The 60,948-nt window shown below is 35.9% G+C and overlaps 1 protein-coding gene across 1 annotated transcript; it reads right to left on the bottom strand.

Moving 5' to 3' along the window:
* Nucleotides 1–15,889: 15,889 nt before the first annotated feature.
* Nucleotides 15,890–35,418, bottom strand: LOC124179509. The gene is made up of 3 exons (XM_046563981.1): nucleotides 35,167–35,418; nucleotides 33,971–34,865; nucleotides 15,890–15,993 (listed from the first exon to the last, which is right to left on the bottom strand). Exons 1-2 carry the CDS (start codon nucleotides 35,357–35,359, stop codon nucleotides 33,976–33,978), a joined length of 1,083 nt encoding a protein of 360 aa, XP_046419937.1. The 5' UTR covers nucleotides 35,360–35,418; the 3' UTR covers nucleotides 15,890–15,993; nucleotides 33,971–33,975.
* Between the last annotated feature and the right edge of the window lie 25,530 nt (nucleotides 35,419–60,948).

Here is a 60,948-nt window from a genome sequence, read left to right as displayed (position 1 = left end):
GTTTCAATCTATCGATCGAAACTGGCGTGTTTCTTCCACGTAGTTTGACGGTGAAGTATTTCTCGTGCTTGTCGACGACTGGGTATGGGCCGTCGGACGGGGCGGAGAATGACGGTCGCACTTGGTCGTTTCGGATAAAGACGTGTGACGCGTTTGCGAGGTCTTGGTGCACAAAGATGCGCTGGTGTGCGTGGCGCGATGCGGGTTCTGGTGCCAGATCTTGGAAGTTCTTCCTCAGCATCCGTACCAGTTCGGGGGCGGTTGTGTCTTGCCTTGAGGGCGCAAGGAATTCGCCTGGCAGTCGTATCGGTTCGCCAAGGACGAGTTCAGCGGGAGTCGCTTCGATGTCCTCTTTGTACGCGGCTCGGAGTCCAAGTAGCACGGCGGGAAGCGCGTCGTACCACGTGTCCTCGTGACAGAGTAGCGCTGCTTTTAAGGGAGCTTTCCTGTGTGAAATTTTGAAAAAATCGATTTTTTTTTTTTTGCTTTCTCGAATAGTATACACTAGTAGTGTATATATGAGAGTTCTAATCCAAAGATGGCGGCGCTCCCCCCTAGTTCCCCCCTAGCTCCCCCCTAGCTCACCCCTAGCCCCCACCGCGACTCACGGCGCACCCCCCCCCCCCGGTCATTTTCGGCGGCTATTTCCATAGGATTTGACACACACACGCACACACACACACGCACGCGCGCAAAATAATTCCTGTCGAGACTTGTTTGGCGCCGGAAAGCCGCACATAAATCAGATAGGGTAAAAATTTGCTAGATCTATTGAAAAAATTCCAGGAAATTGCTCTTTGAGATAGTGCCGACAATGCACTTAAACCAATCTGGGATAGTGGGGGAGTGGTCCCCATAAAAATTCCTCGCACAATATGCGTGTCGAGACTTGTCCAATGGAAAAATTGTAGTGGGGGTGGGTGGTATATAAAGCGTACGTCTATCGTGATCGTCACTCTGTTCTCATCGTATTCTCATTGTGAACTGTTCTCGCTCGTGAAATAACCTCGAAACGCGATGGATCTAGCAAAAGTTAACCACGTCAGCCACCTGGAGAATCTGCCAACCAAGAAGATGTCGGAACTCGAAATTGGGGGAGTGTATGACGTCATCGGGTTACGACTGGTCAAAACAAAATTCGGGGTACGTGTTCTGGCGACAATCGATGGAGAATACAACGTCTTCTTACCACCGAGAATCGCAAGAGTTCTACAAGAAGATTCCAGTCAGCTGACTGAAATGTGTAGCATGGCCGGAGAAAATCGTCTGCAAATGAAATACCTTGGTGGAGAATTCAACAAGTTCGAATTTTCATGCAGTTATGCGCCTTAAATGAACTATGCGATCCCCCTCTACTTCCACAAAATTCATCCACGAGGGGGTAAAAGCGGGTGTGCTGGAGATGGAATAGTCAGCCTTCCACATACAATCCGTTAGTATATAATCGAGCGCACCATTCCCACTCCTCAACATGGCGATGATCCTAGACGTGCAATGTTTTATCGGTCATAACATGAAGTTTGTACCCAAGGAAGTCGCAGTCGTGAATGTAAACGGGTCGGGTCTGGATTACATCATTTTCAAGCCGCCCTATGATTTGGCAAGCCTACCACTTGAATGTAGAGCTACCAATGTATGGTTGACGCGCAATCACCATGGAATATCATGGAACGCAGGCAACAAATCTCACGAGGATGTGACGAAGATTGTGAGAAAAATGGTTGAAAATGCGTGTTACGTATACGTCAAAGGGGCGGAGAAGAAAGCATGGCTGACGGAGATCGTCGATGGTACAACGAGGGTTATTAATATGGAAGATTTGCATATCATACCCCCTGCACTGGAAAAATTGAGGTATATGGAAGCGGCATCGTGGCACGACGCGAACCATGGATACTCTCCAGCGAATAACCTCCAGCAAGCAGCAGCGCCAGGCTCAATTTGGTATGATGACAACTCTGAATACATCCCGGCATACAATTGCGCCTTTGAAAATGTGCAGCGACTAAGGAGTTGGTATTCGAAGGAGTGTACCAGCTCCCTCGAGAAATCCTTCCCTCTGTACTAAGAATTGGACGGTTTAAGGGGAATGATGTCCGAGGATATAGCTTTTTTACTAAAAGAATTTATCTGCACGTTCGCATCAAACTCCATCAATGATGCGTAGGATAAACTACCAGAGAATATGAAAATGGACCACGCGGTCTCAAGGTTCCGCAGATGTAGCATACATTACACACCAGGACCCGATGGCGATATCGTGGATGGACCGAATCCTCTAATTAAAGACTGTTTAGCTTGCAATCGCGTGTATAGATAATATGGACAATATTTACCAAAATAACAATAGAATTTATTACGATATATACAATTATATTCGCGTTTATATGTAGAATATTCGATAGAATTAATCTCAATTATATCATAGCTTATACATGGAATTGAAAAAATTTACTATTCAATAAAATTATAATCTAGAAATAGAATACATTACAAATATATATCTTTATAACTTTTACCCATTCTCGTCATACAAAATGTAAATGTTATGAATTTTTACTGGTGAAAAATATATAATCAATAATTATGAATTTAGCGTGATTTATTCACCAAAATAATCCATAAAATCATTATCGCTATCCTGTTCGTTAACATTATCATCATCATCGCTATTTTCGACATCTATAATTATTACGATAGTTTCATTCGCCCAATTATTTGCATACATATATCACCGTAATTTATATAATATTGGCTGTTTGGTCTCACTCGAGCAGCTCGCGCATCCTCAACGAGATCCCGAAGCTCCTCCAACGAGAACTCGCGTGTTGCTTCGGAAAAGCCTATAATTATCTCTTCCTCAGCCTCCTCATCCTCGCCCCAATCAATACTCGACCACTCGTCGTTATCATCACTCGAATGAGATGACATTTTTTTTCTTTCCAAAATTGATTCGCGATGAAAAATCTGTAAAAAGAGCAAGCCGAAATAGAAAAGTTGATGCTGCTGCACTCATCATTTATATGCATGATAAATCTCCAATTCAAAAAAGTTTCCACCTATTCAAAATGAGTGATACGGAGAAGGTGTGGAAGATACTAGAATTTTATTTTAATGTGGTGCTACTCACCAATCCTCGTCCGAAAAATATCCATCATCGTCAGCCCTATCTATGTCTCCCAGGATTTCACGGATTTCATCAATCTGATCCAGAAGTAAACCGAATTCAAAGCGTGCGTCATTACCGCCATTCCAAACACCCTCCACCTCTGCTTCCTCCTCCTCCGCCTCCTCCTCCTCCTCCTCCTCCTCCTCATCCTCCACATCACTCGATGATGATGATGATTCGAGATGATGCTCGCGAGCCAAATTATGTTCAAACTCGCGATGATCATCACCAACACTATCGTCAATACATCGCTCGGGGTCGATAATTAGCCTATCAGCATCACTATCAGTCAATTCATCCTCATCATCCTCCTCATAATAAGCCGCCCCTCTGCACACCCGCTTATATGTCGGCGATCGTGGTGGTGAATGGGGTGGGGAGTCTGCTGACCCCCTTTTCTGTCCGTTCATTTTTTTTCGATATGATTCTAAAATTTTTCCAGAATTTTTATGGATACGATGATAGGGAATACAGAAAAGTTAAAGCAAATCGAAAAAAACTTTTGTTAACATACTAATCAAATGCGATAATCATTACGGAATTCAAATCAACATTCACAGATCGTAAGAGGATTGGCGTAGCACCATATACATTAGGGTGATTCAAAAAAAAAAAATTAATTTTTTTTTTCTTCCAAACAGGCTCAAAAGTTTCTTTTGGATGTAAAAAAATTATTGTGAAAATATGAGCCCTTAATATTAATATTAAGATAGTCCTCATCGCATTTTTGTAATTCCCATAAGAATAACATGGGAAAAATTATTTTTGCTTCTTCTGATTTTTATACCGTTCATACAACTGATTGACTCATAAATCGCTGTTATAATCTTTATAGAGAATTGAACGCTCTACAAAAAAGGTTTGATAACATTTTTTTATTAGTCCACGCATTCAAAAGTTATTGAAGATCGAAGTTCAATTTTTTAAAAATTTGATCGAATTCAGTGAATTACACCGAAACTGTTGGTTTTGGTGACAAGTTAAGGATCAAATATTTCGTCAAACATAAATTGGAGTTCTAATAAATGTTGACCATTGATTTTTTTTTTGTTCAATTCAATAGATATGATGCTTTTAAAGAATTTTTTTGCAGAATTAGAGCTAAAAATTTATATTAGGTTCAAAAATCATGTTGATTTCAATTTAAGTAGACATTAAAGACTCTTTAGTTAAGTTAAGGATCAAATATCAAATATTTCGTCAAACATAAATTGGAGTTCTAATAAATGTTGACCATTGATTTTTTTTTGTTCAATTCAATAGATATGATGCTTTTAAAGAATTTTTTTGCAGAATTAGAGCTAAAAATTTATTTTTATTAAAGACTCTTTAATGTCTACTTAAATTGAAATCAACATGATTTTTGAACCTAATATAAATTTTTAGCTCTAATTCTGCAAAAAAATTCTTTAAAAGCATCATATCTATTGAATTGAACAAAAAAAAATCAATGGTCAACATTTATTAGAACTCCAATTTATGTTTGACGAAATATTTGATATTTGATCCTTAACTTAACTAAAGAGTCTTTAATGTCTACTTAAATTGAAATCAACATGATTTTTGAACCTAATATAAATTTTTAGCTCTAATTCTGCAAAAAAATTCTTTAAAAGCATCATATCTATTGAATTGAACAAAAAAAAAATCAATGGTCAACATTTATTAGAACTCCAATTTATGTTTGACGAAATATTTGATCCTTAACTTGTCACCAAAACCAACAGTTTCGGTGTAATTCACTGAATTCGATCAAATTTTTAAAAAATTGAACTTCGATCTTCAATAACTTTTGAATGCGTGGACTAATAAAAAAATGTTATCAAACCTTTTTTGTAGAGCGTTCAATTCTCTATAAAGATTATAACAGCGATTTATGAGTCAATCAGTTGTATGAACGGTATAAAAATCAGAAGAAGCAAAAATAATTTTTCCCATGTTATTCTTATGGGAATTACAAAAATGCGATGAGGACTATCTTAATATTAATATTAAGGGCTCATATTTTCACAATAATTTTTTTACATCCAAAAGAAACTTTTGAGCCTGTTTGGAAGAAAAAAAAAATTAATTTTTTTTTTTTGAATCACCCTAATATACATATGGGCTATTCCGCGTCAACCGGATCAGTCATGTCTCAGATATTTTTTTAATTTGGCATGTGGATTCTGTAGGGGGAGTTAGATTTTTGTGCCAAAGCGCGAATTTCATAATGCAAAATTCGATTTTTATTAACAGTAACAAATTATACTCCCATTTTTTTCAAAAATTCATAACTTTGGCAAAAAATTAGATACATTATATTTTTTTTTTCAAATTACGCGAAAAGCTCCATAAAATTTAAAAAAAAATACGAAATGGTAAAAAAAAGTTGTTATCAATTGTCTATTTAACAATTAATTTTTCAAAGATTTTTAAAACAGTGACTGACACGATCAAAAAATTTTTTTAAAATTCTGACATGTTCCTTGAACTGTACTACAATCTGTAAATCAATTCCAGAGGGGTGTTTTTCTTCGTTTTCGAGTAAAAAATTATTAAAGGTGTCGATGCGCGTGAAATTGCGGCGCGCCGAGTCTCTACGTAATGGCGGGCGGCCGGTTGCCGTCCACCGCTACCCCGCGGTGGCGTCGCAGCGTTATTTTAGAGTCATTTTCACGATGTAGGACATGATTGAAGAATCTGAAAAAAATACTGTACCTTCACAAGGCCTGCTCAAATCGATAAGTGAAGTTTCGGGAATGTGTTTTTATTTCAAAATAAGTAGCAAGTTATGTAATTATTATCATTTATGTGCACTCTCATGGTGTGTAACTGTTATTTTGAATCTCTGTAATCAAAAAACGGTGAAAAACACATTCCTGAAACTTCACTTATCGCTTTGAGCAGGCCTTGTGAAGGTACAGTATTTTTTTCAGATTCTTCAATCATGTCCTACATCGTGAAAATGACTCTAAAATAACGCTGCGTCGCCAGCGCGGGGTAGCGGTGGACGGCAACCGGCAGCCCGCCATTACGTAGAGACTCGGCGCGCCGTAATTTCACGCGCATCGACACCTTTAATGATTTTTTACTCAAAAACGAAGAAAAACACCCCTCTGGAATTGATTCACAGGTTGTAGTACAGTTCAAGGAACATATCAGAATTGTAAAAAAATTTTTTGATGTTGTCAGTCACTGTTGTTACGTGGGGGTGAGGGTGTAACTGAGCGGTGGTAGTTGATGATTAATTGAATAATCTAGCTCCCACGTAACGACAATGAATAATAATTAAAACTAAGAGAAAGACTTACCTTCCGGTAAGCCGGTAATTTGTAGGATCGTGTTGCTATAGACCTGTACAGGTCTGTGAGGTTTGTTTAAATAGTTGAGGCTATTTTATAATAAAGAAAATGGGAAGAGGGTCGCTCAAAATAAATGTTTAAAAAGATTTAACTGGTAAAAGATGTAGTATATTCTGGTTCAATTTAGTTATTGAAATATCTGGTAACAATCGATGGTTGATAAAAATATATATGAGCCAAAAAATAACAATTTATGAAATATTCAAGTTTATACAAATCGTGTGTTGTTTTATTCTAATGGATATTATTATTTGGTACCAGGAACATCTATTCTGAACGATGGTTATAACTAGCTGGTCGTGAATATTGTATTGTATTGTATCTCTCTTTTTAGATTATCTTAAATCGTTTAATATAATATATATATATATATTTTATATATATATTTAGTCGTTTAGTCTTATTTGTAAATTCTTGGAAACAATAAATGGAGTTTAATTGGGGGTAGTGAAGCTAGCCACCAATTCTATGCTTGGTTTTTGTGAATTTACTGAAGAAATTTTGATTATCAAGGTGAACAAGAATTCGTCTAATTTAGAAGATTTACACTCGGATTGACTTAGCTTTTGGGTGAATCGGTCGGCGAGATCGAGAGCCGTCGGATCGTGTCGGTCTGCGTCGGTGGAATGCTGGATCAGGGGCCTCACCTCAAATTTGGAATAGTTGATGAATCGAGTGATGCAGAACGTTGGTCACTAAGTCTTTGTAAATTTAGAGTGATATCTTGTTACCAAGAGTTATAATTGAAAGTGTCTGTTTTCTGATTTTAATGTATAATGAAATTAATTGGAACGATTTATTTATTGAAAAATGATAATGTATTATTATTATTATTACTTAAGATTACCTGATTCGGTTTGAATCAGGGCCAAACTTGATTTAATTAAGGAAAATGGAACTGCATAAAAATGTCTATTCGCGAAATGACGAGATTTAGTAAAGAACAGAAAAGATGGAAATGTAGAAGATAGTGAGTCTTTTGCAATTAACAGATTAATTGAAGCTCGAATTTAACGAATTAGCGCGAGACTTTAGGCCGGTCACAATTAAGATTTTCCAAACACTACTCTTGCTCGAGAAGGGCTAATACGGGTTGACGTCCACGCACTTCGCGACTTGAAAGACGAAAGACGCGGCTTCTTGGGCCCGAGGGTCCAAGGAGCTGCAGTTGTAATTAGTTACAACGGTAATTAGCCAATGAGGTGCGAGGGCGACCTCCTGGTGCCCAAATCCACATGGTCAGCGTTACTTCACGCTCTCCAACGGTGTTCCGACGATTCTCAATCTCGTCGGAGACACATTAAAAATATAAACAAAAGATATCTGCATGCAATGTTCACACATTCATTCATACATTCCAATGAGTAATCTATTTTAATTTGACGGTTCTGAAGGTAGTGGTTTATCCTAGTTATTGATTATAATTTTAATTTAAAAAGAGGAATATTTCCAGGCTGAGCGCTACTGATACTAACTCAGCAGTCTCTCATCTCAGTTCTTGGTACCAGATAAATAGAATAAAGTTGAACCTTATACTAGGGATCATCGTTGGTCTCTACGTGACTTTTGCCAGGAGGGGTGGAACTCGCCGTTATTAGAATATGAGATTTTGATGAAATGATATCTGTGCATTGAAGAAATTAAAGCAATGAAATGAAATGGAATTTTGAAAAAGTTACGCCAAGGCGGTACGTCGGGGCGTAACACTGTTTTAAAAATCTTTGAAAACTTAATTGTTAAATAAACAATTGATAACAACTTTTTTTTAACATTTCGTATTTTTTTTCAAATTCTATGGAGCTTTCCGCGTAATTTAAGAAAAAAAAAAAATTTTGTACCTAATTTTTTGCCGAAGTTATGAATTTTTGAAAAAAATGGGAGTCTAATTTGTTACTGTTAATAAAAAATCGAATTTTACATTATGAGATTCGCGCTTTGGCAGAAAAATCTAACTCCCCCTACACAATCCACATGCCGAATTAAAAAAATATCTGAGCGATGACTGATCCGGTTGACGCGGAATAGCCCATATGTATATCATCCATTCATATAATTGAATATAAATGAAGGTAATTCAGTCAAATAATTTAATGAAGAAAGGAAATAGTTGATTTGAATGAATTATTTTTCCTAATGAATAATATTTTTATTTCAATTAATATGTAAGCAAATAATTAAAAAATATACGGGATCTTTTCAATAACCATATTTATTTTCAATCATTCTAATATTTTTTTCAAAAAAGAGAAATTTTTAAAAAAAATATATATATACTATATATATTATATATAATAATATATGTATATTATTATATTTGTATATATGTATATATATGTATGTTATCCATTATTATAATTCAATATAAATGGAGGTAATTAAGTTCAATAATTCAATAAAATAAGCAAATAATTGATTCAAATAAATTATTTTTCTTAACGGATAATATTCATATTTTGATTAATATGTGAGCAAATGATTAAAAAATACATAGGATTTCTTAAATAATTATATTTATTTTTAATGAATTTAATTATGGTCAAAAAATTTTTTTTTTTTCAAATTTCTCTTTTTTTAAAAGTAAATTAAAAAACATAATATATATATATATATGTATAAATTTGAATGTTATACATCAATATATTTAAATATAAATACATTTATTAACATATATATTATACATTAATATAATTGAATATAAATGGAGGTAGTTAAGTCAAATGATTTAATAAAAGAAGAAAATAGTTGATCGAAATAAATTATTTTTCCTGATGAATAACATTTTTATTCCAATTATCATGTGAGCAAATAATTCAAAAATATATAGGATTTTTTTAATCATTATATTTATTTTTGATGAATTTGATTATTGTGAAAATATTGTTTTTTTTCAAATTTCTCTTTTTGTAATAGTAAATTGAAAATCATAATATATATATATATATATATATATATATATATATATATATATATATATATATATATATATATATATATATGTATATATATATATATATATGTATATATGTGTGTATATATATATATATATATATATATATATATATATATATATATTTGTATATTATACTTTATTATAATTGAATATAAATACATTTATCAACATATATATTATACATTAATATAATTGAATATGAATGGAGGTAATTAAGTTGAATAATTTAATAGAATAAGGAAATAATTCATTTAAATAAATTATTATTCCTAACGGATAATATTCATATTTTAATTAATATGTGAGCAAATAATTAAAGAATACGTAGGATTTTTCGAATATTTATATTAATTTATAATGAATTCAATGATTGTAAAAAAATTTTTTATTATTCAAATTTCTCTTTTTTTGAGAGTAAATGAAAAATCATATTATACATTTATGTATATATTTGAATATTATACATTGATATAATTGAATATAAATACATTTATTTATGTATATATTATACAATCATATAATTTAATATAGATGGAGGTAATTATGTCAAATAATTTAATAAAGAAAGGAAATAATTGATTGAATAAATTATTTTTCTCAACGGATAATATTTATATTTCAATTAATATGTGAGCAAATGATTAAAAAATACATAGGATTTCTTAAATAATTATATTCATTTTTAATGAATTGATTTATAGTGAAAAAAATTTTTTTTTCTTCAAATTTCTCTTTTTTTTAGAAGTAAATTCAAAATTATAATATATATACATATATATATATATATGTATATTATTATATATGTATATATGTATATATATTAGGCTGATTCAAAAAAAACGGCTAATTTTTTTCTTTCAAAATCCTCACATAAAAACTTCCGAGAAGGTGTGAAAAGACGCCTGTAAAAAGCAGAGCCCTTAATATTATTATTAAGAGGTCGCGCATCGGGAATTTCTATTTCCCGTTGAAATAACACAGGAATAAATTTTTTTAAATTTTGCAATTTCGTATTTTTGCAACGGCTTATTGAATTAGCGGACCGAAGCATGTTCTTGTAGGAAATTTGACGCTCTACAAAAAAAGTCCTCACAAAGTTTTCGATAGTCACACTCCTTCAAAAGTTATTCGAGGTCAAAGTTGAACTTACAAAAAAATTCAATGTTTTTTTTTTCGATGATACTATGAATCTTTTCTCATTATTTTGTTATAAAGATATATTCAATAAATATATCTTACTCTAATTGGGCTTTTTCAATCATTAATTTTCCCATCGGATCAATATAAAGTTACCTTACAAAAATGCGATGTTAAATAATAAACATGTTATCATGGAGAATCCATAACTGATGCACTTGACTATTCAAAACGTAATTGTTCCGAAATCCATCCTCTTCATAACAAAATAATGAGAAAAGATTCATAGTATCATCGAAAAAAAAAAACATTGAATTTTTTTGTAAGTTCAACTTTGACCTCGAATAACTTTTGAAGGAGTGTGACTATCAAAAACTTTGTGGGGACTTTTTTTGTAGAGCGTCAAATTTCCTACAAGAACATGCTTTGGTCCGCTAATTCAATGAGCTGTTGCAAAAATACGAAATTGCAAAATTTAAAAAAATTTATTCCTGTGTTATTTGAACGGGAAATAGAAATTCCCGATGCGCGACCTCTTAATAATAATATGAAGGGCTCTGCTTTTTACAGGCGTCTTTTCACACCTTCTCGGAAGGTTTCATGTGAGGATTTTGAAAAAAAAAATTAGCCGTTTTTTTTGAATCAGCCTAATATATATGTATATTATACATTGATATAATTGAATATAAATGGAGGTAATTGAGTCAAATAATTTAATAAAATAAGGAAATAATTGATTTAAATGAATTATTTTTCCTAACGGATGATATTTATATCTTAATCAATATGTAAGTAAATAATTAAAAAATACGTAGGATTTTTTGAATAATCATATTCATTTCAATGATTTTAATGATGATAAAAAAAATTTTTTTTTTCAAATTTCTCGTTTTTCAAAAGTAAATGAAAAATCATAATATATATATATATGTATATATTTGAATATTATACATTAATATATTTGAATATAAATACATTTATTTATATCTATTATACATTAATATAATTGAATATTGATGGAGGTAATCATGTCGAATAATTTAATGAAAAAAGGAAATAATTGATTGAATAAATTATTTGTTTCAATGTACAATATTTTTATTTTAATTATTGTGTGAGCAAATAATTGGAAAATATACTGGATCTTTTCAATAACCATATTTATTTTCAATGAATTTAATTATTGTAAAAAAAATTTTTTTTTCAAAAATTTCTTTTTTTTTTGAAAGTAAATTCAAAATTATAAAATATATACATATGTTCATCATTATATATGTATATATGTATATATATGTATATTATACAATAATTTAATTGAATATCAATGGAGGTAATCAAGTTGAATAATTCAATTATATAAGCAAATAATTGATTCAAATAAATTATTTTTTTCGACCGATAATATTTGTATTTTAAATAATATGTGAGCAAATAATTAAGAAATACGTAGGATTTTTTGAATAATTATATTTATTTTTAATGAATTCAATTATTGTAAAAAAATTTTTTTTTCAAAAATTTCTCTTTTTTTAAAAGTAAATTCAAAATTGTAATATATATATATATATATATATGTATATTATTATATATGTATATATGCATATATATGTATATTATGCATTAATATAATTGAATATAAATGGAGGTAATTAAGTTAAATAATTCAATGAAATAAGCATGTAATTGATTAAAATAAATCATTTTTCGTAACGGATAATATTTATATTTCAATTAATATGTGAGTAAATAATTGAAAACCACATAGGATTTCTCGAATGATTATAGTTATTCCTAATGAATTGATTTATAGTGAAATAAATTTTTTTTTTTCAAATTTCTCTTTTCTTAAAAGTGGATTAAAAATCATAATATATATACATGTATATATTTGAATATTGTACAATAATACGAATAAATATAAATACATTCATTCATATATATATTATACATTAATATAATTGAATATAAATGAGGGTAATTCAGTCAAATAATTTAATAAAGAAAGGAAATAGTTGATTGAAATGAATTATTTTTCCTAATGAATAATATTTTTATTTTAATTAATATGTGAGCAAATAATTGAAAAATATGCAGGATCTTTTCAATAACCATATTTATTTTTAATAAATTTAATTATCGAAAAAAAAATTTGTTCCTCAAAAATTTCTTTTTTTTTCAGAAGTAAATTTAAAATTATAATATATATATATATATATATATATATATATATATATATATATATATATTATTATGTATGTATATATGTATATATATGTATATTATAAATTGATATAATTGAATATAAATGGAGGTAATTGAGTTAAATCTCTCTATCTAATAAAAAAGTTTCAAACAAGTGAACGTAGAAAAAGATTATAATAACAATAGTAAAAAAAAGATTATAATAACAATAGTATACGCATGAAATTGGCGGTGGGGTGAGATCCCGAAAACAAAACAAAAAGCATCTAGCAAACCCTTTGACAGCTGTCATCGGCTGTTTATGACAGTCTTTGACAAATATATTTATAGGTATCTGTTTCTGACGCGCAAAAAATGAACATGCAAACGAAAATTATCAACATGATTCCCGACGGGAATTGTCTTTTTCGCGTGTTGGCGTATTGTGTATACGGCACTCAAGATCGACACGCAGAGGTGAGACTGAGTATCGTTTCAAATATAGTGGATAATTGGTCTACATTTGCGGGTTTTATCACAGGTAATGAGTCAAACGGTGCTGTGATTAGGTCACCTGGTGATTACAAATCACATATGAATAAAAATACAATATATGCAACTGCGGAAATTTTTAAGATATGTTTAATCGTGTATCGCGAAGAACAAATTCATCCACACCGGATCGGATCACAAAATGAAACACAATTCTCGCTACTCTTCACCGGCGACGGAGACAGTGGACACTTAGATGTCTTGCAGAACCAAAATAAAATTCAGATAGTGAGTAATAAGTATGAAAAGTAACAATCAAATAATAGTAAATCTAAATATATCACCAAACAGTCAAAAGGACAGCCAGGATTTACGATGACAATGGAGAAAGGAGGAGTTTCAAGCAGCAGACAAGGCGATGAAGATGGTGGATGGTCAGAAGTATCACAAAAGAAAGAGGAAAATAAAATTGTAAGTGCGAAGAACCAAATAAGCCATAGAATAATATCCATCAAATATTCGTATAACCAGGTAAGAGGACGACCAGGATCGATGTTGACCACAAGAGAAAGAGGTGTTTTGCGGAATGAACAGCAACGCAAATATAGAGAAAAAAATATTATGAAGAAGGTGATTTTGGAGAATAACGGGCAGAGCGGTAGCAAAAATAATTCAGCAAGTCAAGGAGATAGATCGATATCAATAGAGAAGGAACACCAATTTTCAACCAACGAATGGAAGCTTAGATTGATGAAAAAAAGAAAAGTAAGCACAGAAGGAATTGAAGTGGACAGCAAGTGCAGACCTGTCATCAAATCAACATGAAGGAATTCGCCTGTCTACTAGACAATGCGTAAGGAAATAGTGGGGCGCGAAGCGCCGAACAACGAGGCGCGCAGCGCCGAGTGCCCGAGGCGCGTAGCGCCGAGATGGGGTTGGCGCGCGAAGCGCGCAGGGGCGAAGCCCCTAGTAATTTAATAAGATAAGGAAATAATTGATTTAAATGAATTATTTTTCCTGACGGATAATATTTATATCTTAATTATTATGTGAGCAAATAATTAAAAAATATATAGGATTTTTTTAATAATTATATTTATTTTTAATGAATTTGATTATTTTAAAAAAATTGTTTTTTTTTCAAATTTCTCTTTTTGTAATAGTAAATTAAAAATCATAATATATATATATATATATATATATATATTTGTATATTATACATTATTATAATCGAATATAAATACATTTATTAATATATATATGATACATCAATATAATTAATCGATCAAACGAGCCCACCGAAGGCGGGCGAAGTTCGATCGCAATCATATGAAGCGTCTCGTTCGAAGATGATTTTACTTGTAGTAACGTCAGTTGCGGCAAATTTCACAGGTTTCAGAGTTTTTTTTTTTTTTTTTTGTGTGTGTGTGTGGTCACCCCTGACTACCCTCATATGTTTTAGAGATGAAATAAAAAAGTTTTTAAGGTATAGCTTTCATGACGATGATCCGGGGTATATGAGAATTTTGGTGTCTCTTGCGGGGTAAGGTGGGAGGATCATCTTCGAACGAGACGCTTCATATAATTGCGATCGAACTTCGCCCGCCTTCGGCGGGCTCGTTTGATCGATTAATTATATTACGCGTCTCGTTCTCGATGATTTTACTTGTAGACATTTAGCGCTGTCGTGATAGCTATTCTTTATTTTTTATTTTTGTAAGATGGTCGATACAAAGTGATTTGTTTCAGTTTGAATTGGCTTATTGTAGAATCTCGCGAAAACTTGCGAGCGTTCCGACCATCCTGCCGTTCTTCTGATTGTCCCTACATCCACGCCCTTACGTAGAGCCGCTGAAACGGCCGCGTGTCGTGTACTGTAGGCTGTGAATTGTTCTGTATTCACGCCGGCCCTTTTTAGTAAATTTTTGATCCAGTGTCCGATGGTCTGTGCCGATGCATCGTAGTGAGGCTTTTTTGTGGCGATTAACAGGTTCTTGTTGAGCGCTCCTCTCAAGTCCCTTGTATGCTCCAAATACTCTATAATCGCGGTGGCTGCACATAGTTTCGGCCTGTCTTTGAAAAAGGGGGAGGAAAAATTCTGGTTGACTTTTGCCTGGCCTTGATGTTTTTATGATATCGGGAATCTTAATAATGATTCCCGCTGTGCTTATTACTATATTTTCTGTTTTTATTAAGGCTAATGTTTGTAGCCTATGCGCCGTAACCAAAGCCAGCGAGGTTGCGATTTTTTCTGTGTTTTCCTTGAGCGAAAGATTTTGCATTGCCGGCATTTTCTCGATGTAGTTGAGGACTGGTGCTACATCCCATGTAGTGTCGTAGCGAGGCTTTGCGGGTTTCTTCCTATAAACTCCTCGGAGAAAACGAGAGATCAGTTCGCTTTTGCCGATTTCGTGTGATGAAATTAATGCAATCGCCGATCTGTCGGAACACAGTGTCCCATAACCCGCTCCTTCGTGATATCTTTTTGTAAGAAATTGTATTACTTGTGTACTGCCCGCCTGGTACATGTCGACTCCGTTATTTTTACTAAATTCTCTCCATCGCCGTAGAGAGCTTTGATATTGTTTCATTGTTGAAGGAGCTATCGAGCTCATCATCACCTCCACAGCCCGGGCATCTAGTCCTCTTTTCTGAAAAGCTTTCCGGATATGTTTGCTGCCTCCAGCGACAGCCTCGCAGCTAGAGGATGAGTCTTCTTCCTGCAAGGAGATGACAGCATTCCAATTTTAGGGGGAAGGATTAATGAGTCCGAGACTTGTAATTCTACGAATAGCGGATACCACGCTTGAGATGGCCAGTGTGGTACAATTATGGTGCATTCGGCTTTTTCTATGATGATCCAGAGAATGGTAAATGCGTCGACTGTTTCTGTGTTCGGCTGTGGGAATCTAGAGCAGAATCTTTCACATTTTTTGTTCGCGTTTGAGGCGAACAAATCGATCGAGAAGGGCCCGAATTTTGATTCTATTTTTGAGAAGAATTTATTCGAAATCTCCCACTCTATGTCTATATTTTTAATTCTTGAGGCTCTGTCTGCCTCTACGTTTTCTCCCGACGGTATGTATGATGCAAACACCCAAAGTTGTCTCGACTCACACCATTTCCAAATGTTCCTAGCTAGCTCGCTCAGGTGGGGTAATTGTATCCCCCCCGCTCTATTGACATAAGATACAGCGGTCGTGTTATCGATACGGAGCAGTATTTCACAGTTCGACAGATTTGAAGCAAAACATTGCAATGCATATCTCGCTGCCAGGAGCTCGAGGTAGTTTATGCTATATTTTTCATGACTTTTTTCCCAAAAACCGTGCGTACTTCTGTCCTCACTGTGGGCACCCCAACCCGTCAGTGAGGCGTCTGAGCTAATCTCTAGGGCGAATTTTTTTGTTCCGATCTTACTAAAGCCCTTGCTAACATTCGTTTTCCACCACACTAAATCTTCCCGATCTCTTTCGTTAATTGTTACTTTCCCTTCGTAATCAATATCGCTTGCTATCAGGGCGAAGAATTTTTTTTTTTTTTTCTAGTCTTTTACAATACGTTAAACTATACGCTACTGCCGGGGTTGCGGCGTTGAGTGTACCGAGGAGACTTGCTAATTCGCGAATTTTGTGTGTGGTCTTTTCCATAAAAGGTTTGAGCATTTTGCAAATTTTTTCTTTCTTTTCCTGTGGTAATTCCAGTCTATATTCTACTGAGTCAATAATCAAACCAAGAAATCCGCAGCGCTGGGTTGGAACTAGTGTACTTTTTTTCTCGTTAATAATAAAAAACCGAGCCGCTCTAAACAAGTCTTTGTTTTTGCAATGTCTTTCATACAATTTTCATATGACTGATTAATCAGTAGAATATCGTCAATATATATGACAGAAAGGATGCCTTGATTTCTTAGTTGACTGAAAAACCGATCTCATAATCTTTGTGAACGTAAATGGGCTCGTATTCAGACCGAATGGGAGACATTTAAATTGAAACAATTTTCCTTGGAACGAAAATCTTAGGAATTTTCTGTGCGGTTCATAAAGAGGTATTTGATAGTACGCGTCCATCAAATCTATTTTTGCCATGAAATCATGCTTCGATAGTAAGTTTTGTGCAGTTCGGATGTCCTCCATTTTGAAATGGGGCGCTTCTATAAACTTGTTTAGATTTTTCAGTAGTGTATATATGCCGGTTCTAACTCAAAGATGGCGGCGCTCCCCCCTAGTTCCCCCCTAGCTCCCCCCTAGCTCCCCCCTAGCTCCCCCCAGCCCCCCCCCCCCCCCCCGACTCGCGGCGCGCCGTCTCCCCACGTGCACCCCCCCCCCCCCCGACCCGCGGCGCACCCCCCCCCCCGGTCATTTTCGGCGGCTATTCCCATAGGATCACACACACACACACACACACACACAATAATTCCTGTCGAGACTTGTTTGACGCCGGAAAGCCGCACATAAATCAGATAAGGTAAGAACCCGCTAGATCTATCGAAAAAATTCCAGGAAATTGCTCTTTGAGATAGTGCCGACAATGCACTTAAACCAATCTGGGATAGTGGGGGAGTGGTCCCCATAAAAATTCCTTGCACAATATGCGTGTCGAGACTTGTCCAATGGAAAAATTGTAGTGGGGGTGGGTGGTATATAAAGCGTACGTCTATCGTGATCGTCACTCTGTTCTCATCGTATTCTCATTGTGAACTGTTCTCGCTCGTGAAATAACCTCGAAACGCGATGGATCTAGCAAAAGTTAACCACGTCAGCCGCCTGGAGAATCTGCCAACCAAGAAGATGTCGGAACTCGAAATTGGGGGAGTGTATGACGTCATCGGGTTACGACTGGTCAAAACAAAATTCGGGGTACGTGTTCTGGCGACAATCGATGGAGAATACAACGTCTTCTTACCGCCGAGAATCGCAAGAGTTCTACAAGAAGATTCCAGTCAGCTGACTGAAATGTGTAGCATGGCCGGAGAAAATCGTCTGCAAATGAAATACCTTGGTGGAGAATTCAACAAGTTCGAATTTTCATGCAGTTATGCGCCTTAAATGAACTATGCGACCCCCCTCTACTTCCACAAAATTCATCCACGAGGGGGTAAAAGCGGGTGTGCTGGAGATGGAATAGTCAGTCTTCCACATACAATCCGTCAGTATATAATCGAGCGCAACATTCCCACTCCTCAACATGGCGATGATCCTAGACGTGCAATGTTTTATCGGTCATAACATGAAGTTTGTACCCAAGGAAGTCGCAGTCGTGAATGTAAACGGGTCGGGTCTGGATTACATCATTTTCAAGCCGCCCTATGATTTGGCAAGCCTACCACTTGAATGTAGAGCTACCAATGTATGGTTGACGCGCAATCACCATGGAATATCATGGAACGCAGGCAACAAATCTCACGAGGATGTGACGAAGATTGTGAGAAAAATGGTTGAAAATGCGTGTTACGTATACGTCAAAGGGGCGGAGAAGAAAGCATGGCTGACGGAGATCGTCGATGGTACAACGAGGGTTATTAATATGGAAGATTTGCATATCATACCCCCTGCACTGGAAAAATTGAGGTATATGGAAGCGGCATCGTGGCACGACGCGAACCATGGATACTCTCCAGCGAATAACCTCCAGCAAGCAGCAGCGCCAGGCTCAATGTGGTATGATGACAACTCTGAATACATCCCGGCATACAATTGCGCCTTTGAAAATGTGCAGCGACTAAGGAGTTGGTATTCGAAGGAGTGTACCAGCTCCCTCGAGAAATCCTTCCGTCTGTACAAAGAATTGGATGGTTTAAGGGGAATGATGTCCGAGGATATAGCTTTTTTACCAAAAGAATTTATCTGCACGTTCGCATCAAACTCCATCAATGATGTGTGGGATAAACTACCAGAGAATATGAAAATGGACCACGCCGTCGCAAGGTTCCGCAGATGTAGCATACATTATACACCAGGACCCGATGGCGATATCGTGGATGGACCGAATCCTCTAATTAAAGACTGTTTAGCTTGCAATCGTGTGTATAGATAATATGGACAATATTTACCAAAATAACAATAGAATTTATTACGATATATACAAATATATTCGCGTTTATATGTAGAATATTCGATAGAATTAATGTCAATTATATCATAGCTTATACATAGAATTAAAAAAAATATATTCGCGTTTATATGTAGAATATTCGATAGAATTAATGTCAATTATATCATAGCTTATACATAGAATTAAAAAAATTTACTATTCGATAAAATTATAATCTAGAAATAGGATACATTACAAATATATATCTTTATAACTTTTACCCATTCTCCTCATACAAAATGTAAATGTTATGAATTTTTACTTGTGAAAAAATATATAATCAATAATTATGAATTTTTGCGTGGTTTATTCCTCGAAATCATCCATAAAATCATTATCGCTATCCTGCTCGTTAACATTATCATCATCATCGCTATTTTCATCATCTATAATTATTACAATAGTTTCATTCGCCCATTTTTCTACAATTATTTGCATACATATATCACCGTAATTTATATAATATTGGCTGTTTGGTCTCACTCGAGCAGCTCGCGCATCCTCAACGAGTTCCCGAAGCTCCTCCAACGAGAACTCGCGTGTTGCTTCGGAAAAGCCTATAATTATCTCTTCCTCAGCCTCCTCATCCTCGCCCCAATCAATGCTCGACCACTCGTCGTTATCATCACTCGAATGAGATGACATTCTTCCCAAAATTGATTCGCGATGAAAAATCTGTAAAAAGAGCAAGCCGAAATAGAAAAGTTGATGCTGCTGCACTCATCATTTATATGCATGATAAATCTCCAATTCAAAAAAGTTTCCACCTATTCAAAATGAGTGATACGGAGAAGGTGTGGAAGATACTAGAATTTTATTTTAATGTGGTGCTACTCACCAATCCTCGTCCGAAAAATATCCATCATCGTCAGCCCTATCTATGTCTCCCAGGATTTCGCGGATTTCATCAATCTGAACCAGAAGTAAAGCGAATTGAAAGCGTCTGTCATTATCATCACCGCCATTCCAAACATCCTCCACCTCTGCTTCCTCCTCCCCCTCCTCCTCCTCCTCCTCATCCTCCACATCACTCGATGATGATGATGATTCGAGATGATGCTCGGGGTCGATAATTAGCCTATCAGCATCACTATCTGTCAATTCATCATCATCATCCTCCTCATAATAACCCGCCCCTCTGCATACCCGCTTATATGTGGGCGATCGTGGTGGTGAATGAGGTGGGGAGTCTGATGGCCCCCTTTTCTGTCCGTTCATATTTTTTCGATATGATTCTAAAATTTTTCCAGAATTTTTATGGATACGATGATAGGGAATACAGAAAAGTTAAAACAAATCGAAAAAAACTTTTGTTAACATACTAATCAAATGCGATAATCATTACGGAATTCAAATCAACATTCACAGTATCGTAAGAGGATTGGCGTAGCACCATATACATATATATGTGTATTCTATAAAGTACTCACAAAAAATATAAACTCGTTGAAGTCTTGAGATTTTTCCAATGAACACCGATTTTTTTCTTTGTCACAGCTCACTTTATCAAAAACGTCTGTTTTGACACGAAGGATTTTTCAAAATTACTAGAGAAGTTTTCAAACCACTGTTCGAATAAATACTAAAGGACTCGCACCCGCCCCCCACCGAGCAAAACCCAGCCGGCCAATCATTCGTAGAGCACGCATCACGTGACATAGGGACGAAAGAGTGACGCGGGGGAGGCGATATAAGCTAGGAGAAAATTTTCTCAAGAGCTCGCCTGCTTTCCATTGCATACCCCACGCTAATATGGTTGGGGATGTGCAGGCTCGAACTTGCTCGCTATCAAGAGTCGTAAAACCCCAAAACTGCATGTGCACATACCATCCGGTGAAGATCGGGCAAGATAAGATTTTTCTGACACCAAACACTGTTCACCACTCGCTTTTCGTTGACCGATTTTTCCCACCACATGGCTCACGCTGCTTAACGACTCATAAAACCCAAAAATTTAGGGATGGTGGGAGGGGGACTGCGGACCCCGTCGCCTCTGACGCCATTTTTTACATGAATTTCATCTTCTCTGCAGAGTCGGGAGGGTGATGAAAAGCGGGCAAGATAAGATTTTTCTAACACCAAACACTGTTCGCCACTCGCTTTTCGTTGACCGATTTTTCGACGAAAGAGTAACGCGGGGGAGGCGGTATAAGCTAGGAGAAAATTTTCTCAAGAGCTCGCCAGCTTTCCATTGCATACCCCGCGCTGATATGGTTGGGGATGTGCAGGCTCGGACTTGCTCGCTATCAAGAGTCGTAAAACCCCAAAACTGCATGTGCACATACCATCCGGTGAAGAGCGGGCAAGATAAGATTTTTCTGACACCAAACACTGTTCGCCACTCGCTTTTCGTTGACCGATTTTTTTCCCACCACATGGCTCACGCTGCTTAACGACTCATAAAACCCAAATTTAAGGATGGCCGGAGGGGGACTGCGGACCCCGTCGCCTCTGACCTCATTTTTTACATGAATTTCATCTTCTCTGCAGAGCCGGGAGAGCAATAAAACTCAAAAATTTAGGGATGGCCGGTCGGATAAAGGGTGGGCCCAGTCGGCTCTGACGTCATTTTCCCCTCCGAGATGCGCAGAACGCAGTGCGCACCACATCTCTGACGTCATTTTACTCTCCGATATGCGCAGAACGCAGTGCGCACCGCATCTCTGACGTCATTTTACTCTCCGATATGCGCAGAACGCAGTGCGCACCGCATCTCTGACGTCATTTTACTCTCCGATATGCGCAGAACGCAGTGCGCACCGCATCTCTGACGTCATTTTACCCTCTGATATGCGCAGAACGCAGTGCGCACAGTTCCCAAATTCTTGCGATCTATCGGTCTATATACATATAAGCTCAAACATCCGATGCAGACTCGTCAGTCTTACACGATACGTGCAAGTCAAAAAAGTTATACAAAGTTCAGCTTATATCAACGTCAAAGTCATGGCAGTCGAAGCGTATATGGGACTTGCGGAGCAGATGGAGAGGACGTACAATTTGCTGAGAGAGCAACCACCCGGAGAAGAGAATGACGCCATCATCAATCATTGGACTGATATTGGAATTGCGAATATCCAAGTTCTGCGCGATATTTCCATACAACGAGGAACAACCGTTGGTGCGAAAATACGGATCCAACATACGATCGCACTCCTGCAATCTTGGGTGACGAAGATCAAGCAGTTGCAGCAGCGCACAATGGTGACGGGTGGAAATATCGGTACTCCTGCGGGTGTACAATGGGACGACGTGGATAGCGCTTTTGCCAGCCGAATCAGAACGGGGGTTGTCACAAATCTCCGTCATAAAAATTTGGACGCCTTTCTGGACGATGTGCAGCGCGTCGTCACCGAGAAGTTGGAGCTGATACTGCGCGAGGAGGGAAATGTGAAGGTTAACATCATATTATCGTGCAAATTCGAAAATGCCAAGCACGAATAGATTTCCACTGAAGTTAAGAGTTTCAACACCTCCAACGTGGCGATTCTCCTCCCATCAAGCGATATAAATGGTTGGTTTATACGTGCACGGGATGATCTGCAGTCAAAGGTGGAAGATTTCGAGCAACGCGATTCCGGCTGGAGTATGATTGAGATCCTTAACCTCACTGTAAATATCAATCGCTATCAGCCTCTCGCCGCCGGGGCTTCAACATTCGTCGAGCTGCCCCAAGACATTCAACGGAAGAGAGCGGTGGTGAACGTGAGGAACGAGGACGAAAGATGCCTTCTCTGGTCCGTCATAGCAGCCCTCCACCCGGTCAAGATCAACGCCGATAGGACTAGCCGTTATCATCGATATATTTCCGAGTTGGACTGTACAGGTATCAAATTCCCTGCTACTCTACATGATGTGAAAAAGCTTGAGAGATTAAATAATTTGCGCATCAATGTATATGGAATAGAATCTCAAACTTTTTCGCATCATGCAAAATCAAATAAAAGCGTCATCGTGCCAATTTATTTGAGTAAAAATTTGCATAGCGTAAACACTGACACGATCCATCTTCTAATGGTTGAGAGTAATCCGGAAGACGATATGACTGGCGAGTTTGCACCGAGATTCCATTTTGCTTGGATTAAAGATCTTTCCCGATTGGTGAGCAAACAATTGTCCGTTCATGAACACAAAATGTTTTTATGTGACAATTGTTTGTGCCACTTTAGCGTGAAACATGCCTACGACAATCATCGACAAGATTGTATTACGCTAAATAAAGTACGCATGGAGTTTCCCAAGTGTAAAGATTTAGTATTTTCCAATTTTCAAAACAAAGGCACCGTTCCATTTGTCGTATACGCCGATCTCGAATGTATATTAATCCCTGAACCTGTGGATGAATTTGAAACTCGTAAGACTTGTGAAATTCAAAAGCATATCCCGCACAGTGTAGCGTACTATGTACATTGCGCGTACGATGAGACTTTATCGGAGTTTCACGGTAAACGCGGTGTCGATTGCATAGATTGGTTTATGAAACAGCTTAAAGATTTATCAATTCAAGTAGAGTCACGCATCAAAAACATAATTCCGATGGAGTCTCTTACCCAAGTGCAACGCGATCGTCACATGCACGCAAAGAATTGTTATATTTGTGAAAAACCGTTTACCCCTGAGGAGAAAAAGTGTTACGATCACTGTCACTTCACGGGTAAATATCGTGGTCCTGCTCATAATCGGTGTAATTTGAATTTCAGAGAGTCGCACACAATTCCAATAGTTTTCCACAATTTGTCCGGTTACGATTCTCACTTTTTAATAAAATCTCTCGCGTCAACTTTTCCCGGTAAAATTACACTGCTACCCATAAATAAGGAAAAATACATATCCTTCACGAAACGCGTCGATGGAACAATGATGCACTTGAGATTCATCGATTCGTTTCGATTTATGGCTAGCAGTATCGATGAACTTTCCAAATATTTGACCGATACCGATAAACGCATAACACGTAAATTTTATAATAACCCGACTCAGTTCAGTTTGATGACCCGCAAAGGCGTTTTTCCCTATGAATACGTCGATTGTTGGGGGAAACTCGATGAACCGCGATTACCTGCAAAGAAGCATTTCTACTCGCACCTCTGCGATGCAAATATTTCAGACACCGATTACGAGCACGCGAAAACTGTTTGGAGGGAATTCCATTTAGAGTCATTGGGGGGCTACTCAGATTTATATTTAAAGACCGATGTTCTTTTGCTTCCCGATATTTTCGAAAATTTCCGCGCTAGCTGCTTCAAAACATACAATTTAGATCCGTTGCACTACTACACTACACCGGGGCTTGCTTTTGACGCGATGCTCAAGCATACTAATGTAAATTTGCAACTTTTAGACAACCCTGAAATGGTATTATTTATTGAAAGAGCCATTCGAGGCGGCGTAGCGCAATGTTCTAATCGACACGCTCGGGCCAATAATAGATTCATGGGAATAGATTTTGATCCAAACAAAGCGGAATCGTATCTCATGTATTTTGACGTGAATAACCTGTACGGCGCAGCTATGAGCGTGCATTTACCAATCGGTTCGTTCGAGTGGGAGTATCAGCACATCGATATAACGAACCATCCGGACGATTCACCGATCGGCTACTTTCTGGAGGTAGATTTGGACTACCCTGTAGAACTCCACGGGGATCACATAGACTTACCTCTTTGTCCCGAACATTTTACTCCTCCAGGTAGTAAAAATGCCAAACTCGCGACCACCCTTCACCCCAAAACAAAGTATATATTGCACTATAGAAATTTGAAACAGTGTTTGAGTTTAGGATTGAAATTAACGAAAGTGCATAGAATTTTGAAGTTTGCGCAATCTCCATGGCTCGAGCCTTACATCACGCTCAATACAGACATGCGTAAGCAATCTAGGAATGAATTTGAGAAAAACTTTTACAAACTCATGAATAACGCTGTGTTCGGCAAGACTATGGAGAATGTGCGAAATCATAAAGATGTTAAATTGGTTACAAAATGGGAGGGAAAAGGTGGCGCGAGAACGCTTATTGCCCGAGCAAACTTTCACAGCTGCACCGTATTTGACACTGATATGGTTATCATTGAAATGAATCGTGTCAAAGTTCACTTCGCCAAACCTATTTACGTCGGCGCATCAATTCTAGATCTGTCAAAAATCTTTCTCTACGACTTCCACTATAATTATATTAAAACCAACTTTTCGAATAAACAGGCTAAATTGATGTATACCGACACAGACAGCCTTATTTATCAATTCAATGTGCCTAATATCTACGATATCATCAAACGTGATGTAGATACAATGTTTGACACCTCTGACTATCCGCCCGACAATGTGTATGGTATTCCCCTTAAAAACAAAAAACAACTAGGGCTAATGAAGGATGAAAATAATGGTAAAATTATGACAGAGTTTGTGGGACTGCGAGCAAAGCTGTACACATTTACTACGATGGGTGAGGATAGGGAAAAATATGACAGTGGCGTAAAAGTGAGTAAGCGTGCCAAGGGTGTAAGAAATTCATCGATAAATAGCATCACGTTTGATGATTATAAGCGCTGTCTGACGGCTTATCGAGAGTTGACTCTTCCACAGTGTTTAATACGCAGCAAAAAACACGAAGTAAGCACGATCGTACAAAAAAAATTGGCACTGAGTTGGCAGGATGACAAGCGGCAATTGATACCTGGACAGACTGACACCGTACCTTGGGGGTTTGTCCCAGCCCCCCAATAGCTATAGGATAAACTGTAGACATAGAATTGATGTAAATGCGAATTCATATACTCAACAATTGTTTATTTATTTATTATTGATATATCAAGCAATTATTCATATTTATTTGCTTACCACGAGAAAAGTTTTCAGAAAATGAAAAAAAATTTTCAGGAAACGAAAAAAACTTTTCAGAAAATGAAAAAAACTTTTCAGAAAACGAAAAAAAGTTTTCTGAAAATGAAAAAAAGTTTTCAGAAAACTTTTTTCCCATTTGATTAACACGTAAAAAAAGTTTTCAGAAAATGAAAAAAAGTTTTCTGAAAACGAAAAAAAGTTTCCAGAAAATGAAAAAACGTTTTCAGAAAACGAAAAAAAGTTTTCAGAAAATGAAAAAAAGTTTTCCAAAAAATAAAATGTGTAATAATCGTATGGCAAAAATTGCATATTATCATTATTATTATCACTATTATTTTTATTATTATTATTATTATTATTTTCGTAGTACAGAGTATGGCACATGTACGCACAAGGGAGATAAAAAGTGGAAATATTTGTATATTCAAAATCTTTTATTGTAATTCGGAAAATACATACAAATTATGTTACATGTCTGTTTTATTTATCCAACTATTGTGCGAACTATCAAAACCCAACCACTTCACATAGAACAGATTCCCCCGCTTGCGTAATACTTTCTCCACAAGGTAGCCGTTGGGATATTTCACTTTGGCGAGCTCTTCCTCGTAGAAGCCCCCCTCGATGGGATGATCTTGATAATCGGTAAGTTTGTAGGCGGGTGGATTGGTATTTTTCACCTCACTCACGGTGAATATTTCAGTCGTCCAATTGGGTGTATAGCCTTTTTCAAATACATTCTTGTACTTGCTGATTCGAACTCGATCGCCTACACTGAATTTCCGCGCTCGATCGCTTCGTTTGATTTGCCGAGGCTTGTACACGCTACGATACAGCTGTTTTTCATTCTCCGTGCTAACATCCACCGGTTTCATCCGAATCGTGCGATGTTTGGTGTTGTTGTAGGACTTCATTAAATCATCCAAAATATTAATCCACTCGTACGATCCTTGGAGAGTAAACCGCTTCCACATTTTATTCTTCAATGTTCGATTGAAACGTTCGCATATCGACGCCTTTAAGTTGCTAAATGTCGAATACATGTTGATATTGTGATGCTTCACGAGGGCTTTGAATTCGCTGTTGTAAAACTCTTTGCCACGATCAACGTGCAGATGTGTAGGTATACGACTCTGGATCAGTACAGATTTCATAGCAGCGGCAACATCTTTCCCACTCTTGGACTTTATCGGCACCGCCCACGCGTACTTGGAAAATATATCGATGATTGTTAGTAGGTATTTGTATCCCTTGTTGCACGAGCTGTATGCGGTCATATCGACGAGATCAGCTTGCCAGGTCTCATCCAGTCTGCGTACATCTACGAATCGGCGCGGATAGTTGCGTCGAGCCTGTCTGTGAAGTTCGGCAGCTATGGCAGTCTTCATTGTTCCCAACTCTTCACCTATCAATTTTTCGAATTGCTGTCCAACCACTCTGGTTCCTCAATCGATACTAATTCCCTGCTGGTCTGTCCCAACGTTGGTGTTGCCTGCTCCCCAATATGTTTGATGCGATTCAACGTATTTTCAATGATTTTGTTATTTATGCGTAGCTGTTTCAACTCCTCGTTGTGATTATGTGCGAAACTCTCAAAATTTGATTGAAAAGTATCCACAATATCCACAGCCATAGACTGTAAAGCGGTATTGAGAACTTTTAAGGAAACGGCGTCGGTGGAGTGCTGCGGATCAGCTATGTTACACAATCGTTTACCGTCCAAATCATACTGATTGTCGCTGGTGATTTTGAATCCAACACCCGGAGGCCCTCGAATAAATTTTTTGCCCCCACCACGCTCCGAGTGTCGCCCGAATATGTCTATGCTCATCACTGGACGGTCGCTGAACAAATGATGATTTTGTGTTTACACGCCGCTAATAAACGATTCCAGCCTCACGCAACTCCTCAATAATGGAGACTATTTCGTTGGAATGGCTGGTATTGCCTGCAGCCTGTGACGCCATAAGCAGCCGGAGACGATCTACAATTTCATTTGGATCATCCCAGTAGACGTAATCGACATCTTGCCCCTCCTTTCGCGCAATCTTATAGTCGGGTAAGCCTTTACCTGATTTTTTCGGCGAGCCAACGTGTTGTGCAATGAAATTTCTATACTTTGCACTTTTTAAATCATCTCGAAGACTTCCATCGGCTTGGTAACGTTTTCGATGCGCATTTGTCGTCGTTACAATTTTTATATAATTATTCTTGTCCGCGTCATTTACAACCGATGCATCGGGTGATTTTTTAAACAGTAATTCGAGTAATCCAGGTGTTCTTTCATAGCTTTTATTCCCCACATTGACCAGATTATCAGTGAAATTGATCGGTGTATCGCCAATCATCATACCGCTTGTCAACTTTCGAACGCCGTATGTAGTATCCAAATCCCTCTTTTTACTTGAGCTGAACATTTTTAAATATTGTGCTGTGGAATCCGTTGTTTTCTTCACCGGTGTACTTGTAGTAGAAATTTCACCAAACTTCAGTGTTTTATCATTTACATCCATGAAATTCCCCACATCCATATCCTCATCCTCCTCATCATCATCATCATCATCCCCGGCACTCTCGTCATCTTTTTCCTCTTCTTTTTCCATTGTCACATCCGGTAGTTCCGTTTTAATTTCACGTTTAATATGCTGCTGCTGCAGCTTTGAAGTATCCACCAATTTTTGCAGCAATGTTACTAAAGGCTTGAATACCTCTCCCATAACCTGTTCGGTCGTGTCCTTGTCCAACTTGAGCATCTTATGCTTCAGCCGTATGACATCGGATGCTTTTGATATTTCACTCAATGTATCGCTATGCTTACGAATCTTGGCACTCTCCATGTTGCAGGCTCGATTGTTGCAACGAAACTGTGCAAGTTTATGTTAGTTTATGCTTATAAAGCAGTCAAACCCCTTCCTATATCGCCCCCCATTGATTTCGCTATCCTTGTCAATTACGGTAAAACTGTAATTGTCATCATTCCAGCATGCTGAGCACAAGTCTTTAAATTGCTGATACGTCATGTCCGTGTTCACATGATCGTTGTAGATATGTTTCAGATTCATATCATCCTGCCGAAATAGCACCAATAAGTTTGCATTGTCACGCACTAGGTGTTTTGGAATGCGCGCGTACGTTTGACTTAGATAAAAGCTATCGATGTCGCAATGCCTGCCCATGCTGAAGTATGCTCTGATATTATCCTGCTTTTCACAAGCCACATCGTCGAAAATCATAACAGAGTTGGGGCGAGCATCTTCCGGTTTTACAACCTCATCGTTCTCGTGAAACGGGAAATAACCCACTCCCTGCACAGGTTCTAGTAACTTTTGCAAAAATTGATACTTTGGTTGGATGAGAGATTTCGAATAGACATAGACATTTTCGAATCGCAATCCATTGCTGTGGGTGATGAGTGCGAGAAGAGCGTTAGTTTTACCGCAATTGGATGGTCCGCAAAAAATTGCTCTCACGGTATTTGGCAGCAATTTTCCATGTCGTTTTTCTATCTTCCTCTTACCACGTCGAACCATTTTATCGAAATTTGCGATAGGTAGTTTGTCGGGCTGATCTTGAAATCTCATGATGCTTCGTTAGCATGACAACGAAAACTGAGATGACGGTATATAAATTCCGCCTTTTATAGAAGTCACGTTAGTTGTTGCCTGACTATGAGGATGTGCACACGGAAAAAACGCGGTGGTGGTTTGTTAAATAAAATCATCAATCATCTCCCAGTTGAATTGCATGTGCCAGGGTATCAGTACTGCGGACCTGGAACGAAATTGACCAAGAGGTTGGCTCGTGGAGATTTGGGGATCAATCCGCTGGATGCCGCGTGTAAAGACCACGACATTGCATACGCAAAGAATCGCGATACCGCAGCGAGAAATCTTGCCGACAAAGCGCTCGCTGAGAAGGCGTGGAATCGCGTCTTGGCCAAGGACGCTAGTGTGGGTGAAAAGGCGGTAGCCTGGGGAGTCACCAACACCATGAAAGCTAAATCTAAACTCGGAATGGGCTTAGCTGCAAAGCGGCCGAAACTTGGAGTGGCTGCGAAGAAGAAATCTGGAACTGACGGAAAGAGTAAACAGCGGAAGAGAACTGTGAATCTTAAATCCATCATCACGGCAGCAAAGGTCGCCATGCGACCGGGTTATAAAGCCATCGAGTCGGCGTTGGCGGGTGCTCGTGCGGCCGCGCGTGGGACTGGGAAGAATATTCGTATGCCTCGCGTTATACCTGTGCCTGATAAAATTGGCGGCATCCTACCGTTTCTCATTCCAATTCTGGCCGGTCTAAGCGCTACTGGGGCTCTTGCGGGTGGTGCTGCGGGTATAGCTAAAGCTGTCAACGAAGCTAGTGCCAACAAACATCAGTTGAAAGAGGCCAAACGGCACAATGCAACAATGGAGGCGATTGCTTTGGGTAAGGGATTATACCTGCGACCCTACCGCAGCGGAATGGGCCTGTACTTACGTCCGGCAAAAAACTAGTAAAGCTGCCACACCGAGCTCTCACCAACATTGATTTACGCAACTATGCTAAAAATATGAAAATTTCGCATTTTCGAGGTGTTTTCATGCGGAATGATCTGCCGAAATCAGGACCAAAAATGCGAGAATCCGCAATTATTAATCTTGATGATAAAAACGGACCGGGGACACATTGGGTTGCGTACAAGAAAAATGGTGACCATGTTGTATATTTCGATAGTTTCGGTGATTTGAAACCACCTAAGGACTTGATGAGGTATCTCGGTGTTGGCAGCGTTGAATACAATCATAAGAGGTATCAAGAATATGATACTGTGATTTGCGGCCACTTGTGTCTCAAATTTCTCAGCGAACAACTATAGAAAGACGGGTGTTACATGAGCAAGCATTAGTCATGCCGGAATCGTTGACGTTAACATTGTCAGGTACGTCCTCCGTGCTGGAGGCTCAATATTTCCCCCCAATCGAGTTATCACCAGAGAAGAACTATGTTCTCGGACTCGTCGAGTTCCTGACATTCAATTCAATACCCAATATTCATGAGAGGTGTAATAAATTTTACCTGAAACGAGCGGACAACAGCAGAGAGAGCATCGTGATACCCACGGGATGCTATGAAATTGAGGATATTGAAAATTTTCTACATAAGGAGCTACCCTCCGATATCACCCTCAGTCTGACAGCTAACAACAACGAGCTGAACAGTGAAGTCACATGCAATCATGTGGTAGACTTTAAGCCCAAAGATTCGATCGGCCGATTATTGGGATTTAAGGCGGTAGAGCTATCGCGAAACGTTACTCATAAATCTGAATTACCCGTAGCCATACTGAAGGTTAATACTTTACGCGTTGAGTGTAACATAACCACAGGGGCGTACATAAACGGGCGTCGAGCTCACACGATTCACGAATTTTTCCCAACCGTTCCATCCGGATATAAGATTGTCGAAGTGCCTACCAACGTCATTTACCTGCCAATCGCCGTACAGTCGATACATCATTTACAGCTGAGAACAGTCGATCAAGACGACGAGCTGATTAATTTTCGCGGCGAAACGATTACTGTACGTTTACACTTGAAATCGCTCAAATAATGGGAATCGTGTTTGAGACGAGAAAGTCTGGCAAAAGTTATAAAAGTCAAACGTCATGGCCAAAAATCGTCAGTCGCCCGACACCTCTGACAACGTTTACACCGCCTACGAGACTGACACCTCTGAACGCTCGGTTTCTCCAGAGCCTAGGTCTTCGATTACGTGGAAATTTTGGAAAATAAAAATTCGTGTTCGCTGCATCCTGTGCGTGTTACCATGGAAGAAATAATAAGAATACAGAAACCTGTGGTATTCGACGAATCGATCGCGCACTCTGAGATTCATGCTCATCAACCGTTTGCATCATCCACCTTCCAGAACAACGATGAAATCCATATTGTTGTTCAACATCAAGACTTGTGTCTACTGCCCAGTAAAAGCTCTCTACACATTCACGGAAAAATCACAAAGGATGATGGTGTGGCTGCGGTGACGGTTACGAAATTGATCAATATGGCCGTTTGTCATTTGTTCGAGGAAATTCGCTACGAGTTGAACGGTGTAGAGATTGATCGGAATAAAAATGTCGGCATCACCAGCACCATGAAGGGTTACGTATCCTTGACTCCAGGCCAGCAATATAGTCTGGAGAATACCGGGTGGTTGAGTGGGGATAAGGACCTAACCGATGCCGCTGGAAATTTCGATGTTGTCTTGCCGTTAAATTATGTGCTAGGCTTCGCCGAAGATTATCGTCGAGTCATCGTCAACGCTAGACACGAGTTAATTCTCACACGTTCCAACACTGATTTGAATGCTGTGATTCAGAGCTCGGCGACGGAAAACTTTAAAATCACCCTGAATAAAATCGAGTGGTTGTTGCCCTACATCAAACTGGCTGATAAACCGAAAATCCAGCTACTCAACTACATCACCAAGGATCCGGCCATATCCATGAGTTTTCGTTTTTGGGAAACGTACGTGTATCCGATGCTCCCGTCAACAACGCGGCATATATGGTCCGTCAAGACATCGACGCAGCTTGAGAAGCCGAGATATGTCATTCTAGGATTTCAAACTGCAAGGAGAAACGAGCCGCTGAAAAATGCTGGCGTATTTGATCATTGTCGGATCAGAGATGTAAAACTCTTCCTCAACTCACAGTGCTATCCCTACGGAAATATGAATATTGATATATACAATAATCAATACGCCATTCTCTATGATATGTATGTTCGGTTTCAAATGAGCTACTACAACAAAGAAGCTGAGCCTTTGCTATCGAGGCGTGAATTTATAAACCAAGCTCCCCTTATCGTCATCGATTGCTCCAAGCAGAACGAAACATTGAAAACTGGACCTGTGGACATTCGATTGGAATTTGACTCTAGCACTACGTTCCCACCACACACTTCTGCCTACTGCATGATCTTGCATGATCGCATTGTTGAATATAATCCGATCAGTGGTACTGTTAAAAAATTGGTTTAAGTCAATTTTGGAATAACAATATGTTTAATTAATATGGATATTGAAAATAATATGTATAATTTTACTCGTTAAAATTTAGAATAAGATAATTGAGAATACAATAAGAAAACTAAATGTAATTGGTGTTAAATAAAAAAATTTTTAAAGCATTCAAAACGTCATTTTAAACCTTCCTTCAGGGGTCATTTCCTGGAATTTTTTCAATAGATCTAGCGGGTTCTTGCCTTATCTGATTTATGTGCGGCTTTCCGGCGCCAAACAAGTCTCGACAGGAATTATTGTGTGTGTGTGTGTGTGTGTGTGTGTGATCCTATGGGAATAGCCGACGAAAATGACCGGGGGGGGGGGGGGCTGGGGGGGAGCTAGGGGGGAGCTAGGGGGGAACTAGGGGGGAGCGCCGCCATCTTTGAGTTAGAACCGGCATATATACACTACTTTTTTCAGATTAATTATGAATCTGTTTGACCCGTCCGGCTTGGGCACGAGGAAATACGACGAAAGAAACTGCTCTTCGCAACTTCCGCACTCTTCTATTGCCTCAATATAGAGTAATTCATCTATGCTACTTTTTAAGAGCTTCTCCTCATATGCTGACCTAGGCGGTTCTTTAGGAGGAATTGTTTAAGTCGGGTGAAACGTAAAGGGGATTCTGTATCCTGTAACGCATTGCAGCGTAAATTTATCTGTCGTGATATCTTCCCATTTTTTGGTGAAGAGTTTTAGACGGCCCGCTTTGATCCTTACCGATTTTATTTCCTCCTCGTTTGTGACGATGTTCGTGACGACGGTCGGGGCTGCGGTCTTCCCGTGTACGGTTTCTGCTTGAACTTCATTGATGGTCGTTTTCGAGTTCCCCCCACCTGACGATAGTTCGCAGGTGGGTGCTTCCAGTTTCCCTGGGTCCTTGTCTTATTCTTGTCCGATGGTTTTTCCGCCGATTTGAGATCGGCGCACGCTCTTTCAACGGTTTTTGCCTCCTTTAACCGCTCAGCGAATTTTTCGCCGTACAGCCATACATCCGATTTTGCTGCGTCGATTATCGGTTTCATTGACTCGTTTAGCATTGGCGTGATAAAGGACTTTCTCGCCACCGTTTGCTGGTGATGCACGTCGGTGAATAGCTTTCCTGCATCACAGAGGTACTCGAGGAGCAATTGCTCGTCAACCCCGTCTTCCGGTGGGTTAAGAATCATGGAGATCGCTCCCCCAATGGCAGAAATACCCGAGCCTACACAGTTTTGCGTGTACTCGAAATGTTGGTCACGTTTTTTCCCTATATCCGTCATCGTGGTAACGATTTCTGGATTTATCATTGGAGCCTCCGTGTGCAGTTCTGCTTTTCTCGGATATTTTTCAAGAGTCTTTCTCTTGGTTTCCTCTGGACACCCATCTTCCATCCATTTCTTCCACCTTGTCTGTAAGTCTGCGTCGAACGCAATCTTGATTTCTTTTGAGGCTGTTGGGTCGTCGCCCAGCAAGTCCAGAAAATTTTCTTTCCTTGCAGCTCGTTCGCGAATCTCGAGCTCATCGATCTCCCCTTCCTCTGATACCTTGTTGGTTTCAGGCGAGAGGTTTTGCTCGTTGGGAGTTTCGGTGGCACTTTCCATCATATTTTCATTCTCCCCGTCCTTCTGTTTATCTGTTGATAAAAAAAGGGAGGGGGCGGTAGAGATAACCTATTGGTTCGTCATTGTCTCATTGACGCTGACAGGGCGATATATCCTCTTGTTGAAGATGACGCAATTTTTTACCGTCATTTTCTCGGAAATTCGTGTGGAATTAATCGAGATGTGCTACATAAACCTCTAAAACTCGTGTGGAACTTGTCGAGGTTTGTTCGGTCTTACTGAGAGAATTTCCTCCATGCCGATGTTCGCAAGAAGAAAGAGATAGCAAGCAACGGGGGAGGGGTGGGGGTGAAGAACCTATATAATTCTTACCTGGGAGGGAATCTTGGTCATTTTTTTGTTTTGGCGGCGTGGGTTCACGCGTTGCCATGCTCCGCGTCAACTCGACAACAAGGCTAGTGAGGTGATCCAATTGCGCTTGCATATTTCGAAACCTCGTATCCTCACTCCTCCTCCTTTCATTAGATCTCGACCTCGACCTTTTTCTTTTCTTTTCTTTCAGCATATTTGCGTCCTCGGGATTCTTGTTAATTTGTTTATAATTTGAATTCTTCGTACTCTTACTCGTTGTTCATGTCGCACAACAAAACGATATGAGGGTAGACAGGGGGGACCACACACACACACACAAAAAAAAAAAACTCTGAAAACTGTGAAATTTGCCGTAACTGACGTTACTACAAGTAAAATCATCGAGAACGAGACGCGTAATATAATTGAATATGAATAGAGGTAATTAAGTTAAATAATTTAATAGAATAAGGAAATAATTCATTTAAATAAATTATCATTCCTAACGGATAATATTCATATTTCAATTGATATGTGAGCAAATAATTGAAGAATACGTAGGATTTTTTGAATAATTATGTTAATTTTTAATGAATTTAATGATTGAAAAAAAATTTTTTATTATTCAAATTTCTCTTTTTTTGAGACTAAATGAAAAATCAGATTATACATTTATGTATATATTTGAATATTATACATTGATATAATTGAATATAAATACATTTATTTATGCATATATTATAAAATCATATAATTAAATATAGATGGAGGTAATTATGTCGAATAATTCAATAAAGAAAGGAAATAATTGATTGAATAAATTATTTTTCTTAATGAATAATATTTTCATTTCAATTAATATGTGAGCAAATAATCAAAAAAAATTCAGGATCTTTTCAATAACTATATTTATTTTGAATAAGTTTCATTATTGGAAAAAAAAAATTTTTCTTTTGAAGATTTCTTTTTTTTTAAAAGTAAATTCAAAATTATGATATATATATATATGTCGGAGAAGAATAAAGAGGATGCATCATCAAGTGAATTGGAAACTTGAACTTTGAATGAGTCCGCCGTATCAAGCGTCAAGCGTTATTCAACATGCTTTGAATATAGAACAAACAAATGAATTGTTTATAACAACGCTTGGATGAAATCGACAGTCACGGAAAAGCAAGCGAATTGACCGGACGTGTTGAGATCATCGCGCTTTCTGTAATGGACAATCCACAAATTGGAAATCCTACATCCTCTCCGCCTTTCCGAGGCTTCACCCCGACATGACGTGTTGAGATCATCGCGCTTTCTATAATGGACAATCCACAAATTGGAAATCCTACATCCTCTCCGCCTTTCCGAGGCTTCACCCCGACATCAGAAGTGGGATTGGAATCTGCTTCTCACCGACCAGAATCTGCTTCTTGCCGATCAGAATCTGCTTCTCACCGACCAGAATCTGCTTCTCGCCGATCAGAATCTGCTTCTCACCGAGAAGAGAGACGTGACGACGCAAAATGGCAAATGCTTTTGCAACAGCAGCAAAATAATTTCATGCAGATTATTGAGGCAATGTAGAAACCTTCTCAGACGAAAATCGAGTTACCTGACTTTGACCCAGAAAAAGTGAGCGATACTCGAGCTTGGATTCGTACGGCAGACATGTGTATGTCGGAGTATCCGTTAGAAGGAGCGTCGCTCATGAACGCTTTGAGCCGTGCGATGAAAGGAGAGGCATTATTCTGGCTGACTCAAAACGTATTTGCCGGAATAAATTGGAATGAATTTAAAGAAATATTTTCTCTACGATTTGAATGTCCGGAAACGCTCGCTGCTTTCTTAATGAATATCAATCAAGGAAGGCCAAAGGAAGGAGAATGTATCGCCGCTTATTCAGCCACTGTGATAACCTCGTTGATGAACCGATGGAAGAATCTCTCTATGGAACAGATTGCTGTGTCCTTCGTCCTCAGTCACATTTCTCAATTTGAACCACGACTTCAACGCCTTGCTTTCACGGAAGAAATTGAGACACGGAATGAATTACAAAAAGAATTGAAGGCGGTATATTACTTGAAGAGGAAAAACTCGGAACTTCACACTGAACAACGTCACAGCGAAGCAAAAAGATTTAAAGAAAAATCGTCTACCAGCCTTCTGAAATGTTTCACCTGTGGAAAGATCGGGCATAAATCGTCTGTGTGCTATCAAAGAAAAGAGAAAAATGCAGCATCAAATCTGTGGCAGAGAGATGCATCTACAAGCAGTGACACGAGGAAGCCTATAACCTGTTTCAAGTGCAAGGAACCTGGGCATTATTCTTCGCAATGTCCTGGAATGAATAAGAAGCCATCGTCAGGACGCTTCAACGGATCCAATATCGAACGACGAGTGGATATTTGTGAAGTGAATTCGCCTTCTGGCATTTTGAGGCATGCAGGTGAGCAGTTTACATTTAATTTTGATTTTGGAGCCGAATGTTCTTTAATAAAAGAATCAGTGTCGTCAAGGTTCTCCGGGAAAAGACTTGATAATATCGTCACTATGACTGGAATTGGACAAACAAGTGTCCATAGTACTTTGCAAATTCTTACCAAAGTGAACATTGACGACATTGCCCTAGAAATTCTTTTTCATGTTCTGCCAAGTCATTATTTGAGGAGTGATATTTCGATTGGTCGTGAAATTTTGAGTCAGGGTTTGACTGTGCTTGTATCTTCTAACGAATTGAAATTAATGCGTGAAATCCGTGTCGATGCTTGCAAAATTGGAGAATCAATCGAAGTAAATTTTGACAAAATTGAGACTGACATTTCTTTTGAGTCAAAAGAACGGTTGCTCTCAATTTTACAAGAATTTAGAGAGCATTTTATAACCGGTACACCAAAGCAACCTGCTAAAACGGACCCAATGCAAATTCGCCTGAAAGATCCAAATAAGACGGTATATAGACGTCCATATAGATTGAGCCACGATGAACAAAAAATAGTTCAAAATAAAATCAAAGAGTTACTTGCTGCAAACGTAATTCGCCCAAGCTCATCTCCATTCGCTAGCCCTATCCTTCTCGTGAAGAAAAAGGACGGGTCAGACAGAATGTGTGTAGATTATCGAGAACTAAACGATAATACTGTACCTGACAGATTCCCATTGCCACTAATTTCTGACCAAGTAAATAGGTTACATGGGGCGAAATACTTTTCTAGCTTAGATATGGCATCTGGATTCCATCAGATCCCTATCCATGAAAATTCAATCGAATATACAGCTTTCATTACTCACAATGGACAGTATGAATATCTGTCCATGCCATTCGGGCTTCGAAATGCACCATCTGTTTTCCAGAGGGCCGTTTACAAGGCTTTGGGAGAATTGGCGAATAGTTTTGTCATTATTTACATGGATGATATTCTTATTGTTGCATCCAATGAGGACGAAGCCCTGGAGAGGTTGAAGCTTGTATTAAAAGTTTTGATAGATATCGGCTTTACTTTCAACATCAAAAAATGCTCTTTCTTAAAACAAAAAGTAGAGTATCTCGGTTATGAAGTTTGCAACGGAGAAATCCGACCAAATAAGAAGAAAATTTTAGCTTTAATATCTTTACCCTCTCCTAAAACGGTAACACAATTACGGCAATTCATTGGTTTGGCATCTTACTTCCGTCAATTCATTCCAAGGTTCTCTCAAATTGCGGCTCCTTTATACGCGCTAACTTCCGCAACAAAAGGAAACATTGAATGGAAAGAATTACATGAGAATATTAGAACACAAATAATTTCAGTACTTACCAATGAGCCAGTACTGACAATATTTGACCCGAATTGTCTTACTGAATTACATACTGATGCAAGTTTGATGGGCTATGGGGCAATTCTAATGCAAAAAAAAAGAAAATATATTGCGCGTGATTGCTTATTTTAGTAAACGTACTTCACCAGCTGAATCGAAATATCATTCGTATGAGTTGGAAACACTTGCTGTTGTTAACGCGGTTAAACATTTTCGACACTTTTTATACGGACGCAAATTTCTTGTCGTCACAGATTGCAACTCTCTGCAATCTTCGAGAAAAAAAAAAGATCTTACTCCGAGAGTGCATAGATGGTGGGCTTTTCTTCAAGCTTTCGATTTCGATATAGTATACCGAAATGGAAAGAAAATGAGTCATGCGGACTTCTTTTCGAGAAATCCGTTACCAGATTCAATAAAAGAAAATTATAATAAACCCGAGCACAAAGAGGTCAATTTAACTAATCTCTCAAATACATGGCTTTTTGCTGAACAGCAACGTGATGAAGAAATTTCAAAATTAATTAAAAATTTAACTGAAGAAAAGTTGAATGACGAATTAGCAAAAACTTACGAATTACGCTCTTGAATTCTTTTTCGTAAAATACAAAGACACGGGAAAACGCGATCTCTACCTATTTTGCCACGAGCGTACAGATGGTCAGTTATTAACGCTACCCATGAAGCATTGGTACATTTAGGATGGGAAAAGACCCTTGAGAAAATTTATGATTCATTCTGGTTTGACGGAATGTCAAGATATGTTCGAAAATTCGTTGAAAATTGTTTGACATGTAAAATTTCCAAAACAAATTCGGGAAAAATTCAGGCTGAATTGCATCCCATTCCTAAAGTCGCAATTCCTTGGAATACCATTCACATCGACGCTACTGGCAAATTAAGTGGTAAAAATGATAAGAAAGAGTTCGTTTTCGTTTTAATTGATTCTTTCACCAAATTTGTTCTTCTTCGTCATACATTGCATATTGATACTAGCAATAGCATTAAAGCATTGAAATCTGGTATTTCTCTATTTGGCTCTCCCACTCGCGTAATTGCGGACCAGGGTCGTTGTTTCGCGAATAGTGATTTTCGAGAATTTTGTTTGGCTCACAATATTAAGTTGCACTTGATTGCAACTGGAAGCTCGCGCGCAAATGGTCAGGTGCAGCGAGTAATGAGCACTCTAAAGAACATGCTAACTACCGTAGAAATAACCGGCGACCGGTCTTGGCAGGATGCATTGCCTGATGTACAATTAGCACTAAATTGCACGATCAACCGAGTCACAAAATCTAGTCCTCTCGAATTAATGATAGGAAAAGTCGCCAGACCTCTTGAGCTCATGTTTGTTTCTGAGGAGGAGTATGTGGAGGACTTATCTGAAATTAGAACACTTGCAATCGAGAATATTAACAAAAATGCAGAATATGAGAAGGAAAGGTTTGACCAAACAAAGGCAAAAGTAATCAAATTTTCTTTAAACGAATTTGTTCTTTTAAAGAATGAAGAGAGAAATCAAACAAAATTAGATGCAAAATACAAAGGCCCGTATAAAATTATTGAAGTGTTAGAGGGCAACAGATATCTTTTGAAAGCTTTGAATTCCAATCGTACATTTAAATACGCACATGACCGGATGCGAAAAATGCCAGAGGGTAACATTCCGGAAGAATTGGAAATGAGTAAAGAAAATTTTGAATAATGAAATATTTAAGTGTGTAAATATTTGAAGTGTAAACTAAATACATGATTACTTTTGGAAAAATTGTTTACATGAAAGTTTGTAGCCGTAGCTCGGTCGAAATCGGAATTTCTTCAATGAAACCGTGAGTGTGCGGTGGGCAGCTTCATGTAACAGTTGTGTCAGAAAAATCACTCAAGGGAAGTGATTAGACATTGACCACTCAAGGGAAGTGGTCAAGAACATTTGTCACTCAAGGGAAGTGATAGAAATGTTGGTCACTCAAGGGAAGTGAACGAAATGTAAAAAAATGTATTTAGTCTTTAAAATTATCCATATGTATCGAAATTAATTGCTTTGTCAATAAATGTGGGATTGGAACTGAAATTTAAGTTTTCTGTTCGATATAAATGATTAAAGTAAGATTGAATTCATTTAAAACGAACTTTTACTGCTGGAGAATTGAATTTTTTGCAGATCACTTCACATGGGGACATGTGATTTGTCAGGATGGCCGTGTCGGAGAAGAATAAAGAGGATGCATCATCAAGTGAATTGGAAACTTGAACTTTGAATGAGTCCGCCGTATCAAGCGTCAAGCGTTATTCAACATGCTTTGAATATAGAACAAACAAATGAATTGTTTATAACAACGCTTGGATGAAATCGACAGTCACGGAAAAGCAAGCGAATTGACCGGACGTGTTGAGATCATCGCGCTTTCTGTAATGGACAATCCACAAATTGGAAATCCTGCATCCTCTCCGCCTTTCCGAGGCTTCACCCCGACATGACGTGTTGAGATCATCGCGCTTTCTATAATGGACAATCCACAAATTGGAAATCCTACATCCTCTCCGCCTTTCCGAGGCTTCACCCCGACATATATATATATATGTATGTGATTATATATGTATATATATGTATATTATACATTAATATAATTGAATATAAATGATGGTGATGAGGTTAAATACTTTAATGGAATAAGGAAATAATTGATTCAAATAAATTAGTTTTCTTAACTGATAATTTTTATATTTCAATTAATATGTGAGCAAATGATTAAAAAATACGTAGGATTTTTTTATTGATTATATTTATTTTTAATGAATTTAATGGTTGTAAAAAAATTGTTTTTTTCCAAATTTCTCTTTTTTTAAAAGTAAATGAAAAATCATAATATATAAATATGTATATATTTGAATATTATACATCAATATAATTGAATATAAATACATTTATTTATATATATATATTATACATTAATATAATTGAATATAGATGGAGGTAATTATGTCAAATAATTTGATCAAAAAAGGAAATAATTAATTGAACAAATTATTTTTCCTACTGAATAATGTTTTTATTTTTCAATTAATATGTGAGCAAATAATTGAAAAATATACAGGATCTTTTCAATAACCATATTTATTTTTAATGAAGTTAATTATCGAAAAAAAAATTTTTTTCTCACAAATTTCTCTTTTTTGAAAAGTCAATCCAAAATTGTAATATATATATATAATTATATTGATATAATTGAATATAAATTGAGGTAATTAAGTTAAATTATTTAATGAAATAAGGAAATAATTGACCTAAATAAATTATTATTCCTAACGGATAATATTTATATCTTAATTATTATGTGAGCAAATAATTAAAAAATATTAGAATTTTTTGAATAATTATGTTTATTTTTAATGAATTTAATTATTGTAAGAAAAATTTTTTTTTCAAAAATTTCTTTTTTTTTCAAAGTAAATTTAAAATTATAATATATATATATATATATGTATGGATATTATTATATATGTATATATGTATATATATGTACATCATACATTGATATAATTCAATATGAATGAAGGTAATCAAGTTAAATTATCTAATAGAATAAGGAAATAATTGATTTGAATGAATTATTTTTATTAACGGATGATATTCATATCTGAATTAATATGTGAGCAAATAATTGAAAAATACGTATGATTTTTTAAACAATTACATTTATTTTTAATGAATTCAATGATTGTGAAAGAATTTTTTTTTTCTTCAAATTTCTCTTTTTTCAAAAGTAAATTAAAGATCATTATATATATATATATATATATGTATATATATTTGAATATTATACAATAATATAATTGAATATCAATGGAGGTAATTAAGTTGAATAATTCAATAGAATAAGGTAATAATTGATTCAAATAAATTATTTTTCCCAACGGATAATATTTATATCTCAATAATATGTGAGCAAATAACTAAAAAATACGTAGGATTTAATGAATAATTATATTTATTTTGATGAATTTAATGATTGTGAAAAAATTTTTCTTTTCAAATTTCTCTTTTTTTAAAAGAGAATGAAAAATCATAATATATATATATGTATATATTTGAATTTTATACATTAATTTAAAGAAATATGAATACATTTATTTATATATATATTAAACATTAATATAATTGAATATAAATAGAGGTAATTCAGTCAAATAATTTAGTGAAGAAAGAAAATAGTTGATTGAAATGAATTATTTTTCCTAATGAAAAATGTTTTTATTCCAATTATTATGTGAGCAAATAATTGAAAAATATACAGCATCCTTTCAATAACCATATTTATTTTTAATGAATTTAATTATCGAAAAAAAAATTTTTTTCTCAAAAATTTCTTTTTTTTTTAGAAGTAAATGCAAAATTATAATATTGTTACAAAGGGCGAAATCACCCGTTCTGTCCCCTTTCAAATGATCTAGTAGTCATCATAGATAAAAGACGTTTATAAACCTCTTATGTCTTTAAAAAAATAAGGCTGCTGCGTCAACCGACATTATTGTAAAAACAGTCGGTCTCTAGACTTTAAAAAGAGAGCTTGTGTCCAAATACATCTATTTTCTTTCCAAATATTCCTTGTTCGTGAGACTTCTTTGGCTCAGCGTTCGCTTAAATCGCACAGAGAACTCTTTGATTTTCTTAGATCTTTCTTAATTTCCCCCCGTTGTAACATTGGTGTCAGAAGCGGGATCTCTTCTGTGCCATTTGAGTGGATTTTGAGTGTAAAGAAGTATACAAAACAATAATGCAACGAACTCCTATGTCGAGAGAATCACGCGCGGAGCGACGAGCTGCCGGACGCGTTTCGTCGTGCCAGCGTTCTCCTGAACCGGCGTTTCCTCCCGTTTCTCGTCATTCGGAAGCTGAGGTTCAGCCCCAGCCCCAACTAGCTCTCTTGGCAGAGCTCATCCAGGGAAACCAAGATTTACTGATGCGTCAGATTCAGCAGCAAGAATAACATCAACAACAGCAACAACAACATCAACAACAGCAACAACATCATCAACAACTGCTACAACAGCAGCAACAAGAACAGCAGAATCTTCTGCACGAACTCCTCTCGCAACAGCGTCAACAACAAGAAATCGTGTCTCAGGCGTTGATCGGGATCCTGCAAGGTGTGCAGAAGCTTCAGGAGCGGCCGCAGGAATTCCCGATACGCCCAGTTCCATCCCCAGGTAGAAGGACTTCTCTTCCTTCAGTCCCGGTCCCGGCAAGGAGGGCCTCCATTTATTCAATTCCGGATCAATCAAGGTCTGACGCTATTTATGGGGGAGGCGAAATTCCCCCTGTTGCTAAAAATTTTCCACCTGTTCATGTCTCGCGACAAGCTCAGGTTAGCTCTTTTCCGCGATGCCACGATGTTCCGTCACGTGATATTTCGGAAGTGGTTGAGCCTCCTGTCGCGTCGTCTCATCCTAGCGTAGATATTCAGTCAGAGTTCCTGGCCTTTTTAAAATCACGCGGAACTGTCAATGTTCTCCCTCCGCAGACTCAGAGCTCGTTCGGACTCAATCAGGTTTCTGTACCTCCCGCGAGTTTATATTTATTTTCAATGAATTTAATTACGGTGGAAAAATTTTTTTTTTTTTTAATTTCTCTTTTTTTAAAAGTAAATTCAAAATCATCGTATATGTATATGTATAAATTTAAATGTGATACATCAATATATTTGAATATAAATACGTTTATCTTTATATATTCTATACATTAATATAATTGAATATAGATGGAGGTAATTATGTCTCATAATTTAATAAAAAAAGGAAATAATTGATTAAATGAATTATTTCCCTTAATGAATAATATTTTTATTTCAAAAATTTCTTTTTTTTTTTAAAGTAAATTCAAAATTATAATATATATATATATATATATATATATATATATATGTATATTATACAACGATGTAATTGAATATAAATGGAGGTGATTGAGTTAAATAATTTCATAAAATGAGGAAATAATTGATTTAAATAAATTATTCTTCTCAACTGATAATATTTATATTCTAATGCTTATGTGAGCAAATACTTGAAAAATACGTAGGATTTTCCGAATAATTATATTCATTTTCAATGAATATAATTATAGTGAAGAAGATTTTTTTTATCAAATTTCTTTTTTTTTAAAAGTAAATTGAAAATAATGATATACATATATGTATATATTTGAATATCATACAATAATATAATTGAATATAAATGAAGGTAATTTGGTTAAATAATTCAATAGAATAAGGAAATAATTGACTTAAATAAATTATTTTTCTTAACGGATGATATTTATATTCTAATTAATATGTGAGCAAATGATTGAAAAATACATAGAATTTTTTGGACAATTATATTCATTTTTAATGAATTTAATTATTGTGAAAAAATTTTTTTTTCACAAATTTCTCTTTTTTCAAAAGTAAATTCAAAATTATAATATATTTATATATATATGTATATTATTATATATGTATATATATGTTTATTATACATTAATATATCTGAATATGAATACATTTATTTGTATATATTATGCATTAATATAATTGAATATAGATGGAGGTAATTATGTCGAATAATTTGATAAAAAAAGGAAATAATTGATTGAATAAATTATTTTTATTAAAGTATAATATGTTTATTCCAATTAATATGTGAGCAAATAATTAAAAAATATACAGGATCTTTTCAATAACCATATTTATTTAAAAAAAAAAAAAAATTTTATATTTAAATATTTCTCGTTTTTTGAAAGTAAATTTAAAATTATAATATATATATATATGTATATTATTATATATGTATATATGTATATATATTAGGGTGATTCAAAAAAAAATAAAAATTAATTTTTTTTTCTTCCAAACAGGCTCAAAAGTTTCTTACGGATGTAAAAAAATTATTGTGAAAATATGAACCCTTAATATCAATATTAAGATGGTCCTCATCGCATTTTTGTAAATCCCATAAGAATAACATGGGAAAAATTATTTTCGCTTCTTCTGATTTTTATATCGTTCATACAACTGATTGACTCATAAATCGCTGTTATAATCTTCATAGAGAATTGAACGCTCTACAAAAAAGGTTTGATAACATTTTTTTATTAGTCCACGCGTTCAAAAGTTATTGAAGATCGAAGTTCAATTTTTTAAAAATTTGATCGAATTTAGTGAATTACACCGAAACTGTTGGTTTTGGTGACAAGTTAAGGATCAAATATTTCGTCAAACATTAAGGGGGATAGCCACTGTGAAATTTCAAAAAAATAAATTTTTTTTTTGCTCTCAATGAAAGTTTATACTTTTAAAAATATATGTTTAAAATTTTATATTGAAATTCAAAAAAGTTTTCGAGTTATGTAAGTAAATGAGCAATTTTTTAAGCAAAACTTATTAATAAAATGTTAATGAATATAATAATAGAATAAAATTGTTTATGTTTTGGTTTATTGCGAAGAAATTCCGTAAAAGCATAATATTTATTTGATTAAATGAAAAAAAAAATCATTTGTCAACATTTATTAGAACTCCAATTTATGTTTGACGAAATATTTGATCCTTAACTTGTCACCAAAACCAACAGTTTCGGTGTAATTCACTAAATTCGATCAAATTTTAAAAAAATTGAACTTCGATCTTCAATAACTTTTGAACGCGTGGACTAATAAAAAAATGTTATCAAACCTTTTTTGTAGAGCGTTCAATTCTCTATAAAGATTATAACAGCGATTTATAAGTCAATCAGTTGTATGAACGGTATAAAAATCAGAAGAAGCAAAAATAATTTTTCCCATGTTATTCTTATGGGAATTACAAAAATGCGATGAGGACTATCTTAATATTAATATTAAGGGCTCATATTTTCACAATAATTTTTTTACATCCAAAAGAAACTTTTGAGCCTGTTTGGAAGAAAAAAAAAATTAATTTTTTTTTTTTGAATCACCCTAATATATATGTATATTATCCATTAATATAATTAAATATGAATGGAGGTAATTCATCTCAAATAATTCAATAAAATAAGCATATTGAATCAAATGAATTATTTTTCGTAACGGATAATATTTATATTTTAATTAATATGTGAGCAAATAATTGAAAAATACATAGGATTACTTGAATAATTATATTTATTTTCAATGAATTTAATTATAGTGAAAAAATTTTTGTTTTTCAAATTTCTTTTTTTTTTAAAGTAAATTAAAAATAATAATATACATATATATATATATATATTTGAATATCATACATTTATATAATTAAATATGAATATATTTATTTATATATATATATCATACATTAATATTATTGAATATAAATTAAGGTAATTAGACTGAATAATTTAATACAATAAGGACATAATTGTTTTAAATAAATTATTTTTCTTAGCGGATGATATTTATATTCTCATTAATATGTGAGCAAATAATTAAAAAATACATAGAATTTTTCGGACAATTATATTTATTTTTAATGAATTTAATTACAGTAAAAAAATTTTTTTTTTCTCAAATTTCTCTTTTTTTGAAAGTAAATTAAAAATCATAATATATATATATATATATATATATATGTATATATTTGAATTTCATACATTAATATAATTAAATAAAAATACATTCATCTATATATATATATCATACATTAATATAATTGAATATAAATACATTTATTTGTATGTATATTATACATCAATATAATTGAATATGAATGGAGATAATCAAGTCAAATAATTTAATCAAAAACGGAAATAGTCGATTGAAATAAATTGTATTCCCTAATAGATCATATTTTTATTTCAATTAATATGTGAGTAAACAATTGAAAAACATACAGGATCTTTTCAATAATTGTATTTAGTAGTAGTTGTATAGTAGTATTATCTATTGTTTCAAAGACCAGTACAAGTCTTTAACAATCGGTTAGATAATACAATACATTTTGGCTAGAGTTTGAAAAATACAATAAAATAAAATACAATAAAATACAATAAAATAAAATTTACAAAATAAACCAGCAATTAAGAGATACATGTATAAGTAAGTAATAGCATGGCCGGGCAATCAGCAGAGGTGACGACTTGGGGATTATTCATTTAAGCAGAAAGCTCTGAGGCGGCAACATTGTTGAATATAGAAGAAGGTATTTTTAATCAGTGAGGTATCACTGCTGTTCAGGAAATTCCAGCGGAGATCAGTTGGAGTCACTGCAGAAGTCACGAACGGTTTGCGATAGGGCTCAAAAATTGGGCAGTTGAAGAAGAAATGCTCGAGAGTATCAGACTGATTAGTGTTGCAGATGGGGCACAGCAGCCCTGGGTTGAATTTGTAAATTATCTGGTTGAATGCTAGGCGGAAATGGTACTTGCTGGCTAATCTAACTTGCAGGAGCACTTTAAGTACATTGAAATTAACTCTTCTATTCAAAATTTCAGCCTTATTGCCAGCCACAGGTCTTTGAAGTTGCAGTTGTAGGTAGTGTGCGTTATTCGCTCTTCTCCTGTCTTCTTGTAGAAGATGGTTTTTGAGTTTGGCAAGAAAGTAATGCTTAAAGGCTTTCCAAGTTTCTATCTCAAGTTTTTCAAGAGCTGGGGTAAGTTCTGGTGCAAATTTACTGATATGGTTGAGAAACAAAGCGAGCCAGTTATATTTATCGTTGCTGTTGAAGTTCCTGAGTGCCATAAGGCGGCGTAGGCATATTTTCGGATATCTATCTTCTTCCATTTCTAGGATTTTAATAATCCAGTTCCACGTAGCTGTGATGACTTGGAGTGCTAGCGGCAATCTGCCTAGTTCAACTCTCAGTAAGGCACCTTCAGTGCTTCTTGGCATACCAAAAATTCTCTTAAAGAATTCCACTTGGACTTGTTCGATCATATCTAAGTATCTAATAGCCCAGATTGGTGAGGCGTATATTAAGGTTGAGACAACGATGCTGTCAAATAATTTGTTAATACACTCGAACGAATCTGTTTTTGCTTTTATGAGGGTAGGGTGTATAGCACTGAATGCCATTTTGGCTTTATTTATCGCAGCCAATGCTGTCGGTCTGCTAAATCCTGATGTCGTGATTTTTAAGCCCAGGTATTCGTAAGAGTTTGTGATGTCAATTACCTTGTCACCATAATGAAACTGTTTTAAGTTTGCTGGCCTACCACCCCTTCTGCAAAAAACAATTTTTGTTTTGTCAATGTTGACATTTAACAGGTTGTTGTCACAATAACGTTTGAGATGATTAATTTTCTTCTGCAGGTCCTTTGGCGATGAGGCTAAGATGACCAGGTCATCTGCATATAGAAGCAAGAGAATATCCAGTACACCGTCGATGTTAGTTCCAGCACAGCCTAGCTTTTTCAGGAATTTTTCTAAATCAGCAATGAAGATCAGGAAAAGGAGAGGGCTGAGCAATTCACCTTGCAGAACTCCTTCCCTTATCTCGAATTCACGCGAGATCTCGCCATTAACTTTCAACTTGAAGTTGGCAGAATTGTAGATATTGCGTAGAAGTCTGACCAGTTTGGCACTGCAGCCGGCTTCGAAGAGTTTTCCGAAGAGAGATCCAGAGCAGTTTGTGCTGCACCGAGTCAAATGCTCTTCTGAAGTCCACAAATAGCAGGAATTGAGATGCCATGCGTTGTCTCAGTCGACAGTTAAGTGCAGCGAGCAGAGTAAATAAGTTGTCATTGCAGCCTCTTCCAGCTCTGAATCCGGCTTGTGATTCAGGTAGTATTTTGCATTTTTCGGCCCATTTCGTCAGTCGTTTATTTATCATATTCGTCAGCAATTTGGCAATGTGATTTATCAAGGCGATGCCTCAGTAATTTAAGGGATCTAGTTTGTCACTTTTTTTATGGATTAGAGAAATAAGAGCCGTAAACCAATGTTCTGGCGTAGTTTCTTCCCTCAGGATTTTGTTGATTAGACATAACGTGTAAAGCTTCCAATTATATGGCATGTTCTTCAAGAATTCATTTTGGATGTCATCTGGGCCTGGCGACTTATTATTTTTACTGCTAGCGAAAGCTTTATCCAGTTCTTCCATTGTGAATTCTTTATCCAGCTCAGGATGTTCTACCCCAACGAATGTCGTAGAGTCTGGAGCGATTTGTGGGGTGATCTTGTCGTAGAAGTCTTCCCAATCTCTGAGCGGAATTGGATTAGGCAAAGATTGAGTTCGTCTGACCTCTTTTATTGTTTTCCAGAATTCTGCGGGGTTTTTTGTGTTCGCGAGAGCATCTAGCTTTTTTATTTGTAGCTTCCTTTTCTTCTTTTTGGTCAGCTCAAAGTAGTCTCTTTTAGCTCGTCTATATATCTCAAGTTGGGCGTTATTGAAGGACGCAGATTTACAATCAGCAAAGCTTTTTTTAACTAGTTCATGGGCAGAGGAACACTCCGAGTCAAACCAATCCTGTTTCCGTTTCTTGATTTTGTGGTGGCCCGTGTATGAATGTGTGGCCCGTGCGCCCGAAAGCTTTGCGGCAATTATTTCAACATCTTCTGCCTCGAAATCGGCTGCGATGCTATTCGAGTGTCTTAAATAGTCTTTATACTCTTCGTTCTTTTCCGGCTTCCACTTGAGGCGCACTCTTCTTGCTTTCTTTTCCCAAGCATCCGGCAGTTCGTCTCTTTCGGCTGTAAGACTGATCAGAACTGGGAAGTGGTCCGACGGGTTGTGTTCTTGAATGACCTCAAGGTCTTTAATATCCTTTAGCCCGTTACTGCTGATCCAGCCAAAGTCAACTATACTGTGACCAATATGAGTGCAAGTAAATTGCGCAGGAGTGTCGCTTAATGTTCTTCCGTTTAATAAGATCAGGCTATTATTCTCCAGGCATTCAACTAGCTTTTGGCCTCTGTGGTTGGTGACTGTGTCTAAAGAAACTCTATCGGGGCTTAAATTGGATCCGAGTGTTACCTCTTCTGGCAGAGAATTAAGGTTGCCAAGTCTCGCGTTGAAATCACCGGTCAGTAGTATAGGCAGGTGTCCAAATGAGCACAGGATCTCATCTAGCGTGCTTTGGAAGAGCTCGAGAAGCGTGTTGATGTTCCTGGATGGTCTGAAATATATGCAGGCAATAATTGCTTTATAATGAAATGATTTGACATGTAAGAATATCCAGCTATCTGTTGTTTCGACTGCTTGGGCTTGAAATTGTTTTTTAAGGATAATCGCCAGCCCACCACTGGCATGCCCAGTGCTTTTTTCTTTGATAGCGTTGGCGCAAAAAGCTTGGTAGTTGTCCCAGTTACTTGGTAGAATTATAGAGTTAGTGGCCCAGGTTTCGCTTATGCAAAGAATATCAAAATCGAGTGAGAATTGATAATTAAACAGGTTGCTGATGCCTCTCGAGTTCCATGCTATTATTGCTAATTTTTTGGCTGCAGCCGGATCAGATTTTGTAGGTTAGGAGTGTTCCTTTGATTTTGCACTTTTTCAGGCTTGAGTGTGTTCTGGTTGTAGTCCCAGTAGTGCCAATTACCGTCGATTTTTATCTTTTTGCCACTTATTTCTGTTTTCTGGCCTAAACTTGTTCTTTCTTTCGCAATTTAAATCAGTTTCGTTCTTAGTTCAAGTTCACGGGCTGTTAGGTCGTTAACAATTGATATTTTACTTTCTTTTAAGATAGAGGCTTTAGTTGTCATTATCCTGTCTTTGGCTATTTGTGAGTTAAATTTAACTCTTATGACTTTGCCTAGCTTGTCTACCGCATGTATTTTAGCTATCTCCTCATCAGCATTAAATTTTTCTTTGAGAAATTGTCGCGTACTTCCTTGTAATTGAGAGAGTTGCCAGTTATGGTTTTTAATAATAATATTCATTTTCTTTGTCTCTTTTTCTTGCTCCTGCAGGAGTTGCTCTACTTTTTTCAGTTTTTTATCAGCTTTCTCTAGCAGGTCCCGGGATTTTTGGCTCACCTCGCTATCCGTTACCGGCGACTTTCTTGCAATCTGTTTCTTGAGTTCCATAATTTCAATTTCCAGCTCCGTTTGCTTGGCTTCGACACCGTGCCAGTTTTCATTCCAGGCGCTTTCAATCTTATGCATTTCCTGTTTAACCTCCTCTATAGCTTCGGCATTGCTCTTTTTGACGTCTGAGATTTGATTTTCAAGCTTCTTGGTGTTTACAGAGGCTTCTGACCTCATTAGGCTTATTTGTTGGGTCAAGCCAAGTAGTGCCTGCCCCAAATCCGACACCGAGCTTATTGCATTACTCTGTTCTGTAACAACAAAAGATTCAGTAGCAGTGGGTTCCATATTATTATCAGTAATGGAATTCAACTTATCTGGGCACTCCAGTGCTTTGACACTATCCACCTTTTTGAGGGGAGGCACATCTTTTTCGGAGTCCGAAATGGAGGAGTCCAGGTCTTTTCCCGCCTCTCTTTTCCTTTTCAGGAATTCTCTGATGTCACTTTCGGAGTTTGCTCTTTCGCTGAAGGTGAATGCTTTAAGTTTCCTTCCCGGTTTATTGCCAGGTGGTGTTGGAGTTTGGTGACAGGCAGGAACCTCAATAATTGATTCAGACGGTGATACTATTATTCGTGGCGGGTTTACTGCTAAAATTTTCTTTACGTCTTCGGCAGTGATCATCCTAGGGGACTTTCTCAAATTGTAAAGCTACTCACTCCAAAAATCACTTTTATAAATCGACAAATATAAATGTAGCCATTCTAACCTATAAAGGTTAGAGATTTTATTGACAGCTTATGTGATGTATTATTTAACAAAGAATCTTTTAACTCTCTGTACTCTAGTCGAGAAACTGGTTTTTATTTATCGTAAAATCACCTTTCTAGTCCGAACTAATTGTTGAAAATACGAAAGTTTGAATAAATGCTGAGAGTACTAAAGTTGACGTGATTACGTTACGGCACTGGATTTCTAACCTCAATAATTAGATTTATTTTCAATGAATTTAATTATCGAAAAAAAAATTTTTTTTTTTGAAAAATTTCTTTTTTTTTTAGGAGTAAATTCAAAATTACAATATATATATATATATATATATATATATATATATATATATATATATATATATATATATATATATATGTATGTATATATGTATATATATGTATATTATACAATAATATAATTGAATATAAATGGAGGTGATTATGTTGAATAATTTAATAAAATAAGGAAACAATTGATTTGAATAAATTATTTTTCTTAACTGATAATATTTATATTTTAATTAATATGTGAGCAAATAATTGAAAATACTTAGGATTTTTTGAATAATTATATTTATTTTTAATGAATTTAGTTATTGTGAAAAAAATTTTTTTTTTTTAAATTTCTCTTTTTCTAAGAGTAAATTAAAAATCATGATATATATAAATATATTTGTGTATTATACATTAAAATACATGAAAATAAATACATTTATTTGTATATATAATATACATTATTATAATTAAATATAAATGGAGGTAATTATGTCGAATAATTTGATGGAATATGGAAATATTTTATTTCATATAATATGTGAGCAAATAATCAACGAATATACAAGATCTTTTCAATAACCATATTCATTTTTAATGAATTCAATTATTGTGAAAAAATTTTTTTTTCAAAAATTTCTCTTTTTTTAAAAGTAAATTTAAAATTATGAAATATATATATATATATATGTATATTATTATACATGTATATATGTATATATGTATATATATGTATATTATACATTGATATAATTCAAAATAGATAGAGGTAATTGAGTTAAATAATTCAATAAAATAAGGAAATAATTGATGTAAATGAATTATTTTTCCTAACGGATAATATTTATATCTTAATTAATATGTGAGCAAATAATTGAAAAATACGTCGGATTTTTTGAATAATTATATTTATTTCAATGATTTTAATGATGGTGAAAAAAATTTGTATTTTTCAGATTTCTCTTTTTTTAAAAGTAAATGAAAAATCATAATATATACATATGTATATATTTGGATATTATACATTAATATATTTGAATATAAATACATTTATTTATATATATTATACATTATTATAATTGAATCTAGATGGAGGTAATTATGTCAAATAATTCAATATAAAAAGGAAATAAATGATTGAATAAATTATTTTTTTTAATGTATAATATTTTTATTTCAATCAATGTGTGAGCAAATAATTAAAAAATATACTGGATCTTTTCAATAACCATATTCATTTTTAATGAATTTGATTATTGTGAAAAAAATTTTTTTTTCAAAAATTTCTTTTTTTTTGAAAGTAAATTCAGAATTATAAAATATATATATATGTATATTACAATATATGTATATATGTATATATATGTATATCATACATTAATATAATTGAATATAAATGGAGTTGATCGAGTTAGATAATTTAATAAAATAAGGAAATAATTGATTTGAATAAATTATTTTTCTTAACTTATAATATTTATATTTCAATGATTATGTGAGCAAATAATCAAAAAATACGTGGGATTTTTTGAATAATTATATTCATTTTAATGAATGTGATTATTGTGAAAAATTTTTTTTTGTTCAAATTTATCTTTTTCTAAAAGTAAATTAAACATCATAATATATATATATATATATATATATATATATATATTTGTATATTATACATTGATATAATTAAATATAAATACATTTATTTGTATATATATTATACATTAATATAATTAAATATGAATGGAGGTAATTATGTCGAATAATTTGATGAAAAAAGGAAATAATCGATTGAATAAATTATTTTTCTTAATGAATAATATTTTTATTTCAATTAATATGTGAGCAAATAATTGAAAAATATTATGGATCTTTTCAATAACTATATTCAATTTTAATGAATTACATTATTGTCAAAAAAAATTTTTTTTTCAAAAATTTCTTTTTTTTTGATAGTAAATTCGAAATTATAATATATATATGCATATATATGTATACATATATGTATATATATGTATATTATACATTAATATAATTGAATATAAATGGAGGTGATCAAGTTAAATGATTTAATAAAATAAGGAAATAATTGATGTAAATGAATTATTTTTCCTAACGGATAATGTTTATATCTTAATTAATATGTGAGCAGATAATTAAAAAATACGTAGGATTTTTTGAATAATTATATTTATTTCAATGATTTTGATGATGGTAAAAAAATTTTTTTTTTTTCAAATTTTTCTTTTTTTAAAAGTAAACGAAAAATCATAATATATACATATGTATATATTTGGATATTATACATTAATATATTTGAATATAAATACATTCATTTATATATATTATACATTATTATAATTGAATCTAGATGGAGGTAATTATGTCAAATAATTCAATATAAAAAGGAAATAAATGATCGAATAAATTATTTTTTTTAATGTATAATATTTTTATTTCAATCAATGTGTGAGCAAATAATTGAAAAATATACTGGATCTTTTCAATAACCATATTCATTTTTAATGAATTTGATTATTGTGAAAAAAATTTTTTTTTCAAAAATTTCTTTTTTTTTGAAAGTAAATTCAGAATTATAAAATATATATATATGTATATTACAATATATGTATATATGTATATATATGTATATCATACATTAATATAATTGAATATAAATGGAGTTGATCGAGTTAGATAATTTAATAAAATAAGAAAATAATTGATTTGAATAAATTATTTTTCTTAACTTATAATATTTATATTTCAATGATTATGTGAGCAAATAATCAAAAAATACGTGGGATTTTTTGAATAATTATATTTATTTTAATGAATTTGATTATTGTGAAAAATTTTTTTTTGTTCAAATTTATCTTTTTCTAAAAGTAAATTAAACATCATAATATATATATATATTGTTACAAAGGGTGAAATCACCCCTTTCCCCCCTCTTCAATGATCTAGTAGTCGGCATAGATAAAAGACGTTTATAAACCTCTCATGTCTTTAAAAAGAATAAGGTTGCTGCGCCAACCGATATTATTGTAAAAACAGTCTTGTTTCAGACTTTAAACAAGAAACACGTATATTGCATTAAAAGCATTTATCACGATATTTTTGTTCACGCCTTTGATTTGATAATAAGTAAACTCGCGGATCCATATTTTATTAACGTAACGCCTAAATCGTTACAATTGGTGTCAGAAGCGGGATCTTGAGTTCTTAATAATTGAATCAACTCAGTGCGCGAACTTTAATTATGAGTAGCAGTCGTTTGACGCGCTCACGAAGAAGAGAAAGTAGCGGAGAAGAACCTTTTGTTATGGAGAATCCGCGGGTCCCTGAAACAATTCCATCGCCTTCAGTGGACCCTCTTCCAATTCCTTCGACAATCTCTCAAATTGATCTGCTGAAGATCATGTCTCAACAGCAAGAGGCTGCTGAGCGCCAACAACAGCAACTTCTTCAGCTGCTTCTTGATCAACAAGAGCAGCGAAAATGAGAACAAGAACAACAGTTGGAACAGCGAAAAAGAGAACAAGAACAACAGTTGGAACAGCGAAAAAGAGAACAAGAACAACAGTTGGAACAGCGAAGAAGAGAACAGGAACAACAGCTGGAACAGCGCAGGCTTGATAAAGAAGCACAAGAACGATCCGAAACTAGTCTACACGAACTGTTCCGGACGACTGTGGCAGCTCTTCAGGCTGTTCATCAGGTGAATGGCTCAGGAGAACCGGCTGTCACTCCACGAGGTTCCAGAGTCGTTACGCCGCTTCTCTCTCCTGTTCCTTCTCCTGTTCCCGTTTCTGCTGTTCGACAGGTCCGACATCCAGGACGAATCCAGGATGTTCGAGATTCAAGGTCTGTGCCTTTTACTAGGGAAGTAGTTGAATCTCCAATTAGTAGAAGGAGAGTAAATAATGAGGTTGGTTTTTCCGAGTCTTTGCCTCAAGTTCGACCTCAATATTCTCATTTTAAACAATTAAATAATTCAGGATTTCCTGAGGTTGCTTCTCAGATTAATGAGAAGCCTCTTTATCCTTTAAAACCGCCAATTTTTGACGGAAAAATTCCATGGGCAGATTATGAACGCCAGTTTAATACAATTGCTAAACATAATCAGTGGGACTCCGCCATGAGGGCCCACAGTCTTGCCTCCTGTCTTCGAACGCCGGCTTTGAATGTTTTAACGGCGTTGTCTGAGGAAGGAATCTCTGATTATGAAAAACTTATTTCTGCATTAAAGTTGAGGTATGGAAATGACCACTTAACGAAACTGTACACGGCACAGTTACAGACAAGAAGACAAGGACGAGACGAAGACCTCGCGTCTCTTAGTCAGGACATTGAACGGCTTTCTCGTATAGCTTTGCCGGACCACGAACCGTCTCGAAACTTATTAGCAACGCAAGCTTTTTTGAATGCGATTAATGATCCAGAGATTAAAATGGCCGTTGGAACGTCAGGCCTCACTTCTCTGCGGGAGGCAACCGCCAAAGCCCTCGAGGTGGAGGCAATGAGAAAGCAATATTTTGGGTTAAGCAAACTTCGTCGGATTGAGGTGTCTGAAAACACTTCAGGAAGACAGAGTTTTGAATACTCGGAGGAGCCAAAACCTCAAAATTATAAAAATAGAAATAACGGTAACAATTTTAAATCAAGAAATCGAGGTTCTTTTCAAAACCGTCGAAACGAGCGTATAAATAAAAACGTGGTCGTGACAAGTCAAACTAGCTTGACTTGTATATTTTGTAAAAAAACAGGCCACGACGCCAATCATTGTTTTCTAATTAAAAAAATTAGTGGAAAACCGATACAAGGCTCGAATCCAAATTCTTATAATTGGCGTAAGAAAAATATAGAAAAAGGGGAAGCAGATCCTCAATCGAGTTCTTCAACAGGAACTCACTCAAAAAACTAGTTTCAGATGATTTGTCAGGGCGAAAATCATCGCAGATTGTTAATAGTGAAAGCCCTCTTAGAGAACAGTTTTTAATTAGAAGTCTACGACAGTCTGGTCTTTACGCGCGCGGTACTGTGAATGGCGTCGATTGTCTGTGGGTAATAGACACGGGCGCAGAAGTAACCGTAGTTCGATCGGATCTCTTTAAATCCGATGACCGGATTGTTCCCTCTTTTTCTCTGCGAACAGCCACTGGAGAGACGACCCCGGTTTTGAGACAGGCTACTGTCCAAATTAACCTTTTTGGGTGTATCGACTCTCCACATAAGGTTTTTATAGCAGATATAGAGGATAAAGGTATTTTGGGAATAGACTTTCTTACAGCTCATAACTGTGTTATCTCGACTAAGAGAAATTCACTAGCTTCAAACAATCGCGAAATAACTCTTTGTACAGATAGGAATGGAATATATTGGACTCCTCCTAGAATTCGAGAAATAGAACTGTCGGAAGATGATTTGCAACAACATTTTCCTCTTCATTTACGGAGCCTTGTTGAGAAATCTTCGATTTCGTTAAATTTAGCTCAGGAAGAATCGTTTAAATCTCTTTTACTAGAATTTAAAGATTCTTTTGCGAAAGATAGTAGTGATAAGGGCCGATGTACTTCTGTCAAGCACAAGATCGATGTCGGAGAGAGTTCGCCAATTAAACAAGCTCCTCGAAGACTTGCTCTCAACGCCCGAGAAGAGGTGAAGAAGCTGGTGGAAGACATGTTAAAGAACGATGTTATTGAACCATCGTCTAGTCCCTGGGCCTCACCAATCGTCCTTGTTAACAAAAAGGACGGATCCAAACGATTTTGTATCGATTACAGGAAGCTGAACGATATAACGAAGAAAGATTCTTACCCTCTACCCAGAATCGACGAGACACTCGACCTGATAGCTGGTGCAACTTGGTTCAGCACTATAGATCTTCAGAGCGGATACTGGCAGGTCGAAATGGATCCTCTAGATATAGAAAAAACAGCTTTTGTTACGGGTTTAGGAGGATTATGGCAGTTCAAGGTTATGCCGTTTGGTTTGAGTAATGCCCCGGCTACCTTTGAACAAATGATGGAGGCTGTTCTCCATGGGCTCACTGGCAAAATATGCCTCGTTTATTTAGACGATATAATCGTTTTTGGCAAGAACTTTGAAGAAGAAGTTCAAAATCTCAGACAAGTTTTCGCTAGGCTGAAGCAAGCAGGTCTGAAAATGAGCCCGAAAAAATGCCATCTGTTCCAGAAAGAAGTAGGCTTCCTCGGACATATCGTTTCAGCACAAGGTGTGAAGACCGACCCAACTAAAATAGAGAAGGTTTCTTCTTGGCCGACACCTAAGAATAAAGAACAAATTCAAAGCTTTTTAGGCCTTTGTACATATTACAGAAGATTTGTAAAAGGTTTCGCTAGTATAGCTAAACCTCTCCATCATTTGACCGGAATCAAGATTCCTTTTGACTGGACCCCGGAATGCGAAGAGGCTTTCAAGAAATTAAAAGAAAATCTCATTTCTTCGCCGATTTTAGCCTATCCAGAGGTCGAAATTCCTTTTATTTTAGATACGGATGCATCTCTTTCAGGAATAGGCGGGGTTCTGTCACAAATTCAGGGAGGTCAAGAGAGAGTGATAAACTATTTCAGCAGAGTTTTGAGTAAAACCGAGAGGAATTATTGTGTCACTCGTAGAGAGCTTTTAGCTGTTGTCAAAACCGTAGTACATTTTCATCATTATTTGTACGGCAGGAGATTTTTGATACGTACAGATCATGCTTCTCTCAGGTGGTTACTTTCGTTTAAATCTCCCGAAGGTCAGGTAGCTAGATGGTTAGAAAGGCTCGGTCAGTACGATTTTAATATTCGTCATCGAGCAGGAATTCATCATGGAAACGCCGATGCTCTCTCTCGAAGACCCTGCGAGGAAATGCCAGAGTGTAAACAGTGTGCACGATTAGAGAAAAATCGTGACCCCTCTCTTGTAATACGGAAGATTTCTTTCAAAAATAACCAGGAGGAATGGAGAAAATCGCAACAAGAGGACGACACTTTGAATCAAGTGAAGTCTTGGAAAGAAGCAGAAACTCGCCCGGACTGGCAGGATATATCTTTAGCCGAGCCAGATTTGAAAATTTATTGGGCTCAATGGGACTCTATTCTTTTAATTGATGGAATTTTATACCGAAAATGGGAATCTGCAGACTTGAAAGAAATAAAGTGGCAACTTTTGGTTCCCAGGTCACGAGTTCCAGAGATTCTTGCTCTTTATCATGATTCTCCTGCAGGCGGACACTTCGCTTCGAATAAAACTCTGGGCAGAATTCGCAACTTCTACTTTTGGCCCCGTTGCCGGATGGACGTTGAAGATTGGTGTCGACGATGTCGAATCTGCACGGCAAAGAAAGGACCTCGAGCGAAGGGACAAAGCTCTCTTCAGATTTACAACGTGGGAGCTCCATTTGAAAGGATAGCAATGGATATTCTCGGACCTCTTCCAATAACCCATTCTGGAAATAAATATGCTTTGGTTATTGCTGATTATTTTACTAAGTGGCCTCAAGTGGTTCCTCTCGCTGATCAAGAAGCCTCTACTGTAGCGCAGGCATTCGTTAAAGAGTTTATTTGTAGACACGGAGTTCCTCTAGAACTTCATACTGATCAAGGCCGAAATTTTGAGTCACCCTTAATGAAAGAGGTTACTCATATTTTAGGGGTTAGAAAAACTCGTACAACTCCTTTGCATCCGCAATCTGACGGCATGATAGAGCGTCTGAATCGGACTTTACTACAATATTTGTCGTCCTTCGTAGAGCAGAATCAGAGAGACTGGGACTCCTGGATCCCTTTCTTCCTCTTATCTTACAGATCTGCGATTCACGAGACGACGAAACAGACGCCAGCCCTCATGCTTACTGGAAGAAATCTTCGACTTCCGTCAGATTTGGAAAAAGGCCCTGTTCCTGTGCAAAGACAGCATCAAACAGATTATGCCTTTTTATTACAACAACGTTTAGAAGAAATTCATCACTTTGCTAGGAATAGAATTTCTATGGCTTCAGATAAATTAAAAACTCGTTATGATATTCGAGCC

Source organism: Neodiprion fabricii, chromosome 4, assembly GCF_021155785.1.
Source record: "Neodiprion fabricii isolate iyNeoFabr1 chromosome 4, iyNeoFabr1.1, whole genome shotgun sequence".
In the NCBI taxonomy this organism is placed as follows: Eukaryota; Metazoa; Arthropoda; class Insecta; order Hymenoptera; family Diprionidae; genus Neodiprion; species Neodiprion fabricii.
The sequence above is the reverse complement of the archived record's forward strand: the minus strand, read 5'-3'. Positions and strand labels throughout refer to the sequence as shown.

What these genes read in the sequence shown, in the direction of transcription:
- LOC124179509 (XM_046563981.1), bottom strand. Translation starts at nt 35,359, where the DNA reads ATGCTGAAAGAAAAGAAAAGAAAAAGGTCGAGGTCGAGATCTAATGAA. An exon ending in TGACCAAGATTCCCTCCCAG is followed by an intron (nt 34,866 to 35,166) that starts GTAAGAATTATA and finishes TTTTATCAACAG; the next exon opens with ATAAACAGAAGGACGGGGAG.